The sequence below is a fragment of the Lissotriton vulgaris genome, chromosome 6 (assembly GCF_964263255.1).
Source record: "Lissotriton vulgaris chromosome 6, aLisVul1.2, whole genome shotgun sequence".
NCBI lineage: Eukaryota > Metazoa > Chordata > Amphibia > Caudata > Salamandridae > Lissotriton > Lissotriton vulgaris.
This window is the reverse complement of record NC_141694.1, coordinates 1189138276-1189210364: the sequence shown is the minus strand read 5'-3', so window position 1 is coordinate 1189210364 and position 72089 is coordinate 1189138276.

Here is a 72089-nt window from a genome sequence, read left to right as displayed (position 1 = left end):
ATAAATACAATTGCTGTAAAATGTGCTAGAGGCCGAGGTAAATTTTTTGTCTCTAGATCTACTAAAAATAGAAGCTCTGTTCTTTATGAATAGTTCTACTTTAAGCAAAAATATTTGTGCCAGAAAAAAGGTAAATATTTTGAAAAATGTGTGATTCAAAAAAAATATTTCATGGGGAACGGGGAAATAGAGTTCCAAACGCTTTTCAGTAGCTTTTGTTTATCAAAGCTGAAGGCCGAATTCAGAGTTCATGGGAACGCTGTGAGACGGATTGTTTTTCCAAAAAGTTATTGTTTCTGTTCAGGGGAGAACATCATTTCAGACAGGCTCTCAAAGAATAGGTCTACATATTCAGGTGACAGTTCGACCAGGTTCGATAGTGCAGTAACCTGGCAGTTGTGAGAATGATTGCTATCATCGGTGTCTGGATCAGCAATGCTCACAGAAGGTCGTACCTGGGTGATGCTGCTTTCACTTTTTGCTTCACTGCCGCCACCTAGTCGTAGCGCAGGAGTCTCAACGATTGCCGTCATCAGGATTGGTAGCCGCTGGGGACAACACGATGCATGAGCCGTTACAGGACTTAGCAAAGTATCGATATCCATTGGTACTGCTGATGGTAGTGCATGACAGGTGTCTAACACGCATTCTTCTTCGCATAGCATACATCGAAGCACAGGTAAGATGCAGGTCTGCCATATAGGTCTGAATGAAAGAAACCAGGTCATGTTCAGATCTCTCAGCCGTGCCAATCCAAGGACCTTAGTTATGCGGTCTCGGTAGGGCATTGCTAGGATCGTTTCTTCCATCCTTGCCGGAGTCATGTCTGTGTTTTGGCTTGCCATATCGGAGCAGAAGGGTCAAAAATAAAATGCCTGCTACGAGTCCCAAAAGTAGTGGTAGGCCGCCAAAGACTGAATGGACAAAATTGGGAATAATGCCCGGAACTGCTTTGAATGGTGTTAACAGTCCCGAAAAAATTGTCTTAAATACGTTTGAGATACCAATGGCATCCGACATATTTAGGATTTGACTGAGCATTTCTGTGAAATGCACGGGGCAATTTGTTGATAAAAGTTCATATATCTCCGATGTTGTCCTTGCAACTTGGAGATCATACGTCTCTTTTGATGACGTGATGGGCACTGTTGTCTGCAAAAGCACAGACTTCATTCTGCTTAAAGTATCAATTCGTATAGAAGAGATATTCAAAGGAGGCCAAATCGGAGTCTCGGAATCTCCAGGGCCGTTTGGAAACAATGCTTGCATACAGCAAGTGACCATGGAAGTCACGCTTACAAGATATGCTTTCCCTGGCACCAAGCCACAACATCTGTGGTCCTGTTATTAGAATGTAACTCCCGTTAGAAAGTTGCCTAAAGAAAGGCTCTATCTGTGTTGCAGGTGTGACGTGCTAGTGGCATGAAAGGTTGTTTGAAGTCCCTTCACAGGCCCCATGTAAATTAATACCCTGGCACAAAAGTATACCGCTTAGTGAATGTTTGCAATTTTCACCACTAAGAAATACATTTTTGTCGTTGTCACTGTAGCATGTGTGTGTATATGGTAATTTCCATGATGACTTAATGTACCCTTTACCCAACCTTTCATACTGGCCTGTCGGTATATACTCAAGGCAATTTTTAAATTGGAAAGTTGTTATCGGAATTGTGATAATCCCGTGTATTATCCATTCAATGACAGGTCTTTCTGACATTGTCAATGGTAATCTCTCAAGTTTTTCGATGCTCAGGATTGTATAGTCTGCTCCTTTCTGTGCCAAACTGATTTGTTTATCAGTGAGGTTAAAGATAGAAAACAATGACGTTGTGTTGATTAGACGCCATGGCACATAGCCTGAACAAAGATTTTGCAACGTCCAGCCTAGCTGTACAATAGAACGTAATTGGGACTGGCCATGTTGTAACATTAGCAAGTCTTTATCTATTATATCGATGGCAAATGAAAAATACTGTCCAGTGAATATATTCTGGAGGACAGAGTCATTAACCCATTGTCCACAACAGAAAGTGATTTTTCCAAATTAACACGATCAATTTCTCGTATTTTTTCTGCTGTTCCAATTTGCATTACTTTCCATGCCTCGTTGTATGCCGCATATACACTTGCCGCTATGAAACGTTTTTGACGCTGTTTGCGTGGTCCCATTATGAAATCGCGTAAATCAGCACCATCTTTAAGTAAGGATAAGTGTTGCTTAATTTCTGCCAGTGTGGATGTTTCTAGCCATTCAAGGCACAGTTTCCCTACACTGTATGTTGTTACTATCCCAGGATGTTGTCTCTGGGAGTATCTTGGGTCAGGTCTGGTCATTTTAACCCCTGTGTTTTGTTCAGGAATCTATCTTGACAGTTATTAGTGTCTTCTTTCCAGATTAACCACTTTTTCCAATCAGGATGTGTTCTGTTTTGATGTAAAATTTGGTATATGTCTATTTCAATATCTGTGGTAGCATTATCAGGTGTTGGCTTTGGAATAGACGGTTTGTTAAGGTCTTTAATCTTAGCTAGACCAAGACAGGTTGTTTGTTGAATTGTGTCATTTAAGAACAATATTTGTTCTGGGAAAATGCAGGCTCGAAATAATGCTTCTAGGCCTTGTACCTGCCAATCTTTTGTACCCCAGATTGTTTTTGTTTCAATGTTGTTTTTCCAGAAATCAAAACCAAATGTAATCATTTTTTCATAAAATGCTTCTGAATATATCAATTTAGTATTTGTCAGCATGGCTTTCGTCCCTGTTTTATCCAACAGTTTATAATAAAATGTTTCTGCATTACTTGTGGTAAATCCTGAGAAGTATTGGAATTTCTCATAGAATGTTTTTGAACTGCTTTTAGGGGGAGTAGCACAATGTTCCCATTGGTTATATTTAAAAACATTTCTAGGTTGAGCAGATTTATGTAAATAGTGGTCTGCGTAATGTGAAAAACAGTACATCTGTTCATAGTTAGATGAACCTTGTAAATAATCATGTTCTGTAAATTTTGCTGACAACACTAAATCCGACATCATATTATTTATACTTTCAAAATCCCAATCATCAGAGAATGAACTTGGTTTTACAAAGTCACTTAATGAAACCTTGAACTGGTGAGGATATTTCAAGATCTCGACCGGGCCATATATTTCATAGTCAGTCTTGTCCCACACTACCCCGCCGGGTATTGGAATGGCTGTGACATTTACTGATGATAGTTCTCTTTTCTTGACGTGAGATGATTTATGAGGTTTCAGAACTAAGTTGATGTTCTGACTTGCTGTGTCCATTGAACTGTATTTTCCCTTAATGAATTTTCCCAAACAAAGTACCATGATGAGCCAAAGCAGGAGGAAAAATACACCTAGCCCAAACCAAAACTCTAACCTTGGAGAAATAAGATAAGTTTCCTTGAGTTGATGAAAGAGTTCTGTTGCCTTTTCTTTAAAAGTATTTGTTTCTGGCGTCACTTCAGGGTCGCTTTGATCTTCAGAAAAGTTATCGAAATTGATGAAGCAGCCAGAGGCAGTTCTGTCGATTGTTGGAATTGTTTTCTCAATTTGCATTTCATTAGCACATTCTGATGCCACATCATTGTAGACTGGAGTTTCATGACGAACTGTTTCAATCTATGTTTCAAGAGGCACGAGTTCCATGGCATTATTGCATAGTCCTTCTCTGTGCACTGCAGGTTTATCAAATGTGATTAGCCTTTCAGTTTGAACCTCTTGGATTGTTGCAAATTTGGGTATTCTGTTATTTCTTGGGAGTCCACTTGGCCTACTGTTGATTATAGGCCACATGTTTGTGGTTTCACCAGGTCGATGGATACAACTCGGTTCTCCTTTTTACCAGCAAGGGGCGGTAGTACTACTGATCTTGTTCCGTTGATTGCTAAGACAGGTACTGCTTTTCTGTAAGAAGGCCCAAATTCCTTCTTCACCGCTATTTTCTCTCTGACCAGATCCCCAATTTTTGGAATCCAGGCAGGTCTTGCTGGGACAGGTGGTGTGTCTTCAGTCGTAGATGGCTGTTGCTTTACTTTTATGTTGCTTAAGGATTTTCTTGTTTCATTCAAGTCCTGTAAAACAGCTAAACGATCTTTGATGTCAAAGTCTTTATTTTTATCTTTTACCACTGAAGCCTGACTATCAAGGTCCTGAACATACATTCTAGTTCCGAACAATAGTTCGTACGGGCTGAAACCTTTTAGAGAATTTATTGGCAAGTTATTAAGACTACGTTGGACACTTGTTAAATGTTCGACCCACCCATCACCCGAACCTAATACCTTCGCTGTTATAGATTGCTTTATGTCTCGGTTTTTTCTTTCCACTACACTGTTTCCCTCAGGATGAAATGGACAAGAGAATTGCAACCAAATGCCCATACTGGTCATGGCCTCCTTATAAGCTCGAGAGCTAAAAGCAGGACCCTGGTCAGAATGAAGCATGGCAATTGGGTATGTGCCGATAAAGACTCGCAGATCATTACCCTGCTTGACGCGTTCCTGCGGTCTCTGTCGCAGTCTGGACAGCTCTTTACAAATTTATATTGGTGCAGGCTCATCCCTGGCCACCAGTATACTGCTTGTAATTCAGTCAGAGATTCCTTCATCTGTTTGTGCCTTGGACCTTCACCCATGTGTGCGTCTGCTATTAATAACTTTCTGCGATTCGTGTTTGGAATTACCCTATCTCCCACTCCAGGGATTCGAGCAAAAGGAACGGAGTTTGCATCAATTACGTATGTATAATTGAGTGGATAGTTCACGGGTAGTGCTGCACAGTTGCCTTTTGAAGACGTTTTTACTGCCAGCATGGTTTCCCCGTCTATGTATTTTTCTGAACGCTTTTTTGTGGCTACCGAAGCCATTTTAGTTGCTTCCGCTATGGCTGTATTAGCCAATGAATTCCCTGCAACGTGAACGCCATCACGTTGATGACTCAGAGTGTGTATCACATGAGTCTTTTGTAGTTCTTTCTGTAAAAGAACTACTTGCTTCCAAAGAATTTTATGCTTGATTGTGGCACCTGTGTCATCTTTGTAATCATTTTGAACCCAGCTCTGCAACTCATTATTGTAAGAGTTGACGCAAAAATGCGAATCACACACGATTAGTGTCGGGAATTCACGTTCGGCATTTTCAAGCGACATCTTTAAAGATCTGATTTCAGCTCGCTGAGCCGAGCATTTTCTCAGTGATTCAGTTTTTGTTATTTTCGGTTTGAATTTACCGCAGAGCCAGCGACCTTTAACAATCGCGCAGGCTGCATCATAGGATTTATTTTCTACATTGTAATGCTGTACAAATCTGTCTGTATAGATTATACAGGAGTACTGTTCTAGAGGGAGAATTTCGATTGGCAGAGGATATTCTTTTTCATAATTTAAATCATTCAGTTTTTTCATTTGCGGGGCGAAATAGTATTTCACATCTTCTGCAGCAAGAGAATTTTCCCACTGTATCCATTTCGGATCCAGTGACACTGTAGGCAGGTTTACTGGGCTGAATAGTGCCTCGAAGGCGGATTCTGCTGTGAAAACAGTGATCCTTTTGCCTTGTGCTAGTTCTCGTTCTTTCGCTATAGCAGTTTGCACTGCTTTCACAGTATTTTCTGTGAGACTGAATGTTTTTTCTGCTTGTGTGTAAAAATGAGATTTGTAAGCTATTGGTACCGTTTCTCCCTCATTAGAGGTCAGGTACGTGAATCTGCATCTTCCTGGGATGACTCGGATTACAAGGTTTCGTGTGTTGTCACGTGTTTCTAATATTGTTTTTGCTAACATGTCTGTTTGCAGTGATCTCAAAATTTCTGTGTGTTTTTGAGTCCAGTTGGTTTAAAATCAGGTTTAATTAATTCGTAGAGAAGTTTAATTCTTTCTGCGTAGTTTAGAATGTAAGTTCTTCCGAAATTCAGGAAGCCTAGAATCGATTGTAAGTTCTTCAGCATTTTCGGTGCTTGGAGTACAGCGCACTTCTCTAAGAAGTTGTCCGCTAGGCTTTTTCCTTCACTTGATAATTTGTATCCTAAAAATAAGACTGTCAGATGGGCAATTCTTGACTTTTTAAAGTTGAATTTGTAACCCTCTGCTGCGAACCCAAATATTATGGTGTTCACCCTTTTCAAGTGAGTATCCAAGTCGTCGTCTGTGAGATAGATGTCATCGACATAAGATAATGCCTCATCATCATATATTTGTAGTAACTCTGTTACTCTGGCTGAAAATAATCCCGGGCTATTCTTGAACCCCTGTGGGAGCCTACAGAAATTTTTCTGTGACCCCATTATTGAGAAAGCGGTCAAGTACCTGCTTTCTGGTGCAATATTTTGACAAAAGAACCCATTAGATATGTCTAATGTTGTTTTATATTTTTTGCGAACTATGTTATTCATTAGTGCCGCACTGTGCGAATTTTGTACTGCAAATGTTTTGCAACATGAGTTAAGGTGTCTGTAGTCCAAGACTAGACGATACGAATCGTCTGGTTTGGAGACAGGAAACAAAGGATTGTTCATTTGAGAGGTGCATGTTTCAATCACCCCCTGGTATTCAAGTTGATCTAAAATCTCCATGACCTGTTTTTTAGCTTCTTGCTTAATTGGGTACTGCCTTTGTGCAGTCGGTTGACTTTTTAACTGGATTTTGTGAGGAGGAGAGTCCTCATCCCATCCTACATGATTCTTATATAATGCTGGTGCCTGGGCTACTGCCCATTTCCTTGCATATATATATTTAGTGTGAATTGGAATGTGATTTGAGAAGGCAGGCATAATCATTTCTTCGCCATGAGGGCACTCCCTGACAAACTCTGGGGCAATCTTTCTCAGCTAACAGGATGTCATAGCCTTTTGAGAGGTTATCCCAAAATAGACCCCTTATTTTCCTAGTCTTATCTCCCTCTATACGCAGTGTTATTTCGTATATCTTATGAGGTTCGCTAACCCTGCTGTCTGCAGTTTCTACTTGAATGTATTCATTCATGTCCACTGTCTACAGATGACTCATCAGGATCTTGTGAGCTATGGTGATTTCTGCTGCACTGTCTAGCATTGTCTGTGCCCACTCTCCATTTTTCAGCTGTGTCCTCAGTATTCTCGGCATGTTCGATTACTCTAATACTGGCTACCTTCTTTCTTGGAAATTATAATTTTTTACTTTGAGCAGGTTCCTTGTCTTTGGACTTGGTGTGCTCTCCTGGGTCTGACCGTCCTCTTCTTTCCAATTTCTGCGAAAAAGATCGAGAGGGACGTGTATCAATACTTTGATATCTAGCAGGCTTTTTCAAGTTATCCCTATTTCTAAGGTTATATATTTTCTCAGAGTGCTCCCTCTGGGGAGACTGGTGTTCACGAGTCGGAGTTCTTTCCCTCCGCCGAGGAGACCTTCCTCTTGACTGGAAAACTTTTTCTTTGGGAGTGGATTGTTTATTTCCATCCCAGCTCTTTTTAGGAGTGTTTAGAATATTTTTAATAAATAATTTTTCAGGATTTTCGAGTAGTTGGGGTTTTACAGGTTTCCCACCCAAACTATCTCTACCTAATTCTTCATAGCATTTTTCTATAATTCTGGCAAGCTCAATTGGTTGATGTGTTATATCTGTTTCTTTCAATTTCTGGTGGATCGCCACAGATGCTGCTTCTCCTTTTATGTTGGCTAGTAATATAGCCGAGAGCTGCTTGAAGTCTTTCAGTAATTTCATACCAAGAGTTAAAGCAGGTTCTGGAGCGTATTCATTCTGAATTTGTTTCAGCACATCTGGTATTACCGCCATGGACGGAACACCATGTGTTTTTGTGTAAATGGAAGCAAAGACTGTACCCCAAGTGTCACAGTCCTCCACATGTGGTGCGACCCCCATTGGAAGGCAGATAGTCAGAATTCTGTGTTTCTCAATAGGGGTAGTATTTGGGAATACTGCCTCTATTTGAGTAATTTTCTGTGCTAACCAGAAAGGGATTTGTTCCCGTTTTATGGGTGTTTTACCAAGACATGATTGTATGTTCTGTGGTGTAATTTTATTTGTGTTCCCCTGATGAGGGGTCAGCTGTTGAACATTAACAGCTGTTTGGACTGTTGCAGGCCGCATTACATATTGGACTATGTATTTTAATTAATGTTTTTAGCTGTGCTAACAGCTCTTCGCGAGACATTTTTTCAATGTCCGGATGTGGTGTGTAGCTGGCTAGAACCGGCCACGTTGCTCCTGGTCTACCTAGTGGACCGAGCCTGGTAATGTGATCATTGTGTTTTAGGGCGCCTTTAAACCAGAGCAGGTGCTCTTGGCATTTTAATGGGATTTCAATCTCCTCGAAAGGAGCGTACTCTTCCGGTTGATCCTCTATTTTGTAATAGTGGTATTTGTGTGTTGTAGCGTTTGCCGCTGGAAAGTTTATCCAAGAATAGAATACCTCTGTCTGCCGATATTCGTGTGCCTCTATCACGAAAATGACGGTACCACTTTGTGAGGTCAGTCCGTTTTCTATAAGTTTTGAAGTTATAGATTTTCTTATGTTTGCCGGGATGATAATCGCACCCGTTCATTAATCCCTGTAACATCGGGACCCTGTTGATTCGCGTCTACTGCGACTTCATTGGTTCCGTTGTTATTGCCATTTTCTGACATTGTATTAATGAAGGTTTGCAGAACAGGTTTCCAAGGAAACAAAGATTAGGTGCACAATATTTTGGAACACTGTATCCTTCAACGTTGAATAAACCAGAAGCTCTACATAGGAATCTCTTCCTACTAAGTTCAGGCGGATTTTAACCTTTCACCCACTCCAGACGTCTATTGGAGTATTTACGGGAGAAAGGGTCTGTGTGAAAAAGCACGACTGAGTTACTATAACGTCTTGCGTTAGTTTTATCGCCATACCAAACGTTGGGCGCCATGTAGTGTAGTTCCTATTTTCCCTATAGGCCCTGCGCATTGGAATAACATAAACAGCAGTGTAGACATAGGACTGCAGTCTTCTAGGTCTCTACTGACTATGTTAGACTTAATTGGGTTTGTACCAGCTAGCTCAGAGGTCACTGGAAACTTTCTTGACTGAATAGGAAGTGATCAGCTTCCTTAGCTCAGACAAGAAAGGATTCAGTTTTCCAACAACCGCATTAACATGACAACTTTGCTCCTCAGAATAAGAGTCAATCTCTAGAGTCGTGTGAAACAATAGACAGCTATTTCACTCAGTCAGTTGTGCAGAATTACTTTCACAAGTAGGCAGAGAATAGAGAGACGGGCGTTTTCAATAAAAGGTATTATTTATTGAACAGTCTTCCTTCTCATGCAAGAGAAATGAATTGCCACAATTGCAAGACTTGTTATTATAAAAAGTGCGTACAGTAAAAGGAGTATTACGAAATAATACTGTAAAAGCATTGATATGGTTTCTTAGCCATACGATAGTTAAAATGAATAAAATATATACATTCATATATACATTTGGCTAACGTCCTCAACTGGTGCTTCTAACTACGCCTACCCCAATGTACCTGACCTAAGCCTAATACGTGGGAGGGAGTAAGTAAGTAGCAGTTTAAGTTAAGTTGGTTTTGCCAAGGGTTTGCTTCAAGAATTCTCTCTAAGGGTTTAGTCAGCACCGTACCTCTGGATTAGAATGTTGGAGGTCTCGTATCTCCTCTCAGGACTCAATATTCCAGTCACCCGCAAGGGTAGGCTGGAAACGCCGGAGCTGGATTTTCTCGGCAGGAGAAAAGACAGCGTCTTTCTCAGCGCGTCAAGGAGGAGGGGCAGCGTCCGTGGGCTTCTCGCATCTGCTGGGCTCTTTGCAAGGGACAGCTGTTCTGCTCCAGTATTCACCACCACCGTCGTGTTTGCTTAAGGCAACCTCGGTTTTATTTATACCTGAAAGGTGCCGAGTTTGACGTAAGTTTTTGGACATAAGACGTCAATAAAGATGTCACTAAGAACTGGTCGTTCTTACAGTGCTTGCAGGAGTTCTATTAGTAATCAAAACAAAGCAAGCGGGGCTTTCCCAGGTTGCTGGGGGGTTTGAGCTGTCGACAGAACTCGGTGTGTTATCTAGGAATCTAAGGAAGTGGCTTCTGCTGTTTCATGTACTGTAATGAGCTGCAGAGACGAGTTACTGAAATATGGCTCAGATCGTTTATGCCATTATAGGGATATGTATTGATTATAGCCGTATAGGGGCATAAGGTCACAATATTGATCGGGGTCCTAGATAGCGCACAACAAGCCAACAAAGAAAAAATTGGAATCCACTGTCTACAATAAGAGGTAATGCCCAAAAAGGCATGCACCTCCCTTTGTGTGAATGGTACAGACATTTGTGCGATTGGTTGAATTCGTTCTGGGGTTAATCGTCTTCCCTCCTTTGACAAGAGATGACCTAAGTAGGTAACCTCTTGGCGGCAATATTGCAATTTTGAGGGTGACACCTTGTGATGCAGGTCAGACAAATGATGCAACAATGAAACAGTCACATCCTTACACACATCCTCTGAATCAGCAGCAACTAACAAATCGTCCACATACTGAATAAGAGTAGCACCTGGGGGCAAAGTAAAAGCATTGAGCTGAGATTTCAAAGCCTGACTATAAATGGAGGGACTTTCACAATAGCCTTGAGGTGCACGTTTGAATCGGAAACTTGGGCCTCCGAGAGAGAAGCCAAAAATATCCCTACTTTCCTTAGCAATAGGAATGCTGAAGAAAGCATTTTTGAGATCAATAACCGAGAACCATGCCGCTGAAACAGGTATCATAGTGAGCAAGGCAGTGATATCTGGGACAACAGGAAACTGGGGGACAACAATTTTGTTGACCTCTCGAAGATCGATCACAAAGCGATATACAGGAGGCTGAGAAGGATCAGTGCGTTTAAGGACAGGTAGAACAGGACGGTTGCAAATATTTCCTCTCATTTCTTCGACACACCCTTCTGAACCAGATCATAGATATAGCCAACAAAGCTTGTTCACCATCGTTAGAAATTTTATACTGCGGAATGCGTGGTAATTTGACATTAGGCTTAATAGTAACCACGTAAGGTGGAATCTGGAGCAGACCAACATCATTCGGACCCGAGGCCCAGAGCGTAGCAGGAAGAGAATGCAATTTAGGTGGGAGTTGGTCCTTATAGGAGAAACCAACTTCTCACCTAAGGTAAGATGCACACCAGAAGGGGAACAATGCAATGTTGCATGAAGACGTTTCATCAAGTCCAAACCCAACAAATTCTCGCTGCAACCAGTCGTCAAAATGAGCGGGGCCTCTAAATTATAAAGACCAATCAAAAGAGGCAAAGGACAAGAAACCAGGTTACTAACTGGGGCGCCAGAGAATCCTACAGAAACGTTAGTTAAGCCAGACAAAGGTGCCCCAGGGAGTTTGGAGTGAATGATAGAACTTCTCATTGCACCAGTATCCAAAAGAAATGGCTCTAAAACACCCAATGCAACAACTTCAACATAAGGCCCATTCTGATCCACTGGAACTGATACGACTCCCTTACTTTGTCCATGGCTATCCTAACTAGTGTGAAAATCCTGAGCCTCACTCTCAATACAATAATCGTCATTGTAATATTGCGCAGACTGAGTATTCTGATGATCAAAATAATTCAGAGAATTCTGAGGGGGAAAGGAACGCTGTTCTTGGGACAACGCACCCGCCCTCTACCTGTAGGTGCTAATTGAAAACCACCACGGCCTCGCGGCCCTGGGAATCCACCATCACGCTGCAATAAAACCGGACAGCTATTCTTAAAATGACCTTCCACTTTATAATAGGCACATTGATTAGGACCTAGCAAAGGTCGTGGAACAAAAGGTTCAGGTTTTTTTAACAACCTCTGAAGCTGGGGAGGCTGTTGGAACTGGCCCTGAGCAGAACGAGGGAGATAAGCCTGTTGCAAAAGAACCTTCATTTTTAATTCCTTAGTCTTCTTCTCGATCTTATCTTTTCCTCCTTATCCCTATTCTTGTAATATTGAGCAGTAGCCAATATCTGTGCAGAGGAAGAAACAGCCCACAAACTTTCTGAGTCTTTCAACTTATGAGATAATTCTGGAAGTAAATTAAATACAAATTTATCCACGCATAATCGCTGTCCACCTTCAGTACTCATATCCTGACCACTGTGGTCGATAAACGTCTCCTCGAAACGAGTAAAGCAATCGGAGACACTCTAATCTTTCTTCTGCTTACACGCAGCTAACTTATCCCAGTTAACACGTAAGGCAGGCATCATCGTTTTCATTAAAGTGATGATTCTACCAGGCAATTGTGCAATCAAATCATCTGGCTTAGCACCACCTACCTGTGCTGCATCCGCGGCAGTTATAGCAGCCCAATTACCACCTAAATCTTGGTTGTGGTCCTCCCTACGAATCCGAGCCCACAACGCTTGTGGAACTACATTCCCCATCAGCATATCAATATCGGCCAGATTCATAATACACGCATCAACAGTCTGGGACAGCTCTTTATAATACCCAGCAGGATTTTTACGAGGGTCCGGTAAAGACTGTTTGAGTGCTAAAACTTCAGACCGTTTCCAGGGAACATGTACCCATATACGCTCGAAATGAGCAGGGACACGCAGAATATTGCCTGCCTGTGGAACCTCTTCTCTCCATACTGGAGGAACTTCCCTCATAGGATAATGTTTCATTTTCTGTCTAACTGCAGGATCAGGTTCAAGAATAGTCTGAGAAGAAAATAAAGACCTGAAAGTGACAAGTGTCCTAACGGCATCTTCAACTCTAGAATCCACAATAAGACCCTTATCAAACCTAGCCTCCACGTCCAACAGACCCTGAGTAGCTAGACCCAACTCCATATCCTCCCATCCTTTGACAAGATTGTCACACATAGCATTAAAAACATATCTTTGTGTGGGCACATTCCACTGCATAAAGGTACTCAATATATCGGGCACAATATACTGTGGACCACTCATGATCCATTTGTGAGCAAGAGAGTCCAACGCAATTCGCTCGTCGGAAACTGGAATTTGACTACGAGACTGTCTTCGAGTCAAAGCAGGAGTCAAGGAAAAAGACCCAAAGAAGGGGGAGAGAAGGCCAGAAACAGTATTGATCAACCGTTTGCGAGCTGGGGAAGAATCTGACAGTAAAACTGGAGACAAAGTATTTAGCAAAGGAGGAGAAGGACTGATCGTTACAAGAGGAACCAAAGGTAAAAGAGACTGAGGTACAGAAGTTGGTGGCAAAGGAGGCGGGGTGGCAATACAAGAAGGGGCAATTGTGGAAGAGCCGGATCAACTAGCTGAACAACAGGTTGCTGGACAGGTGGCAACAATAAGGGTGCATTAGCACCTGGTACATAAGGCGGCGGCAATCTCAACAAATGGGACATCAAGGATCTTCGTCAAGATCCTTACTCTGTGGAGAAGTAGGCAACATAGGATAGCATCTATCTATTGCCATACGATGCTGTCTGTCTGAAACTTCAATTGCTCGATCAATCTCATTTTCTTTGAACTGCTGGGCAGCCTGTATAATCGTCATATCTTTCGCCTTTCTATCTCTTTTTGCCTGCTTAATTTCTCTCTGCTTGGCTTCTTTACGCCAAAGGCGGAACGAGTCAAACATTGCCGGCCGGGCTTTTCTTTTGAACAAAATTGCTTCCAGATTGTCTAATATGTCAGGTTCAAAGCTACCATTTTGTGGCCACTGCAAAACACCATCTTTCTTCGTGTATCGGATCCATGCCTCGTTAAAGGCAATGGGGCCAACACCATGTTTAGAATAGAGCTCATAAGTGGGAGTTCCAACCGGAGGAATCGGACAAGAGTCCTCGAGCCGGGAATCTCTATTACAACCAAAACAACAAAACTTCCTAAATTTGCTAATGCCAGGCATCTTTAATTCACTGGTCCATTTACTAACTTCAAGGGGTTAAAGCAAAAAGCACAGCACAAACGTACTCACCCCTTGGCTTCGGCTATTGCAATGGTCGAATAAAAAAAACCAAAAACAAAACAAAGAAGTGGGCGCTACCCACAAATACTTAACTAAGTGTTCTCTCACACCAACAGAGGTCTGTCTAAAGTCTCGCGATACCAGTCATCACCAAAGTGACCAAGGCAGGGCAGCAGTCAGGGCAGCAGTCGTCAGCAGCCGTCGGAAAGGAGTAGCCGCGCTGCAAAAGACCTTCGGTCCACTTCGACATACAGGGGTCGCTTGACGTGTTCGCGAATCCTCCAGAATTTTCTTGCGAGGCTCCTCACGACCCTCAGGCTGAACCGCTACCACTGAACCCGCCCCACGTTAGGCACCAGTTGGAGAACCGGGCCTTATGGGCCTGGTGGCGCAGGGCACGCCTTAAATCCCAGAGTTCACCTGCCTTGTCGAGACACGAGACGCTCTGTTGGGCGTAGAAAACCAGGTTTATTAGCTGCAGCTAAGCACAGTTGACCCAGAAGTACAGTGTATATTCTCAGGAGACTGCCACTTTAGTCCGTGGCGCACAATTTTTATAGCACACATATTTACAACGTATACTCCCAGTATATACAAAGCAAGCCAATAGGAAAAGTTGGAAAACAAACTATCAGGTGTCCCAAATACGCCCCTCTTTCAAACCCTGTGTGTCACCCCTCCCCACAAATTAATTAGTGCTAGTACCGACAATCCAATTTGCAGGTGGCAGGACGTATTTGTGTGCCTCAAAGGATAGTTGTGTAACAAGAGAATACAAGGAGAGAATAGCGAAGGTCAGTCGGATAAGATAATGTAAGGAAAGAATAGGAGAAGCCAAGTAGTCAGTCGAGACAGGGATCAATCAACCCAGACATGGATTAGTGAACTCAGCCAGACCCTGTTATCGGTTTCGTAAACAAGGGCAGGGGGTTACTTTTTAACAAAAGAGACACGTTACATCTGGGAAAAGCAAAAACACTCCGTTCTTCATGCTGCCTGAGTGAGGGCAACACAAAATGGCGACGAGACACAAAATGGCAGCTAAATACGGGACGAAGTCGGAAACCGAAGAACCTCAAAACAACGGATCATACTTACATTTACTTAGCTATACACTCATACAAACACCACTTTATCTATTCATATAGATAGTGTGTTATAAAATCACTATTACAAGTATACAGTTATTCATACAGTCACGCATACAATCACTGACTCTTATGTATACTTATTTATAAACAACAACTGATACATACATTGCCTTTTATTTTTCTACTTTGTTGGATATGTACCATTAAGAGAGATATTTGCTCATCACCACACCCATAAAGATATTCACTCACCTAAACAACTGTTATAACATGTAGTCTTAACATCATATACCTACTAAATCAACTATTCACACATCTCTGGGCAGTCACACACCTCCCACCGAACCACATACACATTCACTCTCCCATACAAATACTCAGTTAACTAATCAATAAGTAATATAGACTTTCAAATAGCTAGTAACCAACTGAAGAAGTAGTTTTTACAACAACTGACAAAGTGATACAGATGTTCACACAGTTTAGTCACTATCCAATATACTTAGAGAGACACTTTAAATTAGTCAAGTAAACAATCAATCACACTGCTACTTAATCCTCCATCCAGATATTTATATTTATATATCCACTCATTCTTCAATGGAAATTGCTATATATATAATACATATTTAAATAACGAAGCAAACCACATTCACTGGATGATGTCATCAGTGATGTCATCAGTGATGTCATTTGAGATGTCATCAGTGATGTCACTGACCATGTCATGAATGATGTAATATGTGACATATATATATATATATATATATATATATATATATATATATATATATACATACCAAGGTGTTTTGAAGATTAAGTGGGTGTATGAGTGTATAAGTGTCCGAATGGATGATTTAATAGGTGTGTGATTGATTGTATAAGTGAGTGATTAAACGTGTCTTACTGAATGCATGAGTTAGTGAGTAAACTGTGTGAATGCCTCTATCAGTATGTTAGTTGGTGTGTAAGCGGGTGCATGGGTTGGTGAGTAGCTACATGAGTGTCTATATGGGTTATTGATTGGTTGTCTGAGAATCTCTATGGGTGCCTGAGTGTCTGTGTTAGTGGGGGGTGGGTGACTCTGTACATAGATGTGTGAGTGGGTGATTCACTGAGTGTATGAGTTTACGAGTGTATCTGATAAAGGGCTGTATGGGTGGGTAAGTGTGTGTATGGGTGTGTTGGTGAGTAAATGGATCTCAGTGGTATATGTACGAATAACTACATAGCTGAAAGGCAGTTTATGTGAGTGTTAAAGTATATAAATGACTATATGTGAGAGTTAGTAATTGTGAGAGAGGCTATATGGGTACATGTGTGCTTGTATCAGTGATTGTACAAGAGAGTAAGTATGTGTTAGTATCTGTATGAATACGTGAGGTGGTGTGTGTGTATAACTGTATAGGTGAGTCAATGGGAGTGTGATTGATTATTTGCATGAATGACTAGGTGTGTGAGTAACTCCATGGATAAGTGGAGGTATGTGAGTGTCTGTATAGGTGTATGAGTGCATATTATAGTGCTGTATTGATGAGTGACTTCATGTATGAGTATCGGTATGGGTGAATGTGTGGATGTGTGTAGACCTAGGAAACAGTGAGTGGGTATGTAGTAACTGGTATTGGTGTGTCTATGGTTTTAAAAATGGTAGTCTATTTTAGAGCGGATGTATTAAAGGTTATATTAGGGTGTGAGGAGGTGAATCAGATTATCATGTGGATGATGTCCTCAGTGATGTCATCAGTGATGTCATTTGAGATGTCAACAGTGATGTCACTGACCAAGTCATTAATGATGTGATATGTGATGTCATCAGCAGTGCATTGTCGAGGCGCGAGTTATAGTTAGCTCAACTAACTATAACGGCCAAATTTGTCTTGTTTCGTACGACTGAAAGGTCCAACTAACTATAAGGTCCCTGAAACCTCTGGTTTTTACAGTGAATTTCAAGGTTTTTTTAAATGATAATTTCTAACTATAACGACCCTGAAACCTATGTTTTTTTCAGTGAATTTCTAAGGTTTTTTAAATGGTAATTTCTAACTAAAACGTCCCTGAAACCTATGTTAACTATAATGGCCCCCAAATTTTTTTACTTAGCTTTTGATTTGTTATAAAAAAATGTAATGTTTTCTCTCTTCCAAAACATAAATATAAATTTTTTTGTATGAAAAAAGTGAATTTGCGTACCGATAATGTACCTGTATCAGTGGGTGCGCGAATCCATGTATTTCGTCGCCATATTGGTTAAGTAGTGTAGGATGCGCATTTGGTATGCGACGGGTGCACGGATCTCGGCCGTACATAACGTCACATACGTATTTCTGGCGGTCGCGCCCGGTGTGTGAATCCACTGTAAAAATGTTATGTTTTAAAAGTATATGTATATAAGTTTAATATGTATATTAGAGATTATCTAAACTAATAATACAAATCATATATTTGTAATTGCATTAAAGATATATTATTCTTAATTATATTTTCCGGCAATCGAGTCGAGTGCGCGCTGGTTGCGTGCCCGGTGCATGAATCCCATGTGACTTCAAAAGAAAGCATTTTATTGGTTTAGAAGGATTTGATTCTAGAAGGACCCCACCCATTGTTTTTTTCATTCTTTCAAGACCATCAGAGGAGATACATCTGTTGTATTTTCTCTGTAGTTTTCTTGTATTTTGTTGGTGTTTTTTTTACACTTGTAAGAATGGCTTCTTCTAACCCACCAGTGGATATTCCAACAGATGCACAAAAAAAGAAGAAAAAAATAGTTCTTGGTAGAGCCGCCTGTTTGGTTAAAAAAAGAGATTTGTATGTATTGCATGAAGAAGTGCATGGATACCATCTGGATGATTACCTGGGTGCATGGGTATTGCTTGGTTGATAGGAGGACTGCAAGGGTAGTGCATGGTGATTTTGTAAGTTGTTTTTATTTATTTTATTTATTTCATTTGTATCGCGCAACAGCTACCCAACAAAGGGTTTCCCGGCGCTACTGATTCATTGGTTTGTTTCCAGCTGGGCATGTTTCAGATGTTAAACAGCCAGGTCTTTAGGGCTTTCCTGAACTTCATGTAGCTAGCCTCATTTCGTACAGAGAATGGCATCGCATTCCACACTGTGGGTCCAAGAAACGAAAAAGATTTTCCACCCACTCTTGACAGTTTGGTTCTAGGAATTACAAAATGCTTAGCTGAGGCAGACCGGAGGGCTCGGGAAGGATGGTAAGGATGCACTAGACTTTGCAAGTATTTTGGGGCAGTTTTAGTGGAGATTTTGTGCATAAAGCAGAGAGATTTAAATTTAATCCGATTCTCCACTCTAAGCCAGTGTAGATCGCGAATGTACTTAGAGGTCGATGTCGTATAAGGGATTTTGCATAACAGTCTGGCAGCCGCGTTTTGAACTGTCTGCAGTCTGCAAACCATTTCCTTCTTTGCCTCTAAGTATAATACATTGCTGTCATCAAGGCTCAATGTAATTAAAGCATTGATTACCATTTTCTTTGTGGATTCTGGCAACATCCAGCAGATCTGCTTCAGCCATTTTAAAATTGCAAAGTAGGTGGCAGATATCTTCACTGCTTGTTGGTGCATATTAAGAGAGTCATCCACAATGATACCTAGGTTACAGGCCTGCATTACCTGAACCGGGAGAAGGCCCACTTCTTGTGGCCAATGTTGGGGGCCCCATAGTTCTTTGTCTTTACCTAGAATCATTACTTCGGTCTTGTCACCGTTTAGCTTAAGGGAATTCTCTTGCATCCAACTTGCAATTTTCACAAGTCCTTGTTTTAGAATAGATGGACTGTCATTTTTCGCAGAGGAAAGCGAGAAGAGCAGCTGTGAATCATCAGCGTAGGAAAACATTTGTAATCCAGCCTCTTCCGCTACATTTGCATCAGACTCATATATAGGTTAAATAGTAAGGGGCTTAATATGGAGCCCTGTGGTACTCCATGTTTAAATGTCTGGATGTCTGAACAAGCAGAGCGCGAGAAGACTTGAAAAGTACGTTTGTCCAGAAATGATTTAATCCAATTGATGGCAGCTCCTCTAATACCCATTAGGTATAGTGTCTGCATTAATGCAGTATGTGATACCGTATCAAATGCGGCACTAAGGTCTAATAATATTAGTGCCACTGTTTCACCTCTGTCCAACATGGAACGAATGTTCTCTGTAACACCAAGTAAGGTTGTCTCCGTAGAGAAACCAGATCGAAAGCCTGACTGTTGGGGAGGCAGCAGATCTTGGGTTGTAATAAATTCAGTAAGAGAACGGTGTATGTGATTTTCAAGTATTTTTGCAAATATGGGTAGTAAGGAGATTGGTCGAAAATTTGAGGGCAAGTTTGGGTCAGCTCCAGCTTTCTTTAGCAAAGGGTGGATCATGGCGTGTTTACATTCGTTTGGCACACATTCTTCCTGAAGGGATACATTTAAAAGGTCTTTGATTGTGTCCATAGACTTCTTATTAAGTTGTTTAAGTACCGAGCATGGCATTGGGTCATTTGGCGATCCTGATTTGATGGTACTAAGTAGCTCAATGACAATGTCAGTGCAAAGCAAAGGCCAACTTTCTATTATACTAGTCAGGGCATAAGGGAGCTGCTTGTCAGTTTGGTTGCTCAGTACAGCAGAAAATGCATTGGGGGAGGTCATGTTAGCCTGATGGTGTTTATTCTGAGCTAGTTCTATTTCTTGGTAAATTTTGTCAACTTTATTGACAAAGAACGTCGCTAATAAGTCGCATCGTTGCTTATTTGAATCTGGCGGGGTTTGTACTGTTTTTGAGCCGGCTAGCTCTTTCACCATTTTAAAGAGTATTTTAGATTGATTTAGGGCCTCCGTAATAGTAGTACATACGAATTACGCTCTGGCTTTACTACAGAGCGCTTGATATTTGGCTAATTTGATTTTATATTCTTTTTTGGCTTCTGGAGAATAGGTCTTTCTCCACATGCGTTCTGAGTTTTTACATCTAGTTTTTTCTTGCTTCAGTATTTCATTAAACCATTGAGCAGGAAATCAATGGTTTATGCATTTCAATTTGGTTTTTGGTAGGCATGTGTCAATGGCTGTCATGAGCCATTTTTGAACTGTTACAGACAGGTTTTGGACCGATGACTTAGAGCAAGGAGTATGTGTATCAAGGAAAGTATTTAAGCTGTCAATATCTAATTTATTCCAATTTCTAATAAATTGACTATGCACAGGTAAGTTTTCCTTACTAGGCAGCATGATTCGGAATGAAAATTTAATAAGATAATGATCTGACCAATCAATAGGTAGAGCATGGGAGGTGGCCATTTCCTTAATATTTGAAAAAATCGGGTCAAGAAAGTGACCAGCGCTATGTGTTGGTCCAGTATTCCTCAAGGTTAAGTTGAGGGACGCTAGGTCCGCTATGAGTTCTGTAGCTTTTTGACAGTTCGAATTGTCAAAATGTAGGTTCATGTCCCCAATAATAGAAAAATTAGCAGTTTTCATAACCAAAGGACCGATGAGGTCAGGAAGGCTTGCCACCCAATTTGTCGCCGTCCATGGTGGGCAATATATAAGCGCTCCAGATAATGTGTAAGGGCAGGGTAATTTAGTAAACTCGCAGTTATAATCTTTCTTAAATATAATTGCGATCCCTCCACCTAACTGATTCTTCCGATCTAGTCTTACAATGGTGTACTGATCTGGGAGGCTTCAGCGGTTTCAGGCCCTGAACTTTCCTGGAGCCATGTTTCTGTAAGGAACAGGGCGTCAGGTTCTTCGTCTATCAATAGATTGAAGATCTCAGCTTTGTGTTTAGGTAGGGAACAACAGTTCGAGCTAAGAAAGGAAAAAGTTTTTGTTTTAGGCTCAGGATGTTTTTTCAATCTGTCTCTATTTTCAATAGCTTTTGTCCAGACAGGAGTTATTGAAAAATTGCAATTTTGGCATACTGCCTTGGCCCTGCCTATGTGCAGTGTGTTGCAAGTAGTAATCAGGGGAGGTCTCAAAACCCGCAGCTGCTCAAAGTTATATTTTATGGGTTTAAACATATGTTTCCATCCACATAATTCTATAGGAGATGTTACCTGATTTTGTTCATCATATGGTGACGGTAGCTGGGCCATGGCCCTGAGCCCGTCCGAGGTGCAGACGGGCTGGACTCTGGCGTGACTCCGGCGCTGATGCAGTGCGTCTGTTAGTCGCGTCCGCTAATGTGGAGGGCGCCCGTCTCCTTAAATAATGATGGCTAGAGCGCTGACAACGCTGCCGCCTCCCACCCAAGATGTCCGCTGTTGGGAATATTCTCCCGGGACTCGGTACTCAGCCCTAAGATCGGCTGTGACCGCCAAAGTGCGTGAGAAAGGGAGTAACAGGGCAAAATTATAATAAATGCTAAGGAAATGTGCAAATATAATTTTAAAAATCGCCGCTTTAAAATTCCGTGAACCACACGCTATTAATCCGCAGAGTTATACAAATGCAGCAGGCTACCTCCCGGCTTCCGCCTCAGGAGGGGTCCAGTCAATTAAGCACAAACAGAATCTCGCGTCTGTTCTTAGTGAGCTCCTTAAATAATGATGGCTAGAGCGTTGACAATGCTGCCGCCTCCCACCCAAGACGTCCGCTGTCGGGAATATTCTTCCCCGGCTCGGTACTCAGCCCTAAGATCGTCTGTGACTGCCAAAGTGCGTGAGAAAGGGAGTAACAAGGGCAACATTATAATAAATGCTAAGGAAATATGCAAATATAATTTTAAAAATCGCCGCTTTAAAATTCTGTGAACCACGCGCTATTAATCAGCAGAGTTATACAAATGCAGCAGGCTACCTCCGGGCTTCCGCCTCAGGAGGGGCCCAGCCAAGTAAGCACAAACAGAATCAGTGCTTGGGTCGTGGCAGAATGATTGCATGAGTGCATCGGTACTGCCTGGGTGATTGGAAGACTGCATGGGTAGTGCATGGGTGTTTGGATGAGTGCATGGGTAGTGACTGGGTGATTGCTGGAGTACATGGGTAGTGCCTGGGTAATCGAAGGAGTGACTGAGTAATGTCTAGGTGATTAGAGGAGTGCATGGGTAGTGCATAGGTAATTGAAGCAGTGCATGGGTGGCACCTGGGTTATTGCATGTGTGCATGAGTAGTGCCTGGGTGATTGCAGGAGTACATGTGTAGTGCCTGGATGATTTTGTAAGTGCATGGTTGATTTAGTAAGTAAATGGGTAATGCCTGGGTAATTACATGAGTTTATAGGTAATGCCTGGATGACTGCATGAGTGCATGGTTACTGTCTGGGTGATTGCATGAGTGCATGGGTACTACCTGGGTGATTGGAGGAGTGCAAGGATAGTATATGGTGATTTTATAAACGCATTGGGAGTGACTGGGTGATTGCTGGAGTGCATGTGTAGTGCCTGGGTAATCGAAAGACTGAATGATTAGTGTCTAGGAGATTAGAGAAGTGCATAACTAGTGCACAGGTGATTGGAGCAGTGCATGGGTAGTGCCTGGGTTATTGTATAAGTGCAAGAGCAGTGCCTGGGTGATTTAATAAGTGTATGGGTATTGCTTGGGTGATTTTGCAAGTGCATGAATAATGCCTAGGTGATTACCTGAGTTTATAGGTAATAAAATTACCTGGTACTTAATTTCTATGTGGTAAAGTTCAATAAAATAGCTCAATCAAAATAAGAGACACAGAGTCCGTGGCATCTGAGTTTTAAGGGGTTTTATTCCATAAAATGGAATTGGTTCGAACCAGGTAGCATGATCCATCACCACGAGGGTTCAGGAAGGGAATCATGGACATGTACAATGATTTATTAACAGTACACAGTATATATAGTATCATTACAGTGGTGATGGGTTCAGAAGGCGTAACAGCTGAAAGAAACAAGATAAGAAACATGTGCGTAACAATATGTAATCAGAAGGCGTGCACAAGGGTGTACACGGAGGTGGGTGCCAGAAACGTCACATAGAAGAAAAAACATTTCAGCATTTCAGTCATAGAAGTGACGCAAGTGGGTGGATCCCTAGAAGAATCCTGCAGTGTCAGCAGAAATATATGGCAGAGATGCGCGCGCAGCAGCATGACGTGTGACTGACGTGGAACTGGAGGGTGAAGGGGACTTGACATTTAGCGCTAGGATTAGAGACAGAAGTCTGGTGGGTCAGATCGACTTGTTCCTAAATCATATCTGGTATTTTGTGTTTGGAGAACTGTATTATCTAGAAGGAAAGGTCTCTCGGGCAGAGGCTATTCTATACTGACTGCTAATGCGTGCATATGTGTCTACGTGTAATGCGAGGGGCCATGGGCCTACCATGGTAACAGGAGCTATGAATTATTTACATGGAGACAGAAAGGCCGGGCCCTTTACTCTGCAGCTGGGGGGATGTTTACCTAAACTACTGGACAAGAATGTATTTTCGAGGAGCGGAGCAGATAACTTGAAGGCTGAATACAGTTTTGGCAGGCAGTCAGGCAGAGCCGGGCACCACTTGCCGCGCAGGGAGTAAGTCAAAGTTCAGGGATGCAGATGCAGGTCCAGGCTGCAGCTTTCAGAGGCAGAAGTCAGGAAAAGGCTCGATGGCAGAAATCAGGGCCTTCGCCAGAGCCATGAAAACATGAAAGTGCACCATGTAAAGACGGTGGCACGGCATACTTAGGAACTGAATTATTGATCCATTCATGGCGGATCTGAAAGAGGACATGTTAACGTTGGACGCAAATGTATTTGCGTCTTCATAGCGGGTTGTGGAGGGAACTTACATGCACTTTAAGCACGTACATGGAGCCGTTGGGGTACGTAGTAGGGGACACAATTGAGCATAAAAATTTATATTACCTCATTCCCTCCTTGTCCCCTACGGACCCTTCATGATATATCAATCTTCATTAATCCATCTATTTGTTCATATAACATCATTTGCTCTTCCTTTTTCTGACGGGAATTTGAACTTGAACTTGAATGGGGAATACATGATGTGGCGCACAAGCCGCATATCGCCGGCCCACATTGTAGACATAGGCAACAACTGAATACTATGAGAAGGGCTATTCCTAGGAAGGATAGGACTTTCCATCCCCAGGTGGATAACACGCTCCAGAACCAACCGGACCAAGTCCAGGTGCCTGGATTCTGGTGTATCTGACTAGCAATTTTGTGAAGACGGGTAATGGCTTTATATACTGAAGGTGCGTTTTGTGGAATGAAAATACAGCAACTCGATCCGATGACTCTACAAGCTCCGCCCCTATCGGCCAAGATGACGTCAAGAACAAGACGATTTTGAAGGACAACAAGTCTCATAGCAGACTGTTCCTCTGTTAAGTTGCCTAGGGCGGAAGTAGTTTCATTCACTACTGCTTCAAGGGTTCTGGTCAATCTACGTATCAGTTTACTATTCGAGACAGTACCTAAGTAGGGAAAGAAACCTTTATTAAAATCTGTATATTGCTCCCATGCTGTTTCAGTATAGTCTACAATCGGGAGATCTCTCTTGTGTCTAGTATGTACTAGGTGGGAGTTCCTATGATAGTCAGGTGGGGCTAGAAAAACAGGTGGCAGAAAGAATGCAATGTAACAAGTGCCATCCCAATCTAGAGGTAAACGTATGTATGCTGTATGGCCACAAACAAAATAGGAATGACGGGAAGCTTTGAATGTAGACTTGCCTTTATCACTAAATTCGACTACAGTAGTACATTCGCTATGACCTAGGTGTACTGAACCATTCTTTCTGACACATAATTCACCTTTAACAGGTAATACTGACATAGAAGGTAAGTCTGGCTTGGTTTCGGACTCGACATTCAGAATCATGAGGTTAAGTGTAAAGTTACCTAATCCATATACTTCGTTTTCTAGATCGGTCCCTGTCCTTTTGGGAAGACCCTCCTTGTCAGGGAAACATACTTTGTGCAGAACAGTGTTCAGATTTCCCCATACCCAATTGCCTTGGTAAACTACGGAATCAGAATCTAAGGAATTTATTAAACTAAACCATGCACCACAGGAACCATTGTGTGTGAACGGGTACGGAAAGAGGGGCAGAACTCCCTTGTATTTCTGATAGGGGGGGAGTCGGCCACATATCCAACAATTGGTAGCATTGCTGGTCTGATGGGAATGGTGTAACATACTAATGAATGTATTGTTGCGCAGCGCAAGTCTGTATGACAATTCATGCGGGGGCAGTTCACTGAAAGTGTGCTCGACAGTGACATTTGAAGAAGAATGTGTACGCTTGAATATAGGGTAGTATAAGTTTAACAGTATACTTGCAGTAATAATCATAAAGCTCAGAAAAAACATAATCAATAATGTCACTATACAGTGACTGCGGAGAGTTTTACAATATTCATGTTTCTTGAGCTGTTTCTGTCTATCTCTCTCTCTGTCGGAGTCTAACGGGTACATGTCAGAATCAGGTTTAACCGATTCACCTAGGGGAGGACTTAAACAATTAAACTGTCTGACTTGCTAGACCTTAGTTTGGATTTATACTCCTCGGACGGAGTTTTCTCTATCAGGGGAAGTTTAGAGTCACTGAAATCTGGGCAGTCCTTAGAGGGGGAGGGCTGAGAGTCTGTAACTGGAAGCAGTCCATGAAATATCTTGACGTGGCTGGAGTGGAGCCACCCTTTGCGGCCCTCGACCTTGATTGCAGTCCTCGTGGTTAGCAGGACAAGTTTCGGCTCCTGCCAACGGGGCTCCAGCGGACTCCTCCGATCAAAGTTCCTGACGAGAACAAGGTCCCCCGGAATGATCCCATGTGGCTTTACATCGGTGTTGTCGGGAAAGGCTGCAGCAACCTGTGAACGACATGATTGTAGTGCAGACATCAAGGAGGCAAGGTAATCTGTCACCATATTACAGTCAACATCTGTGATTTTTCTAGGCAGAGGCGTCCCCCACATATTCGGTGGCCTGCCAAAGACCACCTCATACGGGGATAGCCCTGTTCTCGAGTGCGCTACCATCCTCATGTAGAAGAGGGCAACGGGTAATGCAACTATCCAGTCTACGCCCTTTTCTTTACAAATCTTGGCGAGACGAATTTTCAGAGTCTGATTGTGACGTTCCACGAGACCTGCTGCCTTAGGATGTCGGACACAGTGAAACTTCCATTGATAGCCGAGCAGGAGTGATACCTGTTTCATTAACTCGGACGAGAATGGCTGTCCATTATCTGAGTACACGACACGGGGCAAACCGTACCGTGGGAAAAATTCACGTACCGGCTGCTTGGCAGTGGTCGGAGCAGTGTAATCTGGGACTGGATATGCTTCTGTCCAACGGGAAAGTGCACAGACAACTACGAGGACATATTTAAATCCTCGACAACGTTCCATCTGGATATAATCCATCTGGAGGACTTCAAAAGGGTGATCGGGAGGATGAAATCCACCTTGCTCTACGGGAATGCCTTTACCTGGGTTGAACTGACAACAGATCATGCAAGTACGCACTTTCTGTTTTGCTGCTGCTCGTAAATGTTTATTGAACCAGAGATTTTGAATGCTGTCCAACATGGCTTTTTCTCCTAGGTGTGCAGGACTATGTGCTGTGTTAATGATAACTTGAACCATAGAGTCGGGGAGAAACCATGTGGCTTTTCCCTTCGTCATCCATCCCTGTTCTGTCTGGATCCCTCCTAGTTCAGTCCATTTCCTGATTTCGTCTGGTGTAGCATGTGTCTGTATGTCAATTACATCTAGGGCGGGATCCTTAACTGTCATGCAATGAGTTGGCGTCGGGACTATTGTCTTTGTCAAGTCAGGTGTGTGAGTTTGTGCTGTAAGCTTGGCTGTTCGGTCTGCCAGGTCGTTGCCCTGGGAAATGTTGTCAGTGACTTTAATATGTGCTTTACACTTCATGATGGCTATTGCTGTAGGCAAATGTATTGCTTCTAACAGAGCTTGAATGAGGGGACCGTGCTGGATCTTGGCACCGTGTGAAGTTAAAAAACCTCGTTCTTGCCAGAGGACTCCGAAGTCGTGTACAACTCCGAATGCATAACGGGAATCTGTGTATATGTTAACTTTCTTATTCTTGGCTAGAATACAGGCTTGGGTCAGAGCAATGAGCTCTGCCGCTTGGGCTGACAGGGTGTCAATACGATGTGTTTCTATGACATCAGTTTCTGTTGTTACTGCATATGCAGCCACTAACTCTCCTATACTTGTTCTCATACATGAACCATCCACATAAAGTGTCAGGTCTGGATCTGGTAATGCGGTGTCTGTCAAGTCTTGTCTGGGTTTCGTCGTAATGGTAACAACTTCAACACAATCATGTGCCAAAGGGTCTGTCATATTTAATGGCAAAAGTGTAGCTGGATTCAATGTGTTACAGCGTCTGATTTCTATGTGTGGCTGAAACAATGTCAATTCATATCCTGTCAGTCGTGCTATAGTCAAATGTTGAGTTTGTGTTCGGTTTAAAAGAACTTCCACGGAATGTGGAACTTGTACTGTCAATTGGTGTCCTAACACTATAGAATCACTTTGTCTGATTGCTAGAGCTGTTGCTGCTACTGATTTCAAGCACGCAGGCAAAGCCTGGGCTACTGGATCTAATGTACTAGAAAAATAGGCACACGGTTTGTGTGAACCTGCTTGGTCTTGAGTGAGGACCGACAATGCAGTACCTTCACGTTCTGTGACAAAAAGTGTAAAAGGTTTGCTGTAACATGGTGTCGCTAAAACAGGTGCTTGACATAAAGCTTTCTTTAATTCGTCAAAAGCCTGTGTATGTTCCTGAGTCCAAGGGAGGACAGTCGATGACGCTGCCTCCTGTGTTGTCAACTGTATAAGTGGCTTGGCTAGAAATGCATACTGAAGGATCCATTGTCTGCAATAAGAAGTGAGGCCTATAAAGGCCCGTACCTCCTTTTGTGTTCTGGGCTGTGACATATTTACAATTAACTGGATACGGTCGGGTGTTAGCTGTCTCCCCCATTTGGACAGCAAGTGCCCAAGGTATACCACTTGCTGAACACAGAATTGTAACTTCGAAGGGGACACCTTGTGTCCCTTATCAGCCAGGAAATGTAAGACTGTCAGTGATGCATGTTCACATTCGTGTTCACTTCGAGCGGTGATCAACAGATCATCGACGTACTGGAGTAGGGCAGTGTTGTCAGGCATGTGGATACTGTCAAGTTGTCTTTTCAATGCTTGGCTATAGATGCTGGGGCTTTCTGTGAATCCTTGAGGTGCGCGTGCAAATTTGAAGCTTCGACCATTTAAACAGAATCCGAAAAGGTATTGGCTATCCGGATCAATGGGGACACTAAAGAAGGCGTTCTTCAGATCAATTACAGTAAAGAACGTGGCTTCAGAATCAATTGCAGTCAATAAAGACGATATGTCTGGGACCACAGGATACTGTGGTACAATACATTTATTCAATTCGCGTAAATCGATAACTAATCGATAAACTGGAGGTGCACTCGGATCAGTGCGTTTAAGAATCGGAATGATAGGGGAATTACAGATATTGGAGTCGGTCTCTACAACCACTCCTTGGGCAATGAGCTCGTCAATGATTTTCAGTAAAGCCACTACAGCATCTGGGGGTAACTTGTATTGTCGAATTCGGGGTAAAACAACTCCTGGCTTGAGTGTAACTCGATATGGTGTAATGTGCATACAACCTACATCAGTTGGGCCTTGTGCCCATAACTGTGCAGGAACATTCTGTAACCTGGGATCAATATCTCTAAACACATAGTGACCTTTAAAGTCACGTAAAAATAATCTAACTCCTTCCGGAGAACAACATATGACTGCTCCTAGAGCCTTCAGTGTCTTGATACCTAACAAGTTTTCTGGACATGATTTCGTAAGCAATAAGTCTGTAGTTCGTGATAACGGACCAACTGCTAGAGGAACTGGTTTCGATACTTCATTAACAATAGGTTTTCCTGAAAACCAAGGGAAACATTCTGTGAGCCTGAGAGGGGTGCCCCTGGAACCTCGTTGTGACTTATCGTTGTTCTGCTTGCCCCTGTATCAATCAAAAACTTTCTATCTTTCCCTAATACCTGACTATGTACATAAGGACCCTCTTGATCTACAGGAATCTCAATGAGAGGCAAGCCAACTTCCCCCTCTAGGCTGTTTCATGTGTATCGCTGATACTCGGGATAGTCAGTTTGTGCATACTGGTACATCTGCTGAGTTGCATGTTGTGTTGAGGCAATTGGCTGTTGCTGGGGTACCGCTACGGTCTGTACTGTCTGTTGTGGAGCATGCATAGGCTGTACATTCTGTGGTACGTGTTGCTGGACCTGATCCTGTCTAGGAGGACGCGGTCTCTCCTTAGTTTTACCTGTTGCTATATTGTATTTTAAAACAGTGCATTCATTTATATAATGACCTGGCTGTTTGCAGTAGTTGCATGTCCCTTTAACGGGAACTGCTGAATTATTGGACTGTGTCATGCCCTTTTTCTGACTGTCAGCTGGAACTGACTGAGCAACTAACATTTTCATTTTCGTGTCTTTCATGCGTCTTTGTTCGTGATCATGTTCTTCCCTAATTCTGTTCTGGTGGTACTGTAACATTTGTAACATCTGGGAAGGCGTGTTTGCTTGCCATGTGCTCTCGACTTTTAATACACGATTCTTAACTTGAGGCAAGGAATTCTCAACTAGTTTCGTTACAAAAAGATGTGGGTATGACTCGCTACTTGGTTTCAGGCCACTATTAATAATAAAACATTTCTCAAATCTAGAATAAAAATCACTAGTGTCTTCATCGGGTTTCTGTTTGCAGGCTGAGATTGCACCCCAGTCTTCCTTTTTAGTTGACAATAATCTTGGCAAAACCTGTACTAACAATCCTGGTAATGCTTTAGTTTTGTCCCCAAGCCCTAGACCTGGGGTTCGAGTCATTTCTTCATTCTCTAATGCAGCCCAATCAATCTTTTGCTCTCCCACCTCCCAGTCTTTTTCTTTGAGTTTCTCGTAAATACCGGCAGGCAGTAATACTTTCAATATTTTCATAATGTCGGGATAGGTATAGTCTCCCATAAGTAACATGTCTTTTATTTCTCGGTGAAAACCTGCTGGATCTTTATCATGACTAGGTACTATTTTCTTCATTTTCAATAATTCCATTTTAGATAACGGTGTGTATACGAATACACGTCTAAGGGTGTCATCGGCATTCTGGACTGGATGTACTTCTCGTAAGGGATTCTGTCTGTCGAAGTAAAACATTTTCCTTTCCGGGGGTGGGGCTGAAACAAACTGTGGATTCAAGAAAGCACTATATCTGTGTCGCTGTTCTAGAATTACTTTAATTAGATCGGTACCTAGACCTCTCCATTTATTCATGAGTAGTTCTATTAGTACATCAGATAAGGGACCTGGATCAGAACGTTGGCATTTATACAACAAAAGAAGGTGTTGTATCATGTACATACCAGCCAGTCGCTGTTCGTCTGGGGACAGATTCAAAAAGGTTCGCGCTACTGTATCATCATTATACATACTAGAATTGTCAGCCCATTGCACTGCTGACCTGGCTAATTCTTGTTCATCCATAGAATTGAGTACATGGTACCCCATCCGATGTTGAAGTACTTTATCGGTAGCCTGAAATAGATGTTCAGGCGTTTTCGGATTTGACATAGCAGAGTGAAAAAGTCGCTTGCTTTCTGGGCGTAACGTTTTATCACAGGATCTACCCTTACCTACATAGGCTATCGTGTCTTGACTTATTAGCTGCGATGTTTCTACTGTTTTCTCTGATTCATCCTCCTCCTGGGAGGAGGCTAGATCGTCTGATTCGAGTGGCTCATCTGTTTCTCGACGAGCATGTATATCTATGATTTCTTTACGGATCTTTCTAACCATAGTATGTATACTTTTCTCTCTATCATGTTTACCCTCAGCCATGTTCTGACTCCATCTGTTCAATCTATCCATCTCACTTTGTGGAAATCCTGCCTGATCTTGTTCTCTTATCAAACAATTAACCAAAAATCGCATAATTAAACCTTTGTTCTCAACTTTCTGACGTGACATGGCGTCACCAACACTCTCGGGTCCTTCTCCTGTTCTAATAAAGTGATACATTTTGTCTAGATGTTCTGGCATTTCTGGTAACATTATCAGATAATCTGTAACTCGTCTTAAGCGTAAGGACGCTAACAACATGGGTCCTGACGTACCAGGCACAGTGTCGTATCTACAATCTGTAAGCTGTTGTCTGAGCTGTTCTGCTGTGGCACCTTTAGGTGTCCGCGCCATTGCGAAATCTCTCATTGTCACTCGATGTAACTGCGGCGGGGTTCGAAAACCTCCTGATGCGCCTCCTGAGCCGGAGGCTTGACCATAACCTGGCTGCGTTGGGACCTGAACTAGGCCAATCCCAAAAGGATTAAGCGTATTTATAGGGGGTGCAGGATTCGGGACAGGAGGGACCTGCTGTTGCGGACCCGGGGGCTGCTGATTATGGGGTACAGGTACATGTGGGACGGGTACATGGGCAGGTGCATGAGTATAAGCTGGAGCTGCATCATACAAATAGGAAGAAAGAAAAATCTCTGCTGCGGTCTTGTGACGCAATTTAGTCGGAACCAATGGAGGGGGCAGATTCTTTGGTACTTCTGGGGTCGCCTTGGGCAGGCCCTCGGCCTGAACTGGATACATGCCATTATTAAGCGTACTTAGTTGTCGGTCTACTTGTTCTGTTCGAACTCGTATACCTTCCTTGACTAATTCGTTTTCTCGAGTCTTTTCTGAATCTTCTCTATGTTTCTCTACTTTTCTGAATTCTTTTTCTGTACGTCTATGTGATTCTTTACGCCATAATTCTATGGCGTCTTTCTGTGACTGTCGGGCTTTCTTTTTCAATAATGCTTCCTCTACTCTCATGATGCACTCGGCATCCCATGTTCCTGAAACAGGCCATCTATATTTCTCTTCTAAGTGTTTGGTATAATCGACCCACAAGTCTAAGTACAGTATGGCATCTAAGCCATGCTTGTGGTACATAAAGTGCCCTGGAGTGTCCCTAGGTGGAACAGGCACTGCTTCTTCTAGAATCCCCTTTCTAGTTCCTATCTGTCGTAACTTACTGAACAGCGGCATTTTTGAACCTTGATACTTGATACTTACTCGAACTCGAACACCATAAATACAATATACACAGTAATGCAGATCAAACAATCACTCATACCACGACATTAAAACACATTTAAACATTTCGAACAGAAAACCACATATTAACTAGTAACATTTACTTGATGTACTGCTAAACAGCACAGATACACTGCTAAACAGTGCAGACCGGGTCTGTGTACCCAAACCCGTCTCGACCGGGGCAAACTAATGCACCCGTCTAGATGCGTCCCCAGCAACGGTACTCACCGGGAAGCACGGAACAGAAGGCCTCGGAAAACTCGACACTGGGCTGGACCCTGGACCGGACTTGACTCGACTCGTGACGTAGGTACTTCGGAACTTCGGAACTGGTGGGCCTCAAGACACCTCGGACCTTGCACTCTCGGCTGGACTCGGGTCGGGATCCTCCGCACTCCTCACCGCCTCGTCTGGGTGTCGATCGCAGTCTCAGTCACCTCCGGACTGCGCATGAGTGTCCGTCCGGCTGCGGCAGGGGACTAGGCCTGCAACGCACCGCCGGCGCGTAAGGTGGGGGAGGGTCCCATCTGGGGTGCCAATTTATGTGGTAAATAAAATTACCTGGTACTTAATTTCTATGTGGTAAAGTTCAATAAAATAGCTCAATCAAAATAAGAGACACAGAGTCCGTGGCATCTGAGTTTTAAGGGGTTTTATTCCATAAAATGGAATTGGTTCGAACCAGGTAGCATGATCCATCACCACGAGGGTTCAGGAAGGGAATCATGGACATGTACAATGATTTATTAACAGTACACAGTATATATAGTATCATTACAGTGGTGATGGGTTCAGAAGGCGTAACAGCTGAAAGAAACAAGATAAGAAACATGTGCGTAACAATATGTAATCAGAAGGCGTGCACAAGGGTGTACACGGAGGTGGGTGCCAGAAACGTCACATAGAAGAAAAAACATTTCAGCATTTCAGTCATAGAAGTGACGCAAGTGGGTGGATCCCTAGAAGAATCCTGCAGTGTCAGCAAAAATATATGGCAGAGATGCGCGCGCAGCAGCATGACGTGTGACTGACGTGGAACTGGAGGGTGAAGGGGACTTGACATTTAGCGCTAGGATTAGAGACAGAAGTCTGGTGGGTCAGATCGACTTGTTCCTAAATCATATCTGGTATTTTGTGTTTGGAGAACTGTATTATCTAGAAGGAAAGGTCTCTCGGGCAGAGGCTATTCTATACTGACTGCTAATGCGTGCATATGTGTCTACGTGTAATGCGAGGGGCCATGGGCCTACCATGGTAACAGGAGCTATGAATTATTTACATGGAGACAGAAAGGCCGGGCCCTTTACTCTGCAGCTGGGGGGATGTTTACCTAAACTACTGGACAAGAATGTATTTTCGAGGAGCGGAGCAGATAACTTGAAGGCTGAATACAGTTTTGGCAGGCAGTCAGGCAGAGCCGGGCACCACTTGCCGCGCAGGGAGTAAGTCAAAGTTCAGGGATGCAGATGCAGGTCCAGGCTGCAGCTTTCAGATGCAGAAGTCAGGAAAAGGCTCGATGGCAGAAATCAGGGCCTTCGCCATAGCCATGAAAACATGAAAGTGCACCATGTAAAGACGGTGGCACGGCATACTTAGGAACTGAATTATTGATCCATTCATGGCGGATCTGAAAGAGGACATGTTAACGTTGGACGCAAATGTATTTGCGTCTTCATAGCGGGTTGTGGAGGGAACTTACATGCACTTTAAGCACGTACATGAAGCCGTTGGGGTACGTAGTAGGGGACACAATTGAGCATAAAAATTTATATTACCTCACCTGGATGATGTCATGAGTGCATAGGTACTGCCTGGGTGATTGGAGGAGTGCAAGGATAGTGCATGGGGATTTTATAAGTACATGGGTATTCGCAGAGTGATTGGAGAAGTGCATGGCTACTGGTTGGGTGATTGGAGGAGTGCATGGGTGGTGGCTGGGTAATCCAAGGAGTGAATGACGAGTGTCTGGATGATTAAAGTATTGCATGGGTAATGCATGGGTGATTGGAACAGTGCATGGGTATGCCTGGGTTATTGCATGAGTGCATGAGTAGTGCCTGGGTGATTGCAGGAGTACATGTGTAGTGCCTGGATAATTATGTAAGTGAATGGGTATTGCGTGGGTGTATAGTAAGTGAATGGGTAATGCCTGAGTAATTACATGAGTGTATAGGTAATGTCTGGATGACTGCATGAGTGCATGGTTAGTGTCTGGGTGATTGCATGAGTGCACAGATACTGTCTGGGTGATTGGAGGAGCGCTAGGATAGTGTATGGTGAATTTATAAGTGCATTGATAGTGACTGGGTGATTATTGGAGTGCTTGGTTCGTGCCTAGGTAATCGAAGGAGTGAATCAATCAATCAATCAATCAATCATAGCATTTGCATAGCGCGCTGTGGCTCTGCGGATGCGTGGAAGGCGGCGAGGGCGAGGTTGGTCGATCGTAGCTGGCGGGCGGGTGCGTAGAAGGTCAGGCGGTCGTTGAGGTACTTGGGGCCCAGGTCGTGGAGAGCCTTGTGTGCGTGCGTGAGGAGCCTGAACGTGATCCTCTTGCTGACGGGGAGCCAGTGCAGGTCTCTCAGGTGGCTGGAGATGTGGCTGCGTCGGGGGATGTTCAGGACGAGTCGTGCGGAGGCGTTCTGGATGCGTTGGAGTCTTTTCTGCAGTTTGGCTGTGGTTCCAGCGTAGAGGGTGTTCCCGTAGTCCAGTCGGCTGCTGATGAGTGCCTGGGTGACGGTCTTCCTGGTCTCGGTGGGGATCCAACGGAAGATCTTACGTAGCATACGCAGGGTGTTGAAGCACGATGAGGAGACAGGGTTGACTTGTCTGGTCATCGAGAGGGAGGAGTCCAGGATGAAGCCCAGGTTGCGTGCGTGGTTCGTTGGTTTGGGAGTGGTGCCCAGGACGGGGGGCCACCAGGAGTCGTCCCAGGCGGAGGGCGATGATCCCAGGATGAGGACTTCTGTTTTGTCTGAGTTCAGTTTCAGGCGGCTGTTCTTCATCCACTCGCGACGTCTTTCATCCCTTCGTGTAGGCTGGTTCTGGCGGTGGCGGGGTCGTTGGTGAGGGAGAGGATCAGCTGGGTGTCGTCAGCGTAGGAGATGATGTTGAGGTTGTATTGGTGTGCGATGGCTGCGAGGGGGCTCATGTAGACGTTGAAGAGGGTCGGGCTGAGTGAAGATCCTTGTGGTACGCCGCAAATGACTTCGGTGGCCTCGGATCTGAACAGGGGAGGCGGACTCTCTGGGTTCTTCCGGTGAGGAACGAGATGATCCACTCTAGTGCTTTCCCTTGGATTCTGATGTTGCTGAGGCGCTGCACTAGGGTGCGGTGGCAGACAGTGTCAAACGCTGCGGAGAGGTCCAGGAGGATGAGGGTCGCTGTTTCCCCGTCGTGGAGCAGGGATCTGATGTTGTCAGTGGCTGCGATCAGGGTAGTCTCGGTGCTGTGGTTGGGTCGGAAACCGGACTGCGAGAGGTCGAGGGATCCATTCGTCTCGAGGAAGGCGGCGAGCTGTCTGTTGAGACTGTCTTCTCGATAACTTTGGCAGGAAAAGGGAGGAGCGAGATGGGGCGGAAGTTCTTGAGGTCGTTGGGGTCCGCTGTTGGTTTCTTCAGGAGGGCGCTGAGCTCGGCGTGTTTCCAGCTCTCCGGGAATGTGGCGGTGTGGAAGGAGGTGTTGATGATGTCCCGCAGTTGGGGTGCGATGATGGAGTCGGCCTTGTTGAAGACATGGTGGGGCAGGGGTCGGTGGGTGATCCGGAGTGGATGGTGTTCATCGTGCGGGTGGTGTCTTTAGTGCTGATCGGGATCCAGTTGCAGAGGGTGGTGGTAGGGGGCGTGGTTGGTGCGCCAAAGCTGTTGTGTATGTCGGCGATCTTGCGGTGGAAGAATGAGGCGAGGGAATTGCAGAGGTCTTGCGAGAGTGTGATGTCATTGTTTCTGGCGCTGGGGTTGGAGAGCTCTTTGACGATGTTGAAGAGTTCCTTGCTGTCGTGGGCGTTGTTATCCAGTCGTTCTTTGAATGCTGTCTTCTTGGTGGTGCGGATCAGCGGGTGGTGCTTGCGGGTGGCGTGTTTGAGGGTGGTCATGTTGTCTGGGGTGTGATCGTGGCGCCAGGCTTTCTCGAGGGTGCGGCAGCTCTTCTTGGAGTCCATGAGTTTGTTGGTGAACCAGGGGGCTTTCTTGCTTCTGGGCTTGCTGGGAGGGTTCTTTAGTAGTGCGAGGTCGTCAGTGCAGTTGGTGAGCCACTGTGTGAGGTTGCTGGCTGCTTCGTTGGGGTCCGGTGTGGTGGAGGGAGGGTTCTGGCGGAGGGAGGTGGTGAGCTGCTCGGCGGTGATCTTGCCCCAGCTCCGGCGAGGAATCTGTTGTGGGTGGTGGTGGGTCGTGTTTTTCCTGAAGCTGAAGTGGACGCAGCTGTGATCAGTCCATTGTAGTCCGGAGGAGTGGCTGAAGGAGATGTGCTTGCTGGAGGAGAAGACGGGGTCTAGCGTGTGGCCGGCGTAGTGGGTGGGGGTGTTCACCAGTTGCTTGAGTCCGAGGTTGGCGAGGTTGTCCAGCAGGGTCGAGGTGTTGCTGTCGTTGTGTCTAGGTGATTAGAGGAGTGCATGGGTAGTGCCTGAGTTTTTGCATGAGTAGATGAGTAGTGCCTGGGTAAATGCAGAGTACATCAGTACTGCCTGGGTGATTTTGTAGGTGGAAAGGTATTGTTTGGATGATTTTGTAAGTGCATAGGTAATGCCTGTGTGATTGCAGGAGTGCATGGTTACTGGTTGGGTGCTTCCATCAGTGGAAGAGTAATGTTTGGATGATTGAAGGAGTGCATTAGTAATACTTTAGTGATTGTAAGACTGTAGAAGTAATGTCTGGGTGATTGCAGGAATGTATGGGTACTGCCAGACTGATTATAAGTGTGGATTAGTAATGCCTGGGTGATTTTGTAAAGGCATAGGTTATGCTTCAGTGATTGAAAGAGTTATGCGTTTTACTGAGGTGATTTGAGGAATGAGATGATTGAGTTTGAAAAATGACTGTGATAAAAGTGACTGTAAACATTAATTCATATTATTATGCTTTTTACATTATTTAAATCTTACCTTCTTTATTGAAGTAGATATCAAACTCATTAAAACTATTTTACAGTTGTTTCATTGTAAACTAAATTTAAAATATTTTCAAACTTTAGTATTACTTTCAGTAAAAGAGAAGAAATAATACTGTGATTGTATTTAATATTATACTTTTAAGAACACAACATAACTTTAGAATTACATGACATATCCTGTTTCTCTTTTCTGCTGTTTTCAGATTCTATTGAATTTAAGCATACACAGCGATTTCAATGTTGATCATCATAGAACAGCGGGCAAAAAGTGCAATCAATAAGATTGTAAAAAAAGGCAAATCTGTGTTCAAAATATTTACAATAACTTCAACCATCTGTTTACATTTTCAAAAAAATACACTCCTATTTACATTGCATAGAATATAAAGATCAAATTTATGAACTACTGCTTTCAAACACAATTTTCCTAACGCAATATCAATTAACACAAACGATAATTCAAACACTAATTGTTCACATCTTCCCAATATGCTGAATGATGTTTCCAAATTCAATTGCATTGAAAATATCCAAAATAAACTTCTTAATTTATGTGCACATCTTCTCAATAGGCCGAATGATGTGTAAAACTTTGGCATCAAAAATATTTGGTAATTCGTAAGGCAACCACCATTTGAATTTCAAATGGGCATTATTACAATGTGTCCATCCTTTATTGCACCTTAAATACACAGTACAGTGCCCAGATGTTGTACTAGGTCCATCATAGAAAATAATAGCCACTGCTTTAAAAGTTCTTCCTGAAATTGATACTTGACTTGCCACAACATTTTTAATTTTGGCTTCCAATTTCCTTCCATCTGCTGTACAAGTTGTAGCATTAAAATTACATATTGTCCAAATCTTTCTATAAATAACGTTGACAACATTTTTGATTTGCAGTAAGTACATTTCATATCTTGATTAGCTGATTTTACTAATTTGTTAAAAGACACTGTTTTGCAATCTAATATTATCGAATATATTAATCGTTCCATGACTATTTCAGTGGTAGAAGAAAATGAACAGTCTTCAAATTTATGATCCCATCTGTACCGTAGTCCAAACAGATTTGCAATTTGTATTCCTTTATCTTCCAATACTGCAAGCATAAAGATACAAAACTCTTAAGCATCTTGTTGTACATGAAGTGTAAATTGTGAAGAACCAGTACATATATCCAAAAGATGCCGTATGCCAGAAGCAGTATGGATTTTAGTTTTATCAGTTTTCAACTTTTCAAAAATATAATGTAACAAAGAACAGAATCTTTTTCCTTAATTTTCCATAATTTGATGATAAAGGTCTTCTAGAAAAAACACAATGTTTACATTAGCATAGCAGTTGATATCTGCACTATTTTCTTAACTGGTATCCTACAATATCATCAACAGTGTCCATTTTAATTTTCTTTGCAGCCTCAACATTCTCTTGAATTGTTTTATTCTTTTCAAACTCACTACAGTGTGTCTCATATTTTCATTTTGGACATAATATACGTTTTTCATATATGGGATATTCACCTAAGTTAGGAGCATAGAGTCTTCTTAACCGATTATACTTTCTTACACAATTTGCATCTGCACTAACCTTTTTCTCATCAAAATCAATCAAATACAATCCAGATAATGTTCTTAGTCGAGACAATGCAACATATGCCATACCCTCTATAAAAACTGTGCTTCCAGTATTCACCAAAGCCTTATCTGCACTTAAACCTTGAGATTTATGAATGGTCACCTCATACGCTAAAGAAAGAGGAAACTGTTTTCTACGAATATACAAATCTTTAACAAGCAAAAAATGAGCACCACAACGTCCAATCTGTTTTACCTTTTCAATCTGATCAAATGTAATGTTCAAAAATTCAATTCCATCTCTGTACTGAAAATGTACATAATCAACAACTTTTCTCATTGCTCCATTCACTAAACCTTTTTCAACATCTAAATTGCGCCATAATATTATCTGACACTTTACATATACATATAAAGTCTTCTCTAAACCAACAGGTTTAGATACAGACTTTTCCAAAGAATCAAAAGTGGCTGTAATTTCTTTCACAGGAGAATAGTAACTCCTTTGTGTTCAAATGCATCAATGGCTTCCATCTTCAATATTGGTTGTTTCTCCAGTTTCAAAAGTTCTTAATTGAATGTAGAGCACTCTTGCAGTGTTGGCATTAGACAAACTATGGACTCCTTCTCTCCAATTTTTTTGTACATTATTTCAGGTGCAATATTTTCATTTGGAAACAAGGTTGCTAGTAGTCGACTTAGTAAAGCTTCTTTACCATCTTTTGTCAAGACACCAATTCTAATATCTTGTACAATGTTTCATTAATGTTCATCAGTTGCTTGTTGCATATTCTTAATAAGTTCTTTATATTTCAAAAGAGACCAAATGTTTACATTTCCAATACTTCCCAAACATTTCCTAGTGTCTTCAAGGACAAGTGTTTTAAAAACTGGTTGCCCTTTCACAGACGTAAGTTGTAATCGATCGTAGAATACAATTACATGTTTTCCTCCAAATAAAACATCTTAATCTGTTTTGAAAATCTGTTGCATTCTTAAATTTACAAAGGCAAGAATTAAGTTTGAGACCATGCTCACCTCATCAATTATCAGAAGTTTTCTTTACTACTCTTGAAACTTCATAACAAGCTTCTCCAGATAGTTTGTGATATTCCAATGTAATTTCATGTTCATCTGGTAGCATCCGTAAACGATATAATGTAATATCTTTAATGTTGTGTGCTACTAACCCAGTTGAAGCGATTACGGTAAAAAGATAAATGTGATTCAGTGGTTTCCTTTAAATAACTGGTCAAAACTTTAATTAATAATTTGTTCCTGTACCAGCTTGACCACTGATATACATTCGAATAGGTTTAAATGATGTGCAGTTGCATTCTTTTATTTCATGAAGTAAACTATGCTCTATCTGTTGTGTAACTTGATGATATTTTCTTTCTGTTTAATATTTGGTTGTTCTTCCAAGTGTCCCAACACCATAAATCCTGTTGTACTTGTTGCATTGCCGTTTCTACTACACTCATGGCTATTGCTCCTTCATTTTCAAGAATTGATAGTCCTAGTGGGTCTTTACTTAGTGGAGAAGAACTTTGACTATCTTGAGAACTGTCTCTAGCAATTTCCGCTGTAATACTAGTTTCTTGTTCAATCTCTTTATTCAATATTTGTAGATAATTAGGAAAAACTGTGAATTCAATGCTATCTTTACATGCATTAAAAGAATCTTCATAGCACTCAAAATCTCCAAATAATTCTATTTCAGTACGCCAAGGCTTGTAGAGTTGCTGAAGTGCTAAATAAAAACATTCACTTTTATCTACAGTATCACAACTGAGTTTCCTGTGATTAATACGATTAGCTTTGATATGTTTTACCAAACATCCATCACATCCAATTCCTGCATATTGTTCTTCATTTATATTTTCTGTAACATTTCTCTTAAAGCTGTAATATTGCAGTAATTCATAGAGACATATGTTATCCAGATGTGGACTTCTTTTAGGGTAGTATGTATCCAACATGTTTGTTTTAACAATATCTGTACTTTCTGGTTCATTTAATGCTAAGTATTCAATTTCTTGTACAGATTTCAATACTCAATTTCATATTGCGGCAAGACTTAGACTTACCCAAATGATTCCTCTTGACTTTGCATATAAACTTGCAAATGTCATGTCAACCGATGCGAACATTCGTACGATCCAATCTCTCGATGGGAAAGCATCTTCAAACTAAAGCTATACAATTTGTTACTAAGAGTCTTCTCTTGTGAAATTTCTTCCCACATTTCTTTCAACTCTGTCTTTTCAGATTTTGTTATATCTGATGTAACATAGCGAGCAACAGCAATTGAATTATCTGCAACATACTGGACATCCATATTTGCATTCCACACTGTCAAAAATCACTGGTTTGTAATCATGAATATACTTTGAATCTTTACTTCTTTTTATATTGTAAGTATTCTTTGGAGATTTTAAAGTTATAGTATGCCTCACTGATGACATGAAACTGTTGACTCTTCCTATGGAAACTACTAGACATGGGACTCCAAAACGACATTTTGTATAAAGGTTTCCTTTGACTTGTATTTCCATTGACAATATTTGCCACATCGATGACTTTGAAACCGTAAAACTTGTTGTCTTAAGGTATTTTCTCCTCCTGTTTTTTGAATAGCACAGGTAACATAGCCTTCAATGAATGATAAAACAATCTCATTAGAATCGGTTCTAAATTTAGGTGCATCCTTGATCCATAATAGCATAAGTATATGAGGAACACCTCTGGCTTGGTACTCCTTTCTCCAAAAGAAATCAATAACTTCTCCAAGAGGTGGGTTATTTTTATTACAGATAAAAGACATCATAGCCGGACATTTATGATGAAAATATCTGCAAACATTTACAGGATCCACAGTTCTCCGGTTGTTTTCAATTCAATGTTTTTAAAATTTGAATTTGCTTCTCGTAGAAATTCAAGTATATCGTCCCATGCTTATTCAGCACAGCTTAGCTTAACAAACCACGTAGGGGTTCCTACATTCCTTAAGATACATTTAAGTTCTCCGTGACGACGATACCAATACTCATTAGTACCACGTTGATACACCATCAAAATAATCAACTGAGATTCTAAATGATCTTCTCTTTGTTGTACTTTGCAGAAACATGTGTAAGATGAACTCCTGTTTTTAATATCTGGTTCACTACATATGAAAGTCCAGATGAGTCACTTTCAAACAGCAGATGAAATATATATGGAATACATTGTCAAAATCTTGGATCTTCTGAGTACAAACTTGTTGTATGATATCCTGAAGCTGGAATCTGCACAGTGCGTTCATCATATCATCCACCTTCTCCAGTGGGGGAGCGCTGTGGAAAATAACGGGCTTCTAAACTTCTTTCCAAAACACTCATAGGAGTTCCCATCGCTCTCTTCATTTGGAATAATTCAATAGCATTTTCAATCACTTCTTTTGAATGTAAAGGATGTATACTATAATGTTCCTAAATTTCTTCACTTCTTCGATTTGGCCAGTTGAAATTTCTCTATCATCTCCTAAAAATGTTTCTTGTTCTTCTAGATATACATTTTTTTTAATAAATATTGTTTTCTATGAGATAGAACGTAGCCTTTTGAAAATTATGTGACATCTGCTAACTCTTGCCATATTTTCCAACTCTTTGTTGGAACATCATTAACTAGAATAACTACAGGTTCAGTTTCCTCTCTCTCTCTACACTAACAGTTTCAATATTTTTCTTTAAATCTAAAGGTAACTACGCAACTTCCCTGTTTTAGGCTCCATACGAACTATAGCCTGAAACGGGTGTACAGATTGAATAAGAATAAAATTCATATGTATTTAAATCCACCAATTCTGGAGGAATACCTACCAACTCTAGGTTATTATGTACAGCTCAAGCTGGCATTTTGTTCTCATCTAATTTGCTGTAACAATATTTACAAATACGTTGATCACTACCCAACTCAAACTGACCTTCCACCAACAAATACGCACCAAATTCCTTTCACTTATCATTGTTTTCCTTTTCACTTTTTAAATACATATCAACATTTCTAGTTTAATTTCTATAGTGAATACAAACATAGAGGCCCATTAGGATGTCAGGCGTATCGCCACCGCCATGCGGGCGGTGGCGATCCGCCCGACATCCAGGTCCGACCCCCACCCATTCCCCCCCCACCATATTAGCTTGGCGGGGGGACCGCTTTTCCGCCTGTGTCGCCTTGCGACCGGTGCGGAAAAGGTTCAAGGTAGCTGTGTCTATCAGACACCGCCAGCCATATTACAATGGGCTTAAAAAGATGCCATTCTGTGGTGGCAATGCCGCCACGGAAAGGCATGCAGTCTTCACTTCGGGGGCCCCCTGTGGGCCCCCGTGGTGAGGTGGGTGCACATGGGGGGTACCTGTGGTACCCCCCTGCATTTGCATACACAATGCGGCAGGCACCTTGTGGTGCGTGCCGCTTTGTGTATGTAAATGCAAACATGCATTTTTTAGCATTGTGGAGGGCTGTGCTGGGAGCACCGCCCGCCACAATGTTAAAAATGCATGATGCGCCCGCCACTGTGGCGGGCGCATCCTAATATGCAGTGCGGGACCGTCACTCAGCTCGCGGACGGTCCCGTTTTTCGCGAGGGTGGCGGGCGGGCAAAGTCCACCCGCCATCCTAATGAGCCTGTAAGTTTGGTTTTGCACAACAAATCACCTTAAACTTTGTAATTTCTTCTACAAACTTCTCAGTAGTACTATCTTTCACCTCTTGTTCAACACTTACACTATATCATCACAAACATTTTTTACATCCGATAGTGAACTATGCAAAAGAGCAGCGTTTATTTCATTTAAAAATAATGCAGGACTTTTTACATAGTACAGTCTTCTTATTAACTTCCGCATTGCAGAGTGATGTACTGCTAACATTCTCAAATGATGAAAAGTACTTTTGACACACTTTTCAAGAAAGACAAGTCAGAGAATGACCCTGCAAGCCAGTATTTTTTCTCACTTTACAAGGATCTAGTCCTTGCAACATCTTAATCTTTTGTTTAATACTTTTTTTAGTATACTATCATAAGGCATTTCTTGGTTCTACAACTATTATTTCTATATTCTGCATTTTCAAAATTCTTTCCAGCCCTTAAAAGTCTTTTTACAAATTATTTTGTTCTCTTACTAGAAGACTTTCTCTTCAATGTCACATGTTGTGCTTTATCTAATTTCTACTTTCGTCTCTCCTTTAAATAGTACTGTTTTCTTTTTTCTTTTGTTGTTCACACTTTTCTTGTCATACTGATTCTATCTTAATAATAATGGAGAATATCGAAAAATAATTAAAATAATTATATATAAATATTCTTATCTGTTACTAAAGAAACACCTTCTATTTAAAAGCTACAAACAAATGCATATATGGTTTTTGGAATATGGTGAGACTTACACCTGTGCCCCATAAATATGGGAAGAGGGGTGCAGAAACAGAGAAGAGAAGTGCAGAACGAAGCAAACGATGTACACAAAGAAAAAAAGAAGTAAACAAAAAAGGAAGAGAGGTGCAGAAAGGGACAATAGGAGTGCAGAAAGAGGCAAGAGGTATGCACAAAGTTGGAACAGTGGAGCAGGAAGAAGCCAGAGCAGTGCAGAAGGAACCAACAGAGGTGCACAAAGAGGTGTGCAGACTATAGGCAACAGAGCTGTAAAAAGAGGGAACATGACTGCAGAAAAAGGCAAGAGGGATGCAGAAATTGAGAACAGAAGAGGAGGAAGAAGCCAGAGCAGTGTAAAAAGAACCAACAGAGGTGCACAAAGAGTCAAGAGGTGTACAAAAAGAGGCAAGTGAAATATAGAATGAACAAAAAGAGGTGCAGAAAGAAACAAACAAATTGCATACAGAAGGAACAGGTGCACAAAGAAGCATTAGGGATGTAGAAAGGCGTAAAAGGAGTGCAGAAGGAAGCAACAGATGCAGAATGAGGGAAGGGTTGAAACTTAACTGTGGACTTAAAATGTGAAATTGTAATTTATATATAAGTAATATCTGAAACAAATATGTATACAGTATGTCTGGAATATAGTGAAACCTAGAAACTGAGACATATAATAGATCTGCTTGAGTGATTGCATAACTTCATACGTAGCACTTGGGTGATAGTATGAGTGCAAAGGTACTCACTGGGTAATTGCAGTAGAAGATGAAAAGTTACGGATTAATTGCATGAGTGCACACATAAACATTGAGTGCCTTGATAACTGTATAAATGCCACCTGAAGGCATAGATGAGTCAATAAGTAGTGCCTGGGTGAATGGATGAATGCAAAAGCAGGGCCTACATGCTTCTATGATTTGCAGAGTAGTGTGTGGGTTATTACATGAGTGCATAGATACACCCTGCATGATTGGATAACTGCAGTGATAGTACATAATTAGTGCTTGTGTGGTGCCATGATTACAAGGGTAATATTTGGTGGATTACTGGAGTACATAGCGAGTGAGTGGGTGATTTTATAAATTCATGAGTACTGCCTGGGTGATTACTGAACTACTAAGATACTGCCTGTGTGAGTACATGAGTACAAGGGTAGTGCCTCCGTGATTGAAGGACTGCATCAATAGTACCTGGGTGATTATATAAGTACTTGAGTAATACCTTGATGATTGCATGAGTGCAAGAGTAAAGCCTGAGTAATTACAGGAGTGTATATGTAGTGACTGGATAATTTGAAGACTGCATGGAAATTACTTGGGTGGTTTTATGAGTGCTGAGTGTTGGGCCTAGCCAAATATAAAACAGCACACTATTACATTACTCAACTATAAGTCTACCCATATTGTTAAAAGCATGCATACATATGTCTCTACCTTTTCAGATCATCATGATATCTGAAAGAAATATGTATAGAATATTTCAGAAATATAGTGAAACCGAGAAGCTGAGACATGTAATAGATCTGCCTGAGTAATTCCAACACTCCATAGATAGTGATTGTATGCGAGCAAGCGTAGTCACAGGATAATTGCAGGAAAAGATGGATAGTGACTGGCTAATTGATACAAAAGGGGATGATGGACAGAGCGGTTGAGCAAATCAAACACTCACCCCCAGTCAACTGATCTGGGTTTAATCCATCACCATTCTTTAGCTCACTCAGCCACCCCAGTTCAGACATGGCCATATGCAAATCAGTCTAACCCTGTGCCTCATGGGAACAGTCCAGCCCGAACTGCCAAGCCATGTCTTCCCTGGACCGGAAACAAGCATCCTGGGACTGGTTTCGGATTCATATTCCTCATCAGCCAGGCTATCTTGAATCCAGTGGCCAAGTGAGCAAGGGACTCACGTCTGAGCATACCCTGCCAACTTAGGATGAACAAAGTGATACAAAAGGGGATGATGGACAGAGCGGTTGAGCAAATCAAAGACTCACCCCCAGTCAACTGATCTGGGTTTAATCCATCACCATTCTTTAGCTCACTTAGCCACTCCAGTTCAGACATGGCCATATGCAAATCAGTCTGACCCTGTGTCTCATGGGAACAGTCCAGCCCGAACTGCCAAGCGATGGCTTCCCTGGACCGGAAACAAGCATCCTGGGACCGGTTTTGGATTCATAATCCTCATCAGCCAGGCTATCTTGAATCCAGTGGTCAAGTGAGAAAGGGACTCACGTCTGAGCATACCCTGCCAACTTAGGGCAAGCAAAGCAATACAAACGGGGATGATGGACCGAGTGGTTGAGAAAATCAAACACTCACCCCCAGTCAACTGATCTGGGTTTAATCCATCACCATTCTTTAGCTCACTCAGCCACCCCAGTTCAGACATGGCCATATGCAAATCAGTCTGACCCTGTGCCTCATGGGTGGGTTTATAAGTGCTGAGTGTTGGGCCTAGCCAAATATAAAACAGCACACTATTACATTACTCAACTATAAGTCTACCCATATTGTTAAAAGCATGCATACATATGTCTCTACCTTTTCAGATCATCATGATATCTCAAAGAAATATGTATAGAATATTTCAGAAATATAGTGAAACAGAGAAGCTGAGACATGTAATAGATCTGCCTGAGTAATTCCAACACTCCATGGATAGTGATTGTATGTGAGCAAGGGTAGTCACAGGATAATTGCAGGAAAAGATGGATTGTGACTGGCTAATTGCATGAGTGCAAACATACACATTGAGTGCATGGATAAGTGGGTAAATAGCACCAGAAGGCATAAATGACTCATTGAGTACTGCTTAGGTGAATAGATGAATACAACGGTATGGCATGGGTTATTCTACAACTGCAAGGGTAGTGTGTAGGTTATTACATGAGTGCATAGATACATCCTGCATGATTGCATAACTGCAGGGGTAGTACATAACTAGAGCCTGGGTGATTGCATGCCTGCAAGGGTAATATCTGAAGGATTACTAAAGTACAAAGCAAGTGAGTGGGTAATTTTAATAGTGCATGAGTACTGTCTGGTTGATTACAAAAGTACTAAGGTATTGCCTGACTGATTACTGGAGTGCATAACTACTGCTGAGTGATTACTAACCCTGGGCGGGTAACTATGCTACGCTCGCATAGTTTGGAAAGTTTGCATTACTTTGCACTACGCAAATTGCACATAGCACACTGCGAACACGCGTAGCGTAGCAGTCATTTTTTGCTTGATAGCGGTCCTTAACGTCAAGTTGGCAACCGCGAGCTAGCAAAATTACACCCCCGCTAGACTTTTTCCTCGTTTGCGATCAGCAACATCAAGTTGGCGATCGGGAGCGTGGAAAATAAATCTCCCGGCGAGATTCTCAATGCGGGGAGGTCAGGTTTCTCATTGCGAGTGGTCCCGTATGCTTTCGACCGCTCGCGATGAGAAACTACCAGTACGCATTGAGAAAGCTGCAGCTCGAGTAAAAATCGAAACTCTGAAAAGATTTTCTTATGCACACAATCAATGTAATTCACTGTTTTTCGCAAGGGAAAACCAGTAATGGCAAAGTTTCCCTCTCTTTCTTCACACAAATAAATGTAAGCACAAATCACATTGCTTCCTACATTATTTCAAATTCTAAAACACATTTTTATTGATATGACATATTAACCCTTACCAAATGACTTCGAAAAGTACTCAAACTACTTCTGAAGTTTTGGGGAGTTATGACTCCACTGTGCACCAATGAGATGGACCCGCGAGTCCATTCGGAAGTTCAAAAATATATTACAAATAAAAATACCACTATTTTTCAAAGACACACCACTTCTAAAGATATTACTGACTTGGGAAATATTACTGCAGTGCTGAGGTTGCTGACTGGAGAAAAACTCTCGCTTCTGTTTGGAGGCATTTGGGGGCTGATTGGCAGGAAAATCACCGGCATTGCTGTGCGCTAAAACGGAGACGCGCTTACCGGGTTCCACAATTCACCATCCATCTTGGGGGACTGCAAGTCCCAGGACTTTCTGTAACATCCTACCTGGACCTGTTACCGGATACGCCCACAACCCCAGGCGCATTTAAATAACCTCGCCGCACCCGCTCCGCGGGTGCCGCAGCGCTGAGGTTGTTGACTGGAGAAAAACTCTCGCTTCTGTTTGGAGGCATTTGGGGGCTGATTGGCAGGAAAATCACCGGCATTGCTCTGCGCTGAAACAGAGACGCGCTTACCTGGTTCCACAATTCACCTTCCATCTTGGGGGACTGCAAGTCCCAGGACTCTCTGTAGCATCACACCTGGACCTGCTACCGGATACGCCCACAGCCCCAGGCACATTTAAATAACCTCGCCGCACCCGCTCTGCGGGTGCTGCAGCGCTGAGGTTGCTGACTGGAGAAAAACTCTTGCTTCTGTTTGGAGGCATTTGGGGGCTGATTGGCAGGAAAATCACCGGCATTGCTGTGCGCTGAAACGGAGACGTGCTTACCTGGTTCCACAATTCACCGTCAATCTTGGGGGACTGCAAGTCCCAGGACTCTCTGTATCATCACACCTGAACCTGCTACCGGATACGCCCACAGCCTCAGGTGCATTTAAATAACCTCGCCGCAACCGCTCCATGGGTGCCGCAGCGCTGAGGTTGCTGACTGGAGAAAAACTCTTGCTTCTGTTTGGAGGCATTTGGGGGCTGATTGACAGGAAAATCACCGGCATTGCTGTGCGCTGAAACGAAGATGCACTTACCTGGTTCCACAATTCACCTTCCATCTTGAGGGACTGCAAGTCCCAGGACTCTCTGTAGCATCACACCTGGACCTGCTACTGGATGCGCCCACAGCCCCGGGCGTGATAAAAACGAGTAGACAACCCCGCGGTGCAGGAGCGTCCCAGGAGAAGCCCGGGACAAGGGCGGGACCGTCTGTGGGCGTCCGGGGCTGGCCAAGGCTGGGACTGGGCCTTCCTCCTTAATTTTGAATTAATTTTGAATTGAAGAATCCGGAAGTAAGTAACTGTATTATGTCATTGGGTAAAGCAAGTACGCCTGCTCAGTAGATATTTGATATATGTTACCGCTTACTACAACTAGATATTTCTGCTGTATTCAAAACTAGGTGAAATGCCCTCAAAATTGGGAAAGCCGAGGAAGTCCATGGTGGGAGGTACTATTACAGGGACCTTGGATCAATTCATCACCAGGGCAGCCTCAGTTTTAGAAAAGGAAATCGCTTTAACGGAGCGACCCTTGTCTCTGGAACCACTATTTAATAAGCGGTCCTCTCTGGGTCCATTCCATCTAGCTACTACCCCACCAAGATCGCAGATATTGTCTGGTAAAGATAAGATTCAAAATAGTTCAGGCAGCATCTCACCTCCTACTCCTTCACTGTATGTTTCCAGAGCCTCACATAGGGATTCTACTAGAGAGGATTTTAGTTTGGAGTCAGTGTTGGAAATTAAATCAGAGGAGAGTGATTTTTGCCCGCCAACAAAATTACTGACTAAAGCTCACCCCCAAACTCAAAGGCATACTTCCAAAAGGAAGCGAAGGGGGATTAAGCATAGAGGAAGAGAGGCAAAAACTCCTAGATTATACGCATCCCCACTTAAGGAAAACTTCCATCTCCCGAGAAAGATAGGGGAAAATGTTCAGGTCCTTTTGTCCCCTCAGTCTCAAGTTATACTTGAAAAAACTGAGCTAATGCTTAAATCTCTGTTAGTTCCATTGGTTGAAAGGATGAAAAGATTGGGAGAGATGCTGGGGTCATTAGAGGAAGAGATAAAATATAATACCATACTTATTAATAAAATGGTTACATCTTCCCAAGGGCGTCAACAAGATTTGACGCAAATTCAAGATAAGCCAACCATTATCTTTAGATTAGAGAATGGAAAGGATGCGAATGATGCGGTACAACAGCTGAAGCCCCCTTCTAATATAGTGCCACCGATGAATAATACAAATGGTAGTCTAATTCAGAGAGATCAAGGCATGGTGGGTAAAGTTAACATACCCCCCAACTGTGATAATGAAGGGGACAATGGCGTCACAAATAGACCGGTACTTCGCTTTGATCTCCCACCCGAGGCCCCCCGTTTCGTAGCTGTCCTATCAGGGGTCCCTGAATTATTAATGGGCAAAAAATAAGGATACTACGAGTTGAAAAACAAAGTAGTTTCTTGGTTAAGGAAAAACAGACTGCTTCCTTTTAATATAAGTGGGGAAATCCTTCATGTAAGGAGAGTGGGATGGTTGGGACACAGGCCAAAAAACCTAGCTGGGGATTTGATCATCGGAAATTTTAAGGATAGGCTTGTAACTTCTTTTCTTCAAGGTTGGCGTGGCCAGAGAGGGGACGGAGGTATTGTTACTCGGGATTTTTGGTATTTTTACCCCAGAGTAATGCCTTCAATAAGATCCCATTATGGAGGTTCTTATGTAGCACGGTCAGCTATGCCACTGTCAACATACCACCCAAGAGACCAGTTTACGGTTAGATCTGTTGATCCCTATCCTAATGGCTTTAACATCCTGGTATCAAACCAATTTGCATTGTTATCAGGCCTAGAATTTGTTGATTTACCCTTTATGGATTTACCAAGTTTAGGCGTGAAACATTTGACATCCAAAAGCCTGGTAAATGATGATTATAGGGTGGTGATAGCCCCCAGTGAGGGTACGGAGGATAGCCGAGGAGACAAGCTAGTTCACCCGGAGAGAGGCCTAATGCCCAGATGGGGAAACAGTATTAATATACAGGGTGACAACTACTTCAATCCCCCCATTGTAAGTTTGTTGCTTAATCCTGATAATATTGTTGTAATTAGGGATGTGTATAATGGAGTTGACCCAGGGGGGAAGAGTAAGGTGGGGGTCGACCCTGGCAAGCTTACTACCCCTGTAACTAGTGAGGATGTATGTTGCATAATGTTTTGGAATTTGGCAGGCCTTAGAGCCAAAATAATAAATCCAACTTGGGCAAACACTATTAATGAATTTGACATCATATGCCTTCAGGAGACATGGTCAATAGTGCCCTCCATCTCCCTGGTTATAAGACATTGTTTACATCAGCGGTGGATGTTGCGCCTGGTATGGCGAAAAGGGGTCTGTCTGTATTTCTATCAAATCGGCTCCGTTACCAGAAAGTCCAATTACTTTCCACTAACATCTATTACCAGCTAGTGAGGATATACACTAATATGGCGAATGCAAATGCAGCTCCCCCTGCCCAAAAGCAATCTTGTTTTGCTTTGTTGAAGCAAGAGCAGGTTTCCCGTTTTCGCTTCAATGAAGTAAAGCAGAGTTTGCTAGGACAGGGCGGGAGGAGCACTCCCGCCCTGTCAAAGTAAACAGCAATGTCCCGGGGTGGCCACCCGGGGACATTGCTGGAGCCGGGCCTTGGGGGTGGTGGCCCCACGGCCAAGAGGGCTCCAGGAGGGGGGCCATGTGGCCCCCCTGCCTAAACTTGCATAGCCCCGTGGAGGTTGTGGTCCCCGGGGCTTGGGGGGCCCGCAAGGCCCCCCTAATTTATAAAGGAAGCCCCGGGGAGGTGGTGTCCCCAGGGCTTGGGAGGCTTGCGAGGCCCCCGTTTATAAGTATTCTAAGCCCTGGAGAGGTGGTGGTCCCCAGGGCTTGGGGGCTAGTGAGGCTCCCGCCTCAAAAGCTTACAAATGCCACAGGGAGGTGGTGGTACCCGGAGCAGTGTGGGGGGGCTTAGGACCCCCCAACGCATTTCATCTTCAAGCCCTGTGGAGGTGACTGTCCCGAGGGCTGCAGTGGGCCACGTGTCCCAGCATTCAATTATTTAAGCTCTGGAGAGGTAGCCCTCCTTTGGGCTGTGGGGGAGCCCATGGGCCCCCACAAATTAATTAGTGCTTGCCCCCAGGAAGAAGCGCGGGAGACTGCACCCAGTGCGACTTCGGTTGTTTTTAAAAACATTTTCTTCGCTTTTTGGGGCCTAGGGGTCCTTGTGGGGCCCTCTGAGCAGGGGCCCTCTGAGCAGGCCTAGGGGTTGGGGTGGTTCTACCCTGCCCCCTTTTATTATTCTTCAACCTATATATATATATTCACTGAAAAAACCATAGGTTTCACATCAGTTATAGTGATGTCACTGACCATGTCATGAGTGATGTAATATGTGACGTCATCAGCAGTGCATTGCAGGAGCGCAAGTTATAGTGAGTCCAACTAACTATAACGTGGGAATTCCAATGGTTTTATGTCAGTAAAATTTCCAGCTAACTATAACTGGTGTCAAACATATGTTTTTTTCAGTGAATTTAATAGGTTTTTTAATGCAAATTCCTAACTATAACTGGTGTGAAACCTATGGTTTTTTCAGTGAAAATATTTATTTGGTTAATTGGAAATTGCTATGCTTAGGACTCTACTGGTATTTATTAATTTTTCCCTTCAACCAGTTGGAAATAAGTATTACTTTATTAGTTTAACTTTTCACAAAGCACAGTCTTTCTTCTAAAGGCAAAAATACGTTGCATTTTCACCTTTCCTTTATGTCCTTCACTCTCACAATCACGTGCTTAGAGTGCTAGCTGTTTTAATTGTCCAGTAAAAGGTTGAACGTTGTCATGTGATCAAGCCACTCCGGTGGTGAAACGCGTTATGGCGGACTATTGAGAAATAAAACGCTACTTGCTTGCACTTACTCTGGGCTCGTGTCTGCTTTTTCGGTGCTTGCTGGAAACCCCTTGTTGCACCTGATCCTTCTAAGCAGCCTCTGGGATATATAACTGGTGAAGCTTCGACCAGTTACACATGGACCCCCAAACTGATTGTGGCAGCTGGTAAACAGAAGCCTGTCTTCAAGCTACGGCGCGGAGCCTTTTCTTACAATCCGGGAGGATTATACCGGCTTGCCCCCCCACCAGAGACTACAAGCCGCCTGGAATGCTCGCTTTTCCTTGCCGCACCGGAGGGTGTTCGGGGACACAAGCAGGACGTGAAAGGTAGGACCTCTTAAGAACTGTGGGGTGTTTGGTGTGCGAAGGCACTCGTGGGACAGAAGGTGATTAACACCCTTCAGTCCGAGTTGTACCTTCAAGTGAAATCGGCGTTTCTTTTCTCCACTAAACCAACATGTCTGCCGACACGTTAAAGGACCGAGAAGCGGCAGCGCAGGGGCTCTTTATTAACACCGCCCAGGCTCGAGATCGTTCCGAACCTGCAGGGCCAAGTACTGTTAAATCTGACGACACACTGAAAAATAAAATGAAAACACTGGAAAAGTTGATGCGGGGAGAGCAGGCAAAATGGTGGGAGCACAGATCATTACAGAGTTATTTGGACGTTGGCAGAGTACCGAGGGGACTAAGGCCTAGATGTATCAAGCCTTTTGCGATTCGTTAAGGCCGAAATTCGCAGAATTTCGGCCTTAAGGAATCGCAAACGGACATTTAGCATCTTTTGAGATGTATCAGAAATTAGCAAAATAAGGAATCGCAAAAAATTGCGATTCCTTATTTTGCTTATGCATTTAAGGAATCGCAATTTTGCGAGTCCTTAAATGGCATGTATGAAACTTTCTAAAATTGCGAATTTGGGTTAAGGAATCGCAAATTAACACCAATTTGAGGTTCGTGTTAATTTGCGAAATCCTTTTAAAAAACAAAATATGACTATTTTGAAGGTGGCATGTGACACACATACATGCCCATAGGGCATGTATGTGTGCCATATGCACACACATGTAAGTTTCAGGGGTGCAGCAGGGTGTCCATGAGACACCCCTGCACCCTTGAAATAATTCTCAAATTGCGATTAGCAAATTGCGAATTCGCAATTTGAGAATTACTGCACAATCATTCCTATGGGCCTCCTGGCCCATAGGAATGCATGGGGAATTATTCCTTATTTGCGAATTCGCAAAATGCGAATTCGCAAATAAAGATAAATAAAGAATCGCAAAAAAAATGCAATTTTTTACATACATTCCATTTTGCGAATTCTAAATAGCGATTCGCAAAAAATCGCTATTTAAGATTCGCAAAATGGAATCTTGATACATCTAGGCCTTTGAATCTTACTGGCTCCCAGTTATGAGCAGCCCAACCCTGAGCTAATGAGAGAATGGGCACAGAAAAACCTTGAATCATCTAGGGAATTAGTAATTCTGCTTGTCAAGTATGCTGAGATTGATCGTATCGAACTGCAAAAAAAAGTGGTAGCATTAACGGATGAAATTGCGCAAATGGGAACACCCGAAGAAATAAACAAACTGAATGCAGAAATGACCTCACGCCTCAAAAAGGAAGAGGAGAAAATTAAGGCGCGCAAAGCATACAAATTCCAACGCGACCTTGCTGACTATGAATGCGGACGCATTTTTACCTTTGCCCGCAAATTTGACACAATAAAAAGTGGCAAACCAATGGGGAAGAACAAAAATAGAGCACAAGCGGGCACATCGTATGCCTCCAATGATTCCACGCTGTCTGACTTCAGCTCTGCCGCTGAGAGCAAAAATGAGGGCAACAATTCCAGAATGGTGCCAGCTGACCCCAAGGCAATTCCAACTCCAGGCGATGAGATTATTTTTTTATTCATGGATCGTCTGTCAACCCTGCGGCCAAGGAATCGGCAGACACAGGCCGCAAGCGAAGAAACCACAAACGCAGCCAAAGGCAGAAAGCAAGGAAACGCGCCAACAAACTCCAATTACAAGGGCAAGGGGAGAGGTCGTTGGAAACGTCAGTAATGACACAAAATGATGCCTGCAATTTACCAGTTCCCATTGACTGTAATACAGATGACAGTTTCAAGAATCTTAATAACCCCACAGAAAAAACGGTTATTAATTTAACAGAGACAGTCCTGACCAAAGCGGAAATTCAAATTCTATCTTTAGGACTCTCTCATTGTAAAGAATCCAACTTTGATTATGCTACCACCCGCATGGATGTATATCAGTTCATTCGCAAACTCAAATTGAATAAATTTCACACACTTAATCCACCTAAACAACCAGACAAGGAAACCATAACTCAAATGGGAAGCCAGAGTTCTATGGGGACTCCATCCTGTACAGGATTACCTTCAACCTTGCTCACTGTTCTTACGGATCTTCATGCCCAGAACCGCACTGATTTTTCACAACCATCCTCTAGCGGTCCAACCTCAAGCCTAACCAGTAGTCCCATCACCATAACTCCTTTCAAAAACAAATCTAGGTTCAATCCAATCATGCCACGGGATGGAATTGACATCTACAATGAACACGTGATTAATGAACTGAAAAAATTGAACTTTAAAACATGCGCCATGAAAAACAAAATATCTAGACGCAACAGAACGTATGACAATCTGGTGGCCAAACTGCAACAAAATAACCAGATCATCATCCGAAACTCAGACAAAGGAGGTAATGTGGTACTTTGGGACAGAAATCAATACATGACTGAGGCTATGTTACAACTGAATGACCGCAGATGCTACAGAATCAGCAGTGCTGCAGCAGTCAAAGAAACGTCAAACTCTTTTTTCTTGAAGCTTTTAGCTTGGAAAGGCGCGGGTTTGATTACTAAGGATGAATACCTGTACATGAAGAATGACTATCCCACCATCCCCAACATTTACTTTATTCCTAAAGTACACATGGACTCTCTGCACCCCCCCGGAAGGCCCATCATTTCCGGTAGAAATAGTTTGTTGGAACACACCTCGAACTATATCGACTTTTTTTTGCAAGACTGTGTAACAGGGTTGGCTTCCTATCTTAGAGACACCAGTGATTTTCTGGATAAAATCAAGAACTTTGTTTGGGATTCTGGGTTCCTTTTGCTTACTTTAGATGTTTCGTCTCTTTACACCTGTATTGATCACAAGGATGGTATAAGAGCTTTGGATTATTTTCTCACCAAGAATAGACCCGCTTGCCCTGAGCATAACAACATGCTGTTAGATATGGTGACTTTTTGCTTACATCATAATCTGTTCACCTTTAACCAAACTTTTTACCAAAAGGTGAGGGGGTGGCTATGGGGGCCAGCTTCTCCCCCAGTTATGCCTGCATTTTCATGGGCTGGTGGGAGGAGCTGGTCCTAAAAGGGACCCTTGGTGAATGGTTCCAAAAACATGTCAGAATGTACTATATGTATATTGATGACCTTATCTTTGTCTGGGACGGTACTAGGGAAGAGGCCCAGGAGTGGGTTAACCTCCTGAATGTTAATAACATCAATCTGAATTTCACCTGTAGCAAAATCATCAATCAGAACTGGTCACTCATACGCTCTGACCCAGTAATAGGCCACAAAATGCCAGCCAAACCCAGCATTACATATAAGAGAGCTACTTCTCTCTATAACAGCCTTGTATCCAGTTGTCCAGAAGTCATTCCGTCCAAGGACTGGCTGAAAACTTCACGGGGGTTTGCCAAATGTCATACATGTAAAGCCTGTACCTACGGTATCAACAAAACGAGTTACCGTACAGCCTTCAGCAACAAGGAAATTAAAATTTCCAAATCCCTCCATTGTAAAACCGAGTACGCCATCTACATCTTGGAATGTACTTGTCCCTTACGGTACGTGGGAAGTACCAAATTACCAGCCAGTGTAAGGGTATTACAACACATCAGGGCCATTACCAACTCTGACCCCACCTACCCAGTGGCGAGACATTTTCGAGAGGTCCACAATAACAACTTGAAGGACCTCAAATACTATGTCATCGACACCATTCCCAAAACTAAACAGGGAGGTGACCGAGAACGCAAAATGCGTATGTTGGAGACCAGGTATATTCTGAACTTCAACAGTAAAAGCCCTGGAGGTTTGAACAATACTGAAGATTTACATACCTGTTTATGACCAATTTTTTCCATCTTAATAATCCCCCTTGTATGAATGAATCCTTTCTGTTTCTCCTGGCACATTTTGATAACCTGCCCTCTGCGTCCCTTTCCTTCCTGTTCTCATTTCAACCTATGTGGTATCAATCTGTTGCCTCAAATCGGATTATTGTGCCAGATGACATGTCAATATTTCACTTTACCTATGTGTAGAAATTGACAACTAGCCTGATATAGCTGTCCTATGCCTCTCACCAAATCCTGTATATTCAGGATTACTTTTTAATTTTAATTTGGTATTCACTTTACTTTATTTTGGCACTCAACAGCACTTTATTCACATTCTTCACGAAAATCCAACTGTGTTTATAAATTTTGTGTCTAGTGACACACAGAAGGGTATTTTACAAAATGGCATTTATGCTACTATTATATAATGACTTGTAATTCCTAATTGTTAGTGTGTAAATATATGAAATGTATAAATATATGTGTATATTTTTTTACCAAATGTATTTTTGTATAGAAATATGATATTTCCCCCCATTCCTGGATAAATCTATTTCATTCAGGGGTGCTTTGGAGAATGTATCCATGTTACAAGTATTTATACTGACATTTATGCATTTATGCTACGAAAATTCTTTAAAAAAATTTTTTTGGGGTTAATTGGAAATTGCTATGCTTAGGACTCTACTGGTATTTATTAATTTTTCCCTTCAACCAGTTGGAAATAAGTATTACTTTATTAGTTTTACTTTTCACAAAGCACAGTCTTTCTTCTAAAGGCAAAAATACGTTGCATTTTCACCTTTCCTTTATGTCCTTCACTCTCACAATCACGTGCTTAGAGTGCTAGCTGTTTTAATGGTCCAGTAAAAGGTTGAACGTTGTCATGTGATCAAGCCACTCCGGTGGTGAAACGCGTTATGGCGGACTATTGAGAAATAAAACGCTACTTGCTTGCACTTACTCTGGGCTCGTGTCTGCTTTTTCGGTGCTTGCTGGAAACCCCTTGTTGCACCTGATCCTTCTAAGCAGCCTCTGGGATATATATATATATATATATATATATATATATATATATATATATATATATATATATATATATATATATCGATACACGCTCACTTTTTTAGAAGAAAGCAGACGGCACTCCAAGCTGATGATATTTCGTTGCGTTTATTCACAGACCCCCTACCCCATAAAAAGACAAACGCGTTTCGCCGTGAAACGGCTTCCTCAGTGTCTCTGAAAAAAAAAAATATATATACTATGTCCCATATATATGTCCCTTATTCTGCAATTACAACTGGTGAAACTCACATCGACCTTCACCCATAGGGACATCTATGCACTTTACTTGGCAACTTTTAGGCACTAGGCATCGCTATATATATACAATTTTCATACATTCTTATTCACATATCACGTACTATATTTCGATAAAAATGTATTATCTTTTAATTGTACAGTGATTTTTACCATTTTGTGAGTACCATGTATAGAATTTTGATATTGATATTATTTTGATCTTGGGCTTAGTGTTGCACATGAAAGAGCGTATGTATATATTGAATGACACAGATAAGTACTTTGTAAATAACTATGAGAGGGCTCTTTAGTTGGGTGTGTATATAGTTTTTTAGTGGGGTGTGTATATATACATACAGTTATTGCCATTTATGTTGCTTTATTTTGTTTTATACAAGCACATAGGATTCTAGTAATCCATTGAAATATTCACTTCTTATAAAATGGGCTAGGTTTGTGGGGTGGTGGGTATAAAGGTGGGGATGTGTATAGATATGTATATATATGAATTAGAAATCTCTTTATACATATTGTAATTTTTAGCTTCTTGATAGAATGGTCCGTCTTGTTCTATTTTGACCTTTCAAATAGAAATAATTAGTAACTAGGATGATGAATTTTTGTATTTAAACATTGAAAAATGATGCCTAATTATCAATAATTGTTTCAGTGGTAGTTCCATATGTTTCCCGCTAAAATCTTGCACTTTATTACAATTCTTTCATCACTTATGCACTTTTAGGCACATGCACTTTACTATTTTTGCTGCTAAAGGTATTAGATTGCTTATTTGCACATATGAAAGATATTTCTTTTCTTAAATGAAATCCAACAGGAAAAGATTGTACCTTGGTATATTTGCATATAATTGACTATATGTTGATGATTTACTGGATTTAACCAGTGATAATTTCTTGTATGTCTATTCAGCAATAGCAACCATATATCAGCGGTAGTGCATTTTCACTGTTTATTATTTACCACAAGATCATGGTGGGCGTCACCAGGGGGTGGCGCCCAACTCACTGCATACACCTATAAAAAGAGCATAATTGAATGTTAACATGTTGCAGCGTGACCAAGGGCTTTCCGCCCGAAACGCGTCGCTGGTTCTGTTTTAATCTGCAATAAAAATTACCATCTTGCTGAATTGCTGGTCCGTCCCTCTTCCTTGCTGGCGTGGAGGCAGTGTCTGCGAGCGCAGAGCAGGCTGGGGAGGAGCCTTTCTTCATATATATATATATATATATATATTCACTGAAAAAACCATAGGTTATAGACCATATATAGTTAGGAATTCGCATTTACAAAACCTTATTTTACTCACACAAAACCATTGAAATTCCATATATAGTTAGTTGCACTAACTATATATCGCGCACCCGCAATCCACTGCTGATGATGTCACATATTACATCATTCATGACATGGTCAGTGACATCACTGATGACATCACTGATGACATCTCAAATGACATCACTGATGACATCTCAAATGACATCACTGATGACATCACTGATGACATCTCTATTGACATTACTGATCACATCACTGACGATATCATTCATGTGATAATACGATGAACCTCTTCAGACTCTAATATAACCTTAGATACAATCAGTGTAAACAGACACTCACAGACTGTCACTCATCCATGGAGTTACTCACACACCTAGTCAGTCATGCAAAGAATCAATCACACCTCCATTTCCTCAACTATACAGTTATACAAACTTTACTTATTCAAACATATACTAACACATATTTACTCTCTTATACAATCCCTGATACAAGTTCACAATGATCCATACAGCCACTCACACATTCACTGGCTCTTATGCACAGTTATTTATATATGTCAACTCTCACATGTACTGTGTTTTACATATGTACTTACTTTGACATGTAGCACTGAGATATCCATTCACTCACCAATACACTCATGCACACAGTCAACCGCCCATACAGCTGTTTCCACATGCACTTTTGAAACCATACATCTAGTGAATCAACTGCTCACACATCTATGCACAGAGTCATACACCTCCCAGCCACCCACACACATACTCAGTCTCCCATACAAATACTTGGGCAACCAATCAATAACCCATATAGTTACTCATATAGCTATTTATCAACACATGCAACAGTTTACAGAACAACAGACATAATGATGCACAAATTAAGACAGTTTAGTCACTAACCCATGCACTCAGTGAGACACATTTAATCACTCACTCATACAGTCAGTCATGCACCTACTAAATCCTTCATCCAGACACTTATACATCCACTCATTCTTCAATATGTAAGACATATTTTAACTTTACAGAAACATACAGTCACTGGATGTTGTCATCAGTGATGTCATCAGTGATGTCATTTGAGATGTCATCAGTGATGTCATCAGTGATGTCACTGACCATGTCATGAATGATGTAATATGTGACATCATCAGCAGTGGATTGAGGGTGCGCGATATATAGTTAGTGCAACTAACTATATATGGAATTTCAATGGTTTTGTGTGAGTAAAATAAGGTTTTGTAAATGCGAATTCCTAACTATATATGGTCTATAACCTATGTTTTTTTCAGTGAATTTTCAAGGTTTTGTAAATGCGAATTCCTAACTATATATGGTCTATAACCTATTGTTTTTTCAGTGAATTTTCAAGGTTTTGTAAATGCTAATTCCTAACTATGGGGGTCATTATGATTGCGGACACCTGCCCTGAGCAGTTCTTAGCCATGTTATCCAATGGGAGGTGGATAACATGGCTAAGAGCATTTGCTCGATAATGCATGAATATCGCGGACTTTTCAGCGATATTCATGCATTGCAGCCGTTTTTTATCGCATTTGCGATAAACCTTGCTAATAGCAAGGTTTATCTGCGATAAAAATCGCCGATGTGCGGCGATAATTTTTGTCTCTAAACAAGTTAGAGACAAAAATTATCGCTAGTTGTTGGTAATATGCCCCCGGGTTTTTGCTTGCAGAAATCGGGAGGCGGGAGACTAGCACTGAAATCAGTAGTCTCACGCCTGAATCGGGAGGGTTGGCATGTCTGGATTCTCTACAGCTGGGGCCATAAACTACATCCGCAGGGCTAGGTGATAGCCTGGGACCGGCCTGGCATCTAAAATGGCTGCCGTGCACGACAAAATTGTGGCATTGGAAAAAAGGCAAGATGGCGCAGACAATGTTTATCAATAAGGATTCATTTATAACAAAATATTTAATCGCACTGACAAATTGGCGGTCAACACTTCCTGATTTCCATCGAATCGAACGTTAAAAGACGTCACGCAGCAAAAAAAAAAAAAAGCTCACGCACAGCCGCTGGAAGACATGTATCAACATATATGAGCCTCCTCAGCCACCCTCAGAAAACATATGGGATTAGGATACGTCTCCCGCACCCCCTTATACCTAGTAATTTAATTAAAACGAAGCACAAAATGGCGAATTCCTGTTTCGCTACCAGTTTGCGGCCCAGTTCGCGGCCCGTGAAGCGCTTCTACCGTGAAAATTTTTTTTTTTTTATTTTCCCCACGGGACCCTTTAATAACCCCAACAACATTCCTAGGGGGTCAAGAGGGGTATACCTTGCCCCCTTTCATTAAATTCCCCCTTCGTTTTTCACCTCTTCTTCTCTCTCGATCCTACCGAGAGATAAGATGGCGGCCGCTCAGGACTGTTTAGAATGTTGACAGACACCGGGGAGCCAATCAGCTTCGCATCGCAAAGTTCCGTTTCGCGAAAAGTAAGCGGACCGGAGCGCAGCCCGGAGCGCTGTTACAGATATATATCTTGTTTTGAACGTTAATTTCTCAAAATCCACTGGAGCACATATATTGAGACCTAGCAAAGGCACATCGGGCTAACAGTCCCTACAATTTTGCCAAGTTTCGTGCAAATCCATTCAGCCGTTCGAGCTAAAAGTGAGGCCAAAGGCCCTATGGAAATTAACATGGGAAAAACGCGTTTTGGGACCCCCCTTTTTTCTCGGCCCCCCCTTGACGAAACCCCCCCAAATTTTCAGGGGCTGCTCAGAAACAAAATGTGCCATTTTCCTGAAAATTTCAGCCGATTCCGTCCACAAACGCCAAAGTTATTAGACATAGAATTTTCAAAAATCCCATAGAGAAAAAATCCTAACTATATATACCTACTGGCGACCGCCAGTAGGTAATATATATATATATATATATATATATATATATATTACCAACTGGCAGTTGCCAGTAGGTAGTTATAGTTAGGACCTACTTTCCATAGGAAATCCACAACCTTCTATTTGAAATAACATTGGTGTCGGTGGACGAATCTTTGCGAATTTCTCCAAGAAAATGGCCTGCTCCGCTCCTTCCCTGAAAGTTTGGGGGTGATTCGTCAAGTGGGGGCCGAGAACAAAGGGGGTCCCAAAACGTGTTTTCGCCAAGCAATTTTCCTTAGGGACCTTTAGCCAGGGCTACAGCCCGAACGGCTAAATGGAATTACACCAAATTTGGTAGAGAGGTAGAGTTCGGTTCGCAGATTGTTCTTTTTGTTAAATGGTGTAAATCCGTTCAGTAGTTCCTGAGAAAATCAAAAGTAAAATCATAATGATATCGAGAGACGAAGTACTGCACGCGTATGGAAATTCGTACAATTACGAGCACGAGCTGCATGCTGATTGGATGTCAACTGTCTGTCAACACTCGAAACCAGAAGATGTTGGCAGCCATTTTGTGCCTCCGTTGAACCGAGTCACAAGAAAACAGTAAAACAAAGTTAAAAAATAAGGAAAGTGGGCAGTGTAGAAACATCCTGACCTTCTAGGCCTGCTCAGGGGGTCCCATATGGATCTTTAAACCCAATTTTAATTTTTTTAAAAATAAGAAATCACAGGGTATGAGTATAGTGCGCATGCGCGGTGGAAAAGGAAAAAAAAATAAAAGTCCATTTTATTCCTAATTAGCCACTGGGGGCAATTTTTTTCCATATTGGGGGCTTTTAAGGCCACCCCCGCAGCCCCTGGGACCGCCACCCCCTCAGGTTTTAAAATAAAGTATGTTTTTAGCTCCCCCTCCCCCCGTACACGCCCCGGGGACCACCACCTTCCTGGGGCAGTAATATGTCAAAAGACCTTTCAGCCCGGGGACCTGAAAATGTTGGGAGGGGGTCACACGGCCCCCTTCCTGGAGCCCTTGATGACCCTGGGGACCACCGCCTCCCAGGGCCGGCTCCTGCAGTGTCTCGGGGTGCCTACCCCCGGGACGCTGCTGTTTGCAATGGTAGGGCGGAAGCGTCGCGGTTCCCACTTTACCACAGTAAACCGCTTTCCTATTCGAAAGAGAGAGAAGTTAATCTGCTCTCTCTTTCAAGTAGGAAAGCAGATTGCTTTTCGTTAGAGAGAGCAGCATGTAAGCTGCTCTCTCTGACAAAGCAATGCCGGCTGTCGAAGGACGCATGGAGCCGTCTGGGATCGTAGGGGTATTGGGGCTAATAAAAACAGTGCTTTTTGTGAACTAGATTTACTGGTGAAAAAAAGAGCTATATTTCTATGATAGTATGTGAAACTTTCAGGTTTTTTTTGTGTACCAGTTGTACTCTCTATGCATGAGCAGCCGCGTTTCCAAGCCTATGTTTCTTTCTTTTTCTTCAAGTTCGCCAAGCAAAGCTGTCCTCATTTCAGGTATTAAATTTGTTGCTTTCTGTTCACCGGCCATGTGTGTCATTCGTTGCTATACTTTTGTAATATATTAATAATTATTTTCTATCTATATTTATTTGAAAGGTATTGCAGAGGCGCCAAACGTTGATTACATACTCCGTGCACCGCCATTTTAGTAGTTTTCCTCCATTATTTTTATTATACCTGTTACTTTCATTTTACCCTCCGCCTATCTTCTCTGTGAGCAATGAGGTTTCCTGCCAACGGACACCACATTGTTTGTCCTTGGCCTCCGATGTTATCAGACTTGGTCACACGCATACCTAAAAACTAATTTGAAGAACGTAAGCCACAGCCATTACAATGTGTGTCTGTCACCAGAAAGCCATTATCATGCTTATGCCTTTATCATGGGTAGTAAATGTATACTAGTTGTAAAAGCATGCCTGGTAAAGCCATTGAGATGAACTTGACGAGTCGGTTGCCGGTGGACTTTGGATTCCGGTTTTGTGTGCAAGTGTGACTCCAGTAGAAGGAGCTGTAGGAGCGTAATTTCTTCGCCCTGCCATACTTTGCCGCGCTACGATTTTGACTTTATTGTCACTCCATCCGTTTGGATTATTGGACACTACATGCCTGTGACTGCCCTAGAGAACCTTGGGCATTAGCGTAAGAGGATTTTTGCCTCTTTGCCCGCTCCCTGTGGGAGTGGCGTATTCTTCGATAGTTTGCCTACAAGTACCCTGAAGAAGCCATAAAGAGACCACTGGCGGAAACGCGACCGCGACTGCGGCAACATTTCTGTGTTGAAGGAGTCCCCTATTCTTGATGTTTTTTTGTTTTATCCTCTTGCTCCCTACATCAAGTTAGTTTTGTGAGAGAATTTTCTTCTCAGGCGCCAATAGGATTCCCCTTTTTTCTATATCACTTATAAGTGGGAGTGTGTATATATATTTTTGAGAAAGGTTTCTTTTGCCTTTCTTAGGGTACGCTGTTCTTCGTATATTGTATATGTTGTATATAGATGTTGTATATATGTATAATTTGTGATGTGTTTTCCCTCAGATTAATTTCTTGTGCCACTTTTTCTTGTAATACGCTTGTATGTCCATATCAAATTATGTATAATTATATGTGTTTACATTAAGTTGTAAATAACAAGATTATTTAATTTTTTTTGGTTCCAAATATTAAATGGGAAATTTATCCCTTAATACCGTTTTTTCTACTTTCCTTATCTTTTTGATGACCCCAGCTCTGGTATGGGAGGGTGATGTGGGCAGAACCCCTTTAATATTTCCTGGTAAAGCCATATAGGTGCTAATGACTTTGTGGTTACGATCACGCGTGCTTATGACCACATTGTAATGGCTGTTTCCCCCCAACGGACACTGCAGCAACCGGGTCTGGGCGTCGTGGACTCCAGGGCACTAGGCGGAGTGCCATGCAGCCCCTCTCATACAATATAGAAATCTTTTGGGATTGATTGTTTCCGTGTTTTGAAGGGCGTTTTTGAGGCCCAAGTACTTAATTTTGTAGGGGGGTAGGTTTGCACGGGAAAATATCGCAAAAGGTTGGTAAATGTGGTACACATTGTTTTGTTTTCGTTTTATTTCTTTTCTATGTTGTAGTCCATCCAGAGGAAAAATAACTTATTGTACAGTTAGTACTTTTCAACCCTTCTCTTGAACATCTTACTATAGTACTTCAAATTATAAATATTATTTGTATTGAGGACCGTCACCCCTCCTCCTCCCCCAAAAAGAAGTATGTAGTTTTTTTATTAACTTTTATTAAAACAACAATAACTGTAAACTTAACTTAATGATAACAATATAATAAACAAGTACAAAAATAATTTTAATAAAACATTATAAACAAATTGTGATGTGGACTCCAAAAGACGTACAATAGGTAATCTGCAAAACAAAAAAGAAAATTAGAGTTTAAAATTATGTAGATGTGAGTAAATGAGGTGAAACATTACAAGTCAAGGTAACACTACGATTTCACGTGTGCATTGTGCCTAGTACATTTCACTTCTGGTATAGTCCCGAGTTCAAGTGGTGTCTATATGGAAGTGCCTATTGTGTTACTGACACAAAAGTGGCACAACGGGATTGTAAATACGCCAATTTATTTCTAATGCATTGCAATGGAGGCATTGTATATTTAGGCCACTGTTCTTACCTTGTATAAACATTGCGCCCACCAGAGTTATCAACTTCAATTCAACTCTGCTTCTGCACGTCAAAGTAGACAGCAGTGTCTATAACTTTAAAAGAGAAAGAGAAATTATGTCACAGAGAGTGAGAGAGAGAAAGAGAGAGAAAACAACATTAAAACTGTCTCGCAGAGTCTGGAGTTGAGAGTTTTTTTTAAAAAGTTAGATGCAGATTTACAAGCTCCTTGCACCACTTTTCCCATGTTAAAAGTGACACAAAAGTGCCACAATAAGCTTGTAGATCTGTTCCTCAGACTGTTGTAACCTATCTATTGTCACTGCTCTGTGGTAAATATACCTTTTTACACAGTCAAGCTGCTGCACACTATCGACTCTCTCGTTTCACAGATAATTTGCTGTTGTTTCGGAAACAAGTTTGTTTGCTCACCTAGTACCATAGACAGGATCTATGATGTTACAACGCGTTATTTTACAACGCATGCTGTAACATCGCAACTTTTACAACGCAGGTTCCATTACATCGGATGCCATTACAACGCAGGATATTACATAGCAGATGCTATTACAACGCATACCATTACATCGTAAGTATAGGTAAGTATAACTTTTAAAAAAAAATGTAATGAAGTTAATTTAATTAATTTTATTTTACTAATATAATTAAAATAATTGTAAAAATGTAATTAATATAATTTATTTAAATAAGTTTAATTTAATTTTAAATAGGAATTAATGTAATTTAATTAAATTAATATAATTTTATTAATTTAATTTAATAAATTTTATAATAGTAATTATTTAAATGTAATTAATTTAATTTAATTAATATAATTGAATTAATCTTAAAATTGTAATTAATTTGATTTAATAAATTTAATTAATTATAATTTATTTAATTAATTTAATTTAATTAAAGTCGTACTTTAAAAAAATAAACCCTAAAAATACCCCTGTACCCCAAAACCCAAACCCAGCCCTAAAACCTAAAAATACCCCTGTACCCCAAAACCCAAACCCCTAAAACCTAAAAACACCCCTGTACCCCAAAACCCAAACCCAGCCCTAAAACCTAAAAATACCCCTGTACCCCAAAACCAGCCCTAAAACCTAAAAATACCCCTGTACCCCAAAACCCAAACCCAGCCCTAAAACCTAAAAATACCCCTGTACCCCAAAACCCAAACCCAGCCCTAAAACCTAAAAATACCCCTGTACCCCAAAACCCAAACCCTGCCCTGAAACCTAAAAACACCCCTGTACCCCAAAACCCAAACCCTGCCCTGAAACCTAAAAACACCCCTGTACCCCAAAACCCAAACCCTGCCCTAAAACCTAAAAACACCCCTGTACCCCAAAACCCAAACCCTGCCCTAAAACCTAAAAACACCCCTGTACCCCAAAACCCAAACCCTGCCCTAAAACCTAAAAACACCCCTGTACCCCAAAACCCAAACCCTGCCCTGAAACCTAAAAACACCCCTGTACCCCAAAACCCAAACCCTGCCCTAAAACCTAAAAACACCCCTGTACCCCAAAACCCAAACCCTGCCCTAAAACCTAAAAACACCCCTGTACCCCAAAACCCAAACCCTGCCCTGAAACCTAAAAACACCCCTGTACCCCAAAACCCAAACCCTGCCCTGAAACCTAAAAACACCCCTGTACCCCAAAACCCAAACCCTGCCCTGAAACCTAAAAACACCCCTGTACCCCAAAACCCAAACCCAGCCCTAAACCCTAAAAATACCCCTGTACCCCAAAACCCAAACCCAGCCCTAAAACCTAAAAATACCCCTGTACCCCAAAACCCAAACCCAGCCCTAAAACCTAAAAATACCCCTATACCCCAAAACATATACCTCAGTACCCCAAAACATATACTCCTATACTCATACTTATTTTAAAAATTACTTAAATTAATATATTTAATTTATAATATTAAAAAACATAAATAAATATATTTATTTATAATTAATATTAATTAAATTAATTAAATAATATTAAATAAAAAAAAATTATATACTTACCAATACTTACGATGTAATGGTATGCGTTGTAATAGCATCTGCTATGTAATATCCTGCCTTGTAATAGCATCCGATGTAATGGAACCAGCGTTGTAAAAGCTGCGTTGTAACAGCATTACGACGTAAAAGTTGCGTTGTAACAGTAAGTTACCAGCACAGACATGATGAAAAGAGGGTTGAAGCAGGCTTCACTGTAGCCAAAATAGTTCACCACTTAAACTTGGGTAAGATTTTATACGGCACAGTGGAGCCAGCAGCTTCCATAACTGTAAAAAAGAAAAAAAAAAGATGTGAGAGACAGTAAGAAAGAGACAGATAAAAAGGACATTAAAACGTGGAAGAGACACAGACGATGGGTGGGGGGCTGAAGCCCCGTTAATCTAATGGGTATTGTGCACCTACTGCATACTACATATTCTCTCCTTTGACAGTTAACTTGTCGTTGTTTCTAAAGCAAGCTTTACGTTCAACAATATACGATCAAATAGAATAGAGGCCTGGGAAGCCACATGAGTGTCAGGACTGTCAGGTTACCTAACTGTAAAGGGCATGTGGCAAACGCTACATTCTTTAGAGCACGAAATTACAGGAAGCAGTTGCGAAGGAAATCCAAGATGGCGGCTGCTCTGGATATAATCAAAAGGAAAGTTAGCGTTACAGAGACTTACTACAATCATCGGGATCCAGGTGTCGAGCCCGCGCTGTGGCGCATTTCACCTGATTCCTGAGGCAGAATGGACGTATCCGAATTTGCGCCGCAAAGTTTAGATTAGGGAAAACTTTCGTTGCGGCAAAGATCGGTATATCTGTAGCGGAGCTTCAGTGAAGACTTCAGAATTCAGTAAGACTGTTCCGTTACGTATCTTTGCGTTATTCTGAGCATGCGCTAGACGAACGGACAGAAGGCTTAATTTAAGGCACGCGCTTGACTAATTTTGCGTAAGACAATCTCTGAGCATGCGCTTTGTCTAAAAGTGCAAAAGACTATTTTTGAGGCATGCGCTTTGACTAATTTTGCGTAAGACAATCTCTGGAGCATGCGCTTTGACTAAAGGTGCGAAAGACTATTTTTGGGGCATGCGCTTGATGAACAGTGCTGAGAGTAAACCTTGGGGCATGTGCATTCGATTTAGGTGTTCTAAAGAGCACGCTCGAAGTGGGAACACAAGTAGGAAATACTGAGTCAGAACTAGTTGTGGGAGTCCTAGATATCCAAGTATTCTCCATTAGATAGTAGCAAGGACTAAAATAAAACGATTTGTATATTAGTTATAGTCTAGAGTGAAGTAACTACTAGAATTAGAAACTATACACTGACACGACAGTCTGTCTGTCCCCGCAGCACAGGTAGGCAAAAGAGAGCTTGCTCACGTCAGTGACCGCATTATATGGGAACAGCAGGGGCTGACCAAAGCAAGCCCAGGGCTTTCATTGGTAGCGTTTTCACGCTCTACAAGAATGACGCCCCTGGGGGACCTCCCATTGGCTAATGTATTTGCTTCCAGGCTTAGTAATAGCAAGAAAGCTAGGTGGTGACATCTGGGGAGTGTGGGCTGGCGTGCACCGCGCATGTGCAAGTGTGAGTGTGTGCACCAACAATTAATAGCAGAGAGTGACGGGGGTGGGGTTATTATGGAAAGGGGCGACCACTCGGTCCCCCCGAACGTATGGCAGGGTGCCCGGATCCCCCCGGGAAACCATTTTGGGCGGGGGGCGTGTCTCGGTTGGTATGCCCGAAGCGGCGTAGCCGGGGCGCGCCTTTTCCCGCCCAAGAAGGGGTTGTCCTAGACTCCTACACCGTTGGTCACGCCCCGTAGGCGTACCAGAGGAGGGTACACGCCCTCCCGAAGAGGAATAAAAGGAGCAACAATCCAGAGAAGCATCCTCTTGTTCCTGTGCTTGGAAGCTGCACCCTCTCGTTGCACGTGAGCCCTAGACGGAACAAGGAGCAATTTTGAGAACTTGTAATTTTTGTGTTTCTCTTCCAGGAGCTTTCTCCACCGGATCCAGGACCTCGTCGAGCAGCTAAGCAGCAAGGGTCGAGTCTCTGACAACGATGCCTGGCAAGAAGGTCGGAAAGAAGGCAGGGACGGAACAGATGCTCCGCATGCTGATGAAAGACATGGCGGACATGAAAAAGAAAATGGCAGCAATGAATAATACGGGCAGACCGAAGAAGGTCATCGGACCAGCATTGCCGGGAGTAGTCCCCGCAGGGAGAGGTAAAAGGGCCAGGAATAGGGCGGCAGGGGGGGAGTCCCCAGTTCCCGAGTCACCCCCCGTAAGCCCGGTTAGTCCAGTCGAGGCCCCGGTACCTGTACCGATCCCGGATGCGGGCCAGCCGATTCCGGTAGTAGTTACGCCCAGCAGCGAGGAGGAAATGCCTCCGGAGTTGGCCGCTCAGTTGGCCGCATGGCTTGGAAAGAATACCGAGGGTGCAGCGGCGCCCGGAGACACGGCCAAAGAGGATAGGTTGCTAATGAAGCAGTTGCGGCAATCGCGAGATGCTGCGAAGGCGAATGTCCCTCTTGTCCCCTCACAGATTCCCGCGGAAGAACCAGCGGCTAGCGGTGGAAAATCAGCAGGACCGGCTATGGAGTCTGGTAAGCAGCCATTGCCAATGGCAAATGGGGGGTCTTTGCCCTCAAGGAGGGAGAAAGTAGTTCAGCATATTCCTCTGGCCACGAAAGAGATGATTTGGGCTGATAAATATGTCAATATGTTTTCGCTCCTGACTGATCATCACGAGATAGAGTATGTTAAGGCTCAGAAGGATTTGTTGCATCCGAGTGTGTGGCGCGCAAAAATGGCGGGCTTCAGGGTGGATGAGACGATCTCGAATTGGGCCAAGGCCTTTGGGATGTTTACTGCTATTATGGGTGAACGTAAGCCAGAGATTATGACTGAATTAGCCTGTTATCAGACACGTATAATGGATTTCTATGAAACGTATGAGGGCGATCTATGGAGGGGTTATGATAGTAAGTTTCGTAAGGCCAAGGAGCACGATTCGTCTCTGACGTGGGACTGTCTCGACTCCGTCTCTTGGCAGAAACAGCTCTTGCCGGGCACGACGAAGTCGTCCTCGCTTGGCGAGTATGGGTCGGCGCCTTCCCGCCATCAAGCGGCGGCGCCCTTTCGAGCAAACCCCGCAGGTGATCACCAACCCAGGAGTAGTGGGAATGGGGGTAGAAAAGGGTTTGTTGGAATTTTAACAGAGGCAAGTGCACAAGGCCACATGGGACATGTAAGTTCAGGCATGAGTGTGCAGGTTGCGGACATTCTTCACACCCGGAGAGTTCGTGCAGAGCCAAGGATGGGGATACCTGGGGTAGAGGAGGTACCAAACAGGTCTAATATCGGCCAAGGGGTACCACTACCTACCCCCGTAGATATCATGGCAATGATCCCCAGGCTAAACGAATACCCTGATCATGTCTCCGCTGGGGTGTTACGAGACGGCTTTTCATATGGCTTCCACATTCCGGCGGGGGATTTTCGGGGGGACTCACTGTGCAGAAATCAACTGTCCGTTCAGCAGCACCCGATGGTGGTAGAAAACAAGATTGCGAAGGAAGTTGCCCGGGGCCGGGTCGCCGGCCCATATAGGCACCCGCCTGTTCCTAATTTCATTTGTTCACCGTTGGGAGTAGTCCCCAAGAAGGACCCAGGTGAGTTTAGGTTAATTCATAACTTGTCGGCTCCTAGGGGTCTTTCGGTAAACGATGCGATTGATCCTGGAGTCTGTTCGGTGCGGTACGCATCCTTTGATGAGGCCGTCGCCATGTTGAATCGCCTGGGGCCCGGAGCGCT